Below are 72,089 nucleotides of genomic sequence, written 5' to 3' on the forward strand. Positions count from 1 at the left end.
TAAAAATCAACAATTTGTCACAGTTATAGGGTCTCAATTCAATTCACAATAAATGAACAATTTCAGTACTCTCTGTTGTTTGTTAAATCAATTGGGTGCACCCTCTAGGCTATAATGATTCCTAGAATACTACACCTTCAATATCAATATCAAATACAACCCTATAAGCATTTACAAATGTTCACAATTGTAAAATTGGACAGTTCAATGGATCACATCCAAAAATAACTCATCGGGATTGAACAAAATGCGTAAACAAACAGTTCAGAAGAAAACAGTTCGATTAAATCAGTTCAAAAGACTCGTTTGAACTGTTCAGTCCAAAAGATTGAGTTCAAAAAGTTCAAGTTCAAGTTCGTTTGGAATATTTGATTCAAACGATTCGATTCAAATATTCGATTCACTGATTCAGTTAGGAGAATCCAAAGTTCCTTAGAATCGTGGAAAAATGATTCTACAGTTCTACAGAAATCGGTTTGCGCAGGAAAACAAAATACTCTGAGCAGTATTTCAAAAACAAAGCTCAGTCCCGTTTGAAAAAAAAAAAAAATAATAATAATAGGCACTCAGAACTTTCCTAGCCAAATCCACAGATGTTGGTGTGAACTCAAATCTTGCATCAATCAATGTTCATCTCGCTGGGAAGGCAGTTCCAGCGTAGGACAAAAACCTGACCTGCATGTGCAACAGGCAGCATTTAGTTCACATCACACGTTAAATTCACAGCTTTTAGTTTAACAACATTAAATTGTATCACTTGTTATCCTGTTCAGCATATAACAGCTACATTTCCATTGAAATTCGACAGCTTAGATGACATTATGCAACCTCAACAACATAAAATCACTCATTCAATATGATCAACAACAAAATATGAACAATACAAACTCATATACACATATTTTAACCATTACATCACTTTTTGCTCGTTAAACATCAGATCTTATCAGCACTTCATACTAACAAATAAATATGTTTTCACTCTCTCTCAATTTAACACATCAGTACACAATTAAACCACATTTATGAAAGTTTACACATTTCAAAATGTGTAGGGGAGAGTGGGGTGATTTGTGCCAGGGGGGAAATAGTTCCACCCCTTGTTTCTGGAAAACCATAGAAGAAATTGGTCATGTGACCACATAATTTTGAAAAGCAATCACTTTTACTCATCCTCCAAATAAGAGAGACACATGGCATGAGAGTTAAGCACATTTTAGTGCAAAAAACTGTTTTTTTTCCCTTTCAAAGTAAAATTTCTATGATTAAGGTTTTTTGATTGTAGTGTCTGAACAATTATAGACAAGTTTGAAAACATTTCACACATGTTTTAGTGCTTTAGTAGTCTACACAATGAGTCTATACAGTTAGCATGATGTTAGCTCTTAACTGCTGGATCATGCTAGTTTTTCAAACTTGTGGGTCTGGGGTGATTTGTGCCAAAGGGCCTGGGTTAAGTTGTGCCAGATCCAGACCACCTAGACCTACATACTCACAGGGGATAATCTTGAGAAGTGAGGAGATGGGCATGCCTCATCATTGTTTGACTTAGGCCTGCCTGCTATTTGTTTAATTTAGCTAACACTGATTTCAGTTTTGAGTTTGCACTATGTTATTAAAGAGAAGTTTTATTCCGTTTTTAAGTGGCCTATGTCACAATAGGATGTTTAGAAATTAGCCTAGTCACTTTATTCTTATATGTTACATAATTGACAGATGGCGCTATGTCAACAGGCATCTATTACCAAAGCCTTTTTGCATGAAATGATTCACAAATATCATATATTGTGTTGCTATGGTGCTCTAAATGGTTGCTAGGGCGTAGCTTGATAGCTTCACAATGATCCTGAGAGACTGATTGGTCGTCTGAGTAAAATGAGCCCGCCCCCTTGTCTCTATGACACTGTGATCCAGAGTTATGTTCAATACAAAATCCCTATGCAATTGACCATAGTAGGAAAAACGCATGCTATGGTATTCCAGGGTGACAATATCTAAATAAACCTTAAATGAGTAATTTTGTATTGAATTTATCTTGCTTTCATATAGCATTACGGTTCATAACATTGAAATGTTCTGTTTTACTTTAGAAATCACTGGCACAATTTACCCCATATAAATGTTTCTTTTTCAATCCTTTCTGACGATCTTAACTTTTACATAAAGTTATGCGGCTGCTCGTCTCACAGTCACGCGGAGAAAAGAAAATGGCTTCCTCCATACAGCAACTAACGTGGTGGGGCGGGACTTCGACATAAACATCACGTAATTGGACAATTAAATGTCAATCATCACACTGACATGCATTTCTTTTTGGTTTTATAATTTTTCTTACACTCTTTACTAATTTCTGGTTATTTTATTATTTTAACAACTCTTTAATTAATTCCTTTTTGTAATTAATTTTTATTTTAACAACTCTTTAATTCCTTTTTGTAATTAATTGTTATTTTACAGGGTTACAATAGCTGCCGATATACATTTTAAATCCCTTTTCCCGCTTGCTGTTGGGAGCGGCACATTATGTTGTTACGAGTCGGTCTAGGTCATTTATCGTGAGACGAGGTAAATCCTGAAGACAGCGACTATAGAGCTGGTAAGTCCCGCCCCTTCCGCTAACCCCACTGGACCTCTAGGTTGAAAAATCGTCAATGCAAGTGAATGGGAGAAAATAATAATTTTCTGGTCCCGTTTGAATTGTGCCATGAATGTGAACATATGTTGTCTGTGAATTTTTTCTATAATTTTTCGTGTAAAGAATGCTACAATTTAGCGGGAGGAAGTTTGATATGGTTAGACTTTGTGTGAGAGCACTTTGTGGACTACAACTCTTCGCTGCTTTCGACACGTTTGAAAAGTCACCACCACTCACACACAGACACTAGCTCACGGATCCCGCTAAACATGGCTGTGTCCTTCTTTCAGGGAGAGGACAAAATCGTTGAGGTTGGCGAAAACCACGGCTAAGTAAACTTTATGGGGTGACGTCACATAGGCGACATGTAGTCTTTCTCGTTATGTCTTGTCCACAACTGCTAGCCGAAGAATCATACCATATACTGTAAAACTCGTAACATGAAAAATTATATAAAAAATTCACAGACAACATATGTTCACATTCATGGCACAATTCAAACAGGACCAGAAAATAATTATTTTCTCCCATACACTTGCATTGACGATTTTTCAACCTAGAGGTCCACTTGGGGTTTTACGGATGGGCGGGACTTACCAGCTCTATAAAAGAGAGCCATATCTGTCCGTGTATAAACAGGAAGTTGAACAGGAAGTTGATAGCCTAGTACACTCGAACCCGGAACTGTGACGTGCATAGAGCGTATGATGGCACTGCATGACGGCAGACAACATTTGGGCCGATTGTGCATGGGAGGTGTGTGGCCCAGATCAGTGTAGCGATTAGGGTGAATTCAGGTAGAGTGGGACATCAGGTTGAGTGGGACACTTAAGCTTTTGGGTACTGTACTGGGTTAATTTTGTAAGCCAATCACAACAATTGTTACTGTGTTGTAGCTGAATGTCTATTGGATATGAAATAAAGGTTGTGATTGGTGTGACATCACAGATGTGGTCCAGTTGTTATTTTTCAAATTGCTTGACTCCTGGGACCTCATGGTAAGCCACCCGGCAAGTGTAAATCTATTTAGAATAATAAGGTTGATAATTCTGTCACTTATTATGTAACAATAAAACTTTTGCTTTTACATACATTTACACTGTCTGTGTATTAGAGATTAATAACTCATTGTTATTAATCTCTAATACACAGACAGTATAAATGTATGTAAAAGCAAAAGTTTTATTGTTACATCATAAGTGACAGAATTATCAACCTTATTATCCTGAATTCAGCCCCCCATGCATCCACACTCACAACTGCGCCACCCTCACCTCCAGATGACTTCATCTTTCTCGGATGTGTTCACTGAAGTTGTTAAAAGGTGGTAAAAAGATGTAGGCTTAATGACAGTTCCATTCATTGAATGTAGAGTGAAGTTTACAATGTTAAAATTATTGCATTAGTTCCACAAATGCATTTTTAAAAAATCCTTCCAAGTATTAATTCATTTGAAGGTCTCCGTTGTTGTATTTTGCGCTTCATAATACACCACACATTTATGTATTCTGGTTTTATTTACGTTTTACACAACGTCCCAACTTTATTGGAATTGGGGTTGTATTTCTCATGTTCATTTTAACCATAAAATAGTGTCCCACTTTCCCTAACAAAGTGTCCCACTCAACCTGATTGCTTCCAGTTTGCTGAAGAGGGTGTCAGATGGTGTTTAAAGATGAACAGTTTGTTAATAAATACATAAATTGGAAAAATTTCACCATAGTGGCCTTCATTACAATCTATTTAAACAAAACACATACCATTTTAATACATTCTAACTGATTTAGGTTGTTTAAAATGCAATTTACCAAAAAGTGTCCCACTTTACCTGACTTCACCCTATGGGCCATACTTTGTACTGGACAATTAGTATTTAGGCCGCTACTATATATTCAAGGATTGTCCCCCCCACCACAATTTTTCATGGGAGAAATAAATCAGTTTAAAGTGTTGTCCATGGATGGTGGAGTTATCAAAACTATGAAAGAGATGTAATGATTTTAATAATTAATAACAATAATAACATGAATTGACTTATGAGTCAGTGAAAAAAGCTATGTCCAGAAAAAAATGATAAATAATTAATAAATATAGCATTTAGTTTTCAGCAGTGTTCACAAAATTCAATAATCATTTAAAAATTCCAAAATCCATTTGACCTGAACAAAATATACATTTTCCTACCATGACAATTGAGTTACATTTTTTTAATTATTTATTTTCATTTGTTTTTATGAATTTCTAATAAAAAAAACTTAATTCACATACAAAAAAGTCTAAGTTTTCCATACTCTTTAGTTTAAGCACCACAAAATCATGTTAAAACTTACTCTAAATAACAGTTTATTTAAAAATATGTACAGTTAACTGTGCAGTGAACTATTGTTTATTTTGGTGCGATCTCCACGGTAACAGCAGCTTTCTGGTTGGTGGATGAGGTTCACGTGATGCGTCTTTGAAATTTCTCCCGCTGAAGGGTGAAGACATCTGTCAGACAACCGAACCGCTGTTCAGGTAAGTGAAGCTATTTTCTGCACGACCCTATTTTTTTTACAGTCTATATTGTGTACGACCTAACATTAGATGTAATACATAAAGCAGATATGCAACCACATGGGTTCTCTTTTGCACTCATGCCGAAACAGATCAAGCCTGCGATGTGTTTACAGCTCTCTTATTTTTTTAGTATTTTTATTTAACCTTAACCTCGATTAAAAATCGACCGTGGCGGGTACGAAGGTTATTTTGGCAGGTTATGTAATGGCAATCTTTAAAAAATAGAAGAATCTCTTTTTTGGAGCTTTTTTAAATACCTGAATTCAAACTTGGATGTCACCTTGTTCTTTATTGAAAATAACTTTTGCCTATTCACCTTATTCCGCCCCGCCCACTGTTAATACTTTGCGCTTCCACATTTTGTCATCCGACTTCCGCTAAACTGACACGGCACATCCGGTAGCTAGTTGAGTAGTTAGAAGATTGTTTATAGTTAGCCAAAACTTTAGCAAAATGACAAATAACGTTAATACCGTAATTTTTTCAAATTGGGAGCACGGAGAAAACTTCGTACGACGATCAGTTGGTCTCACATTGTCTCATTCATCGTCATTGTTAACGTGGCCAGAGGTAACCTATGGGGAGGGATATTTAACTACTTCGTCCTGCCAGAAGGAGTTGATGGAGCAGCGATGAAAAATTATTTGTAAATAAGAAGGAATGAGAATATTTAAGCTTAAGGATAGGAGATTAGGTAATTGGTTAAATATGAATGATTAAATAAGTTGTATAAAATCAGTTGTAAGAAGTGTTTGATGTTTTCAGGAAGCTAGATACACCTTCTACTGACCTTCGTGTAGATACATTTCACCATTTAAATTTCATAAGTAATAAACCAATATGGTATTCATTTGCAAACTTGACCGTGACGTATTCTTTCTAACTAGAAGACTTAAATCCTTAGTTTTAAGGGGAATCTACAGAGCTCACATTATATGGTTTAATAATAAATGACTGACAGGTAACATCTGCTCACACTGTAAAGGTTTATAAAAATAACTTCATAACAGGTAACATCTGGTCACATTGTAAAGGTTTATAAAAATAACTATTCATAACAGGTAACATCTGCTCACACTGTAAAGGTTTATAAAAATAACTTCATAACAGGTAACATCTGGTCACATTGTAAAGGTTTATAAAAATAACTATTCATAACAGGTAACATCTGGTCACATTGTAAAGGTTTATACAAATAACTATTCATAACATGTAAAATCTGGGCACATTGTAAAGGTTTATAAAAATAACTATTCATAACAGGTAACATCTGGTCACATTGTAAAGGTTTATAAAAATATCTTCACAACAGGTAACATCTGGGCACATTGTAAATGTTTATACAAATAACTATTAACAACAGGTAAAATCTGTTCTACAAGATTCACAAGAAGGACAAGTTTCACCTTCCTTTCATAGAGGAGATCGGTAATGGTGAAGCCTCTGTCTGCCATTACTTCATCGCCTGGACGAAGTTATTAAGAGCACGATATTGAAGAAAAATGCGATATGCGATAACTCATTAAACAATGCGATATTCGATATGCGATACAATAATGCTTAAAGTATATAAAATTAACTTAAATTAAGAAAACATCCCTTCAACTTGTGAAAGTGAACAACAGTGTTTTACTGTAGCATAAGAAGTGTTATTTTAACATCAGTGTAAACCACGGGGTTCATGTTATCCTACATTAGGTCTATTGAACAGCATAAACTGAATAATCAAATATAAAAGTAAAACACTGCTTAGTTTTTACTGTATAAATTAAATATATATACTGATTCTTATTAAAGATAAAAAAAAGTTATGCATATTTCGATATACACATTTGCGATATTTTGATATATTGTGCAGCCCTACATGTTGTTTGGAAATTGCTCTCTGAAACACTTCTCCTCCATGATGTCAAGCCAACGCGAAATCACCTTGCTTACAATGGACTTAGAAGCACCAAACCTTTCAGCAAGATCACCCTGCAATAAATTAAGACGCAGCTTCATCAGAGTCATCAGGAGCTGATCCCAAGTGTGTAGCTGAAAGCTGTTGGTGTATGAACTGGTAATTTGCTCGGCAACTGAATGGAATGCATCCAATGTTGACCCTGTGTAGAGCTGACAAAGGTGGTCGTTTCTCAGCAGAGTTATGTACTATGGCACTGGCTCAACGCATTGTGTTCCCATTTCAGATGTTGGAGGCTTCAGGTTGAGTTGAGATTTTGAAGCATAGTTGTGGTAAGAGACAGATGGATCCTCCCATTGTGTTTCTGCATCACAGGTCTGGGGCATGTGGTTGTGATCATCCTTCACAGTTGTCCACTGCAACACTGACGCTCATCGATGCATCTATGGAAATAATATAACCATAAACATTCATACATTAGTACTTCAAATAGATCAAGAGAATTAATTTATGATGCACTTATACTTAGAACAGTGTGAAAAAGAGAGATGCATTAAAAACGAGACAGTATACACACAATCTCCTAGGTCAATATCAATATCTGAATGAGAGATGTAGCTGGCTGGCCTCCTTACAGGAATAATGTGAGCTAATGTAAGACTACGGGTAATGTCCCATAATATATTGTACTATCGTGAATATTTATTCATTCATTCTTTATTTCAGACCCAGTTAGGTCCATATCACAAAGTAAACGAAATATAAGAAATATGACATATAGGTGGCCAATGGTAATCATGCAAGATTCGTTGTATTTTGTTTACAGCTCGTTACTAATCTTAAATGTATTCATAGAACGGACTTCACAAATCCAACGTTAGGCTAACAAGCATATAGATAGGAGAGTTAGGTAACAACAGTTAGGTAACGTTAAGTTAGCTTACCTGAATCTGACAACCTGTTCAGCACCCAGCGGGACTTCTTTACCAGAACATCGTAGCCGAGCCTTTACTCTGGGTAAGGGTGTTCGTTCATCAGTCTGCTCTCCGTCCATAAAATGGTACGAACACACATAAGATCGCTTGGGTCAGTGATGCGCGGGTTGATCCGAAATGAGCGGGTGCCTGCGGTCACCCGCGGTCACCCGCGGTTACGAGTCATCCAAAAATATTTTTAATGATATTAGGGTCGCGGTCGGTCGGGTCGTTTGAAATAAAGATGCCAATTAAACCTTTGTAATTGATATAGTTCTAGACACAATTTTCTATGAATACGTTTTAAATTTAATTTACACTTTATTGGCTGAATAACTGGCGCGAAGATGACGCACGAGCTCAGTCTGCAAGTAGAGATGGAGGCGGCAAGAGAAAAGGTGAAGACTTGGGAGTGGAAGCTCCGCAAATACACAAATAGAAAGAGCAAAGTGTGGGAGACATTTGCCGAAATAATGAAAGATGATGACCAAAGTGCTGGTTTTGTCATGTGTACTTCTTGCGATGCTATTTACACATTTGATAACCACAAAACTGGCACGACCAACCAGGCACGGATAAAATTATCCAGTTTTGGATAAGCCAGACCAATTGTGGGTGGGCCTTAAATTAAAAACGTTAAATAAAAATAAAATAAAAAAACGTTATCCAATCACTGCTTAACCTAATAAAAAAATATTGACTAATATAGCCTACTGTTATATTATCTGTGCGTATACATAATATAGATTTTAATAGCTTGATGCTCTTTAAATATTGTGTTGCATTGTAAAAGTAAATCTGCGATCGCTCTCCATGGTTCTGACCAAAGAAGAGAGCTTTGGAATCTCCACTATGAATATACCTGGGCTGCATTTTCCGATAACATTGTCTCTTAGCGTGCTGCGATAACTTAACTAAAGGTATAACACTGTACCACTAAAGGTATATCATTGCTAGGTGTCTTCAGGGCTATCATCCACTCGCGAGGCAGAGGCGCTGGCGCCCTCAACGGCGCTGTTTTTGGTAAAACATGATTTTGACGACTTCATTAAGTTTTGTTTTATAGAAAACTCTTTTTAAAAGATTTTCGTTTTGTATAAATTGTATCTTAATTTTGATCAATGTTTTATCAATCAATTGCCCGTATTTATTAAATAAGAAGCAAATATATAGCAGGCAAAATAAGGCGCCGGTACGCGATCACCGCATGTGAACTGGAGGGTGCCGAAACTCAACTTGTGCCTCACAGATTTGATAAATATAGGCTATATATTACAGAAAGCTTGAAATGTCTACTTTTAAACGAAAATATTCAAACCAAAATAAATAGGCTATACTCTCTGATTATGTAGGTTAATCCATATGAAATGTGCATTTCTGCAATCCGCAATCTCCGCATTGCAACTTCATCTTTGCAGCGACACAGAAAACACCAGTTTATTACTAAACAATTAAATGTCTCCTTGCTAATTTAGACACATTCATAATCATTACTTTAACCGGTTCTTTGTGGCAAGCTATAAGCGTGTGGTCATTACGCTTATTCCTGTAGGCTAACCTATTTAAGTAATTAAGGGGCGATTTGTCCACGAATGGCTTAAATGAACAACTAGTCGACAAGAAAAAAAATTAGTCGGAGGTAGCCCTTATTCCACATATTTTCGAACCAGCAGCTAGGCCAGGGACGTGGGAACTATATTGTGAGGGGGGGGGGGGGGGGTGCTTGGGGTTCAAGGCGACCGTTATTTAGAATGTCACTTTATGGTTTCCATGGTGACGCGTCATTGCTTGTCACGTGACACACCGCAGCAGCAACAGAGCTGAATGAATGATCATCTGCTTTTATGCCATTTTTTCCCTTTTTTATTCAGAATATTCACAAATGTGTTAGCTATGGCATGAAATATTTGATATTCCGATTGTCAAATACATGCAAGTGGAATGTTTTGTATTGTTTTTAAACACCTTTATAACGATCGCATCGCGTTAGTTGAGCTGTATGCGCGATGGCCGGCGCCATGTTAATTTGTGCCGCAGACGCAGCTCAGAGAATCGGATCTGTTGGATTTACAACACGTAAATTCATCCACTTCTCCCGAAATACTTAAAAGTAAGTGGCTGGTGAACTGGGAATAGAATAGAGTAAACATTGAAGTTACTTACACAATGTGTATCTGATATGAATAAAACGTGTCAAATTATAATGGAAAGGATTATAATTACCTCTTCCATAGACATCAGTGTGTATTTGACAAACTCTAAATGTATTGTTTTTTTAGTACTTATGTGAATTTATATGTCTGAAACCTAAAATAAACAGTATGTGGTTGAAAACACTGAAAAGTTGTGATATGACAGCTCTGAGCGCGCCTGTCTCTGGCTAAATTCAACATTTGAATTTAGCAGTTGATCATGTGATGCACTGACCGTTCTAATCACACTGGTGTGAATGTACGTGCGAAAGGCTTAAAAACAAGAAATTTTATGACACAAAATTTTGAAATAGGCTTAAAGGTCCCGTTGCATGCGATTCCATGTTTCAAACTTTAGTTAGTGTGTAATGTTGCTGTTAGAGCATAAATAATATCTGTAAAATTATAAACTCAAAGTTCAATGCCAAGCGAGATATTTTATTTAACAGAAGTTGACTACAAAAAACGGCTCGATTGGACTACACCCCTCTACATCCTGCATTAGTGACATCACCAGAACCATTTCTTGACTAACCTCCGCCCACAGGAATGCTCCCTCAACTCTACTGGCTACTTGCGCACTTCTTATAACTTAGCCTACTGTGTTTACTCAGCTCTTACGGTGATTTTCTGAAGTAAAACTGACGCTTCATCTTTTGTGTGATGTACAATAAACTTTATTAAACTCATCAGTACATGTTTGATCATCATTCAGACAGCAGACTTGTAGGCTATTAATAAATAATGGATACATAGCCTACAAGCAGATGACAAATACGTTATAATAACCGTAATTAAACTACTAAACCATACCTGTTTCATCTCTATACAGCAATCTGACTCTGTAGGCATTATTGTCTCGAAATGAACGCCGTTACTGAGAGTTTCTGATATTATCATCATTCCGTGAGATGAATTTTTCCTGACAGACTGAGCACGAGCTCATGAAGCTCCGCCCCCTGTGTCGTCCAGCAGCACCTCATTTGCATTTAAAGGGGACACACTGAAACGGCTCGTTTTTCTGAGCCCCAAAAAAGTCAATTTAAACATGCTGTAAAAAATGATCTGTTGGGTATTTTGAGCTCAAACTTCACATACACACTCTGGGGACATCAGAGACTTATTTTACATCTTGTGAAAAGGGGCATAGAACGGGACCTTTAAATCAAACACATTTTAATTAAGATTCTGCATTTATATATATATATATATAATATATATATATAAAAACAACGGAAAACAAAAACAACGAAACAAACAGCTAGCTGACCCCTAGAGGGGTGGGGAAATGGGGGGGGGGGGCGGCCGCCCCCCCGCCCCCCCTGTTCCAACGTCTATGCAGCAGGCCATCTGGGTTGGGCGAGCGACCATGAGCGGAGCGGAATATTCAGAATGCGCTCTCCGCTCACGAGCTCTGATCGGAACAAACCCGAACCTCACTGTCTGCTGAACTTGCGCAGAAACATCAAAATAGACATAGCCAGCTTTTTAAATTTGTTTTTAAAACTAAACATTTAGACTATTTTAGTACAAATTATGAGCTTATATTGACGATTTTTTATAATTCTTGACAAAATTAGAATATTAAGTTATATTAAGACGCTACGATGAGCATTATAGCTACTTTAAAAAAAATGCGGGTCAGGAAGCGGGTCGGGTACAATATTTTCTTTTTGGTTTTTTTGCAGTCCGAGTTGCGGGCGGGTTAGTTGAAAACGTCGGTCGGGTGCGGTTTGTTTATACATTGACCCGCGCATCACTGGCTTGGGTGGGCACTTCAAGTTTAGCGCCTTGCGCCAGTGCCTCAGGTGCTCCTCCTCATCGTCTTTAGGTGGTGGTGGGTGTAATTCGTAAAGTACACCACAACACTCCGATCGCTTTAGCCTAACTAACATTGTGTTCGTAACACCGTTGGTTAAATTGTTCTATCCTCTTAATCCAATTGTTATGGCAGCCCCGTTCTGAGCATATAATACTTTACATATTGTAGCGACAATGCCTGACATGTGGTCACATGCTGTTCCAATAAGTAATTCCTTGTTTCCAAACACATCCTTCGTTGTCTTTTTAGACAATGGGTCTGTCCACGGCGTCGCCAAGTCTACTTGGACATGTCAAAATTGCAATCTGGTTAATAATTTCCCCCGAGGGACATTTGAGCCATAAAGAGGACCCTGTTTTTAAGAACCCCTTTGTAAAACCCCCCTAGTTCAGCATGGACTTCCTGTGATTTTACAGCCTCGTGACATTCCACACACACACACACACACACACAGATTCGTGGACTTTCAACCAGAAACCCACCACGAGATGCAACTGAAGCACATTTCCATATATGGACTTCCACATAGTAAAATTTAATTTTACCATTCATTACAAATTTATAATAGAGGTGTGACTTGCTAGAGTAAAATCTTTAATTCTGAAGGTTCATGAAAGGAATTCCTCAGTCGTGTCCTGTTGTAATCCTCCCTCAGACCATAAAACTTTATGACCTCAAGACGGCATCTCATCCAGTTCCTCTTGTAAAGCCAACATTCCAACACCTTAACATACATGAAACTCTTCAGAGAAAACTCCCTAAGATGTTTGATATGTATTCCTATGTTTCTCAAAGTGTCGTCGTTTGCCATAACGGAAACACTGACAATTTTATTGTGTGTTTAATCAAGCTTTATTTGTGTGTAATGAGGCATATGAACGTAATGTTATGTGTGTCCAATATCTACCTGTAATTCTTGGTATCTGTCTGACCGTCCTGTTTTAATTCAACCAGTCCCGCACATAGTATTATCGTAAGATGTATTATTCTGTATGTATAATCTTAAGAGGAAATATTAATTATTTCGCTCAGAAGACATATGACACAAGGGGGCGTGTTGCTCTTTACACAAAGAAGACGTCTTCCCGCTACAGATCAGAAGTTTTGATTCGCTATGTCACAAAACAAGGCGTAAACAGATTGTCTGTTAAAAGGAAGAGACCCCCACTTCTCTCGCTCTCTTCTTTCTTCGACCCCGCTGATTCCACTTCCTCTCTTCTCCGGTCGCTCTCATCCCGGACCTCATCCACGTGTAGCGCAGCTCCATGGCAACCAGCTGAACAGGCCTCGCCGTGGCCTCTGGGACACAAACCCCCGCGCCATGTAAAAGCCTGCTGCCTTAGAAACCAAGATTTCTGGCCTCTTCCGCACGGAAGACGAACTTTCTCGGTAATGTTACATGCAGTGAGCCTTTAAACTTCGCGGCACCTGAAGACACAGCAGAAACAGGATCGACATCGTCACGCTGCCCTGCCTCAGCCTCACGCCGAACAGAGAACAAACGTGCAAGTAAAACATTATTCTGATAAAACTGCTTTCCAGGTTGTCTCGTGAACTTAGGTTCTATTTGTATGTAATAATTACTAGCTTCCCCATTCTCTGCCTTTCTTTCTATCTTTCTTTCATTTCATGGTACTTCTGATCACGTATTTTTATTGTTCGGTTATCTGTTTGTTTGTTTGTTTATTGTGTGCATTTTTACGTACGTTTATGTTCGTAGATCATATAATCATAGTTTTGCATTTATTAAAATTCATAAATATTTTTCACTGCCTCTGTGTTTGAAAAATCCACCTTTTAAGTCAATGAATCTAAAAAGATCTTAAGCTACAAGCTCGATATTAGACTACATTCAGTAGTTTTAATTAATAAACTCAGAAGGGTTTGATGTCCGTGGCCAGGAGATCAAACTTTCTTGGAGTTTGTAAAGAGATAACCCTTCTTAACTGTGATAATCTCACCTTTATTCGCTGGACGAATAACGATTAGATCAGTTACAGAACCAGATAATCTCTATAATTGATAAAATAAATGTACATGCGACTTATGAATTATGACCATGAGTCATAATTATTAATATTTCCAAAATTCCCTATATTCTTGAGCTAATTCAAATTTACCCCGAGTCGCAAACGCTACAATATTTTACCGTCACAACTATAGAATTACGTCTAGAAACTAGCATAGGTCCTTTTAGCCGGAAGTTGAAGTCCCTTTCAGCCGGAAGTAAGATGACAAAATGAGCGTAATGGCGTCGCCCTTGTTGCCGTGGAAAATAAGGTGAATATGGTAGCTGATTCACTGCCCTGAACTTGAGAACGCGAGTACAGACGGACGCGACCGGGGTGCGATAGACCGGCCTGCGGGTCATTCAATAGTGCCACATTATAAGCAATCATTTCCTGTATAAAATTTAACCGAAGCAACCTTATTTTCATTTGTTACCTAATTTTTTTTACAGTAGGTGGATGAATATTTAGGGCCCAAGCCCTGAAAGGGTGCAGAGCCCTATTGTTTTCGTAAGGATTATTATTATTATTATTAGGGCCCAAGCCCTGAAAGGGCGAAGGCCCTATTGTTTTCGGTAGGATTATTATTAGGGCCCAAGCCCTGAAAGGGCGAAGGCCCTATTGTTTCCGGTAGGATTATTAGGGCCCAAGCCCTGAAAGGGCGAAGGCCCTATTGTTTCCGGTAGGATTATTAGGGCCCAAGCCCTGAAAGGGCGAAGGCCCTATTGTTTTCGTAAGGATTCTTTTTTTTTTTTTTTTCTTCATTATTTTTTTTTTTGCCTTTTTGTCACTTTTGGGGCCCTTAACATGCTCAAAAACTCTTGAAATTTTGCACACACGTCAGAACCTGCGGCCATCAGGGCCGGGCTGAAGCTGGTACCGGGGCGTGGCAGGGGGGCTCGACAGCGCCCCCTGGAATGGGGTCCGAAAACTTGGTCCATAAATCAAACACGCTTGCATGTAATAATATGAAACTCAGTACACATATAGATTTCATCGGGCCGAACAACTTTCGTGCTCTAAGTTTTACGCCAGCCCAACAGGAAGTCGGTTATTATACGTTGTTTGGAAAACGCATACAATGGAATGTGAAATACTCCTCCTAGGGATTTCATCCGATCGCCACCAAACTCGGTGAGAATAAAGTCAAGACATTGACAATCAATTCTTGCGAACAGATTTTTGATATCTCGAACGGTTTGGCCGTGGCGAGGAAACGAATTTATGGCGAATAATGGGACACAGGAAGTGTGTTATAACTTCTGCATACATTGACTGATCTTGATGAAACTTCAGCAGTGTATTCGTTGTAAGAGTCCGATCACATGGATGTGACTATTGTGAGTCAAAGTTATAGCGCCACCAACTGGCAGCAGGAAGTTTGTCACTTTCAAAATGCTTTGAAGTCACCCTCTTACTTTTACCCGATTTGCTTCAAACTTTATGTGTATAATGTAAACACACGGCAGATGTAGACCTGTGAAAAGATTATTGATATCTTAGATACTGTTGCCATGGCAACGCATCAAATTTTAATATTCTTTTCGGATGCGTTTGAGACTCTTAGCATTAGTGATCGACCGATATATCGGTCGGCCGATAAATCGGGCCGATATTTGCGGGTTTGACGTGTATCGGCATCGGCCGATACGCGGCTGCTGCGTTCGCCGATAGTTTTTTCCCCGGCATTATTTACAGACAGGCGTCCGCAGGCAGCTCTGTGTTGCTGGAGACACTGCAGTTCACGTGCAGCCCATGCACTGCCCCTCCCACACAGAGTGCTGGAAGCCTCTTCAAGACAACGGCAAGTTTTAAACTTTCAAAGCATCTTTTAACTGTTTGACTTAGCTGAAATATTGCCATACACTTTAAAATTGGAAACACGTTGCTCTATATGTGTGTGCAACTAAGCAAGTTTGTGGGTCCAAATGGAAAACGCGAATGCCTCATCTATAAAACTGCTTGTCATTGTATTTGGGGAGCTGCAAATAGCTAAGTTTGAGGCCATCCATATGTATACGGCAGCTGTTACGAACACTGGTCATAGGATTTAATAATGCTGACGTTGTTTCGTGATATTTGTGGGAGTTTTATTCAGCGACCACCTGGCTGAGGTTTGGACGTGTGCTCATAAAAGAAGCGACGCGGTTGCGACACGCTTGTGCAGCGCGCTCGTTTGTGCAGGCGCTCCTATGCCGTGTTGAGATGAAAAATAATTTTTTTAGGGCCTGTTCACATATCGCGTCTTTTGCGCGCTCAAGTTCGTCATTTCAAATGTAGGCGCGCGGTATGCGCGGTCATAATGGAAGCGACGCGCTCGTTTTTTCCAAGCGCGTCCGCGCCGCATCGAGATAAAAACATCTATACTTTTCAGAATGCCGCAAGCGTTGTGGAATAATACGACAGCATCGAAAGCTCGGCCGAACATGTGATCACAGCTGGACAGGGTGGGTTTTTATTTCTCATCTCCATAAATATATTCGTAAAGGGCAGGAAATAAATTAGTCCTTCTTCCTCCATGTCAACATGGAGAGCGCAGTTCATGTCTGCATAGCAACGACAGACGTTTATTATGCTGCTTGCTTGTTGCTACTGTGTGCAATAGTGTAATTATTTTATTCATGCTTAAATATTTATTTTTAGAATTTACTTAAAGAATTTGAATTATGCTTATTATTTATTTTCAATAATTTTAGTACTGAACTTTTTTTAACTTCTTCTACCTCACATGTTTTTAATATTTGTCAAATACTGTTTTTTTTTAAGTTCAATAAATGTTCCTTTTTTAAATTGAGACTTGTAACATTTGTTATCATCATTGTGTCATTTTTATGATTTAAATTGTGTGAGCAAAAGCAGTATCGGCTCCAAATATCGGCCCAAGAAAATCGGCAGCCCGTATCGGTCATCGGCTAAGGCTGATGAAAAAAAATCGGTATCGGCATCGGCACTAAAAAATCCATATCGGTCGATCCCTACTTAGCATGCTTGAAATTGGATGAAACTCGACAGACACATAACACTTATTAGCCAGTAGACATGTGAAAAGTTTCAGAAATGGGCGTGGCAGGGGGGCTCAACAGCGCCCCCTTGAACTGGGTCTGAAAACTTGGTCCATAGATCAAACACGCTTGCATGAATTAATATGAAACTCGGTACACATATAGATCTCATCGGGCCAAACAACTTTTCCCCGGTCAAGTTTTACGCCAGCCCAACAGGAAGTCGGCTATTATGGGTTGTTTGGAAAACGCTTGCTGTGGAATGCGAAGTACTCCTCCTAGAGAATTCATCCAATCCCCACCAAACTCGGTGTGCATGAAGTCAAGTCATTGAGGATACTAAATTGCGGACGGATTTTTGATATCTCGAACGGTATGGCCGTGGCGAGGAAACAAATTTATGGCGAGAAAAGAGAAACACGAAGTGGTATAACTTCTGCATACATTAACTGATCTTGATGAAACTTCACCAGTGTGTTCGTGGTAAGAGGCCGATCAGATGGATGTAACTATTGTGAGTCAAAGTTATAGCGCCACCAACTGGCAGCAGGAAGCGTGTCACTTTCAAAATGCTTTTGACAAAAGTGGGGGGGTTAGTTTAACCCACAGTTACAAAAATCAGTACGTACATTGGTCTCATCGAGCCGGACAACTTTCTAATATACAGTTATTAGCTTCGACCAATAGGAAGTCAGATATTTTGGTTTGAATGTGGATTTATTTGCAAATTCAGCCTCTGCTTTTTACCCACTCCTGCTAAGTGTTTTTTTTTTTTATTCACACCAAACTTTTTTAACACGATGAAAATACATTAAAGATGCTAAATTGTGAACGGATATTAAATATTTCAAACGGTTTTGACATGGCGAGGGATTAAAATAATGTCAAAAAAGGAATCAGAAAACATCTCATATCTTCTTAAAATTTAATTATACACCATTTATTTTTATATAAAATTATACAAATATCAGAACTAAACCGAAACAGAACTAGTTTTGGGTTTATTCAGTTTTTTTCAATTCAAGAATTATGTACAAGTTTAAAATCAGCCAGAATGCGCTATTTAGTAAAAAAAAAAGTCATACATAGGGCTATACTGCCCTCTTGTGTTCAAAATCAGGTAGGCCCATTGTATATTGTATTTATATATAAATATAATAGCGATATGACTGAGAATTTTTTCCCACTGGTTAATTGATGTGTGACACCGCGACGGGGGCTTTTAAATCGCTAACTTAAAGGGATACTCCACTTTAAATTGAAAATTCTGTCATCATATACTCACCCTCATGTTGTTTCAATCCTTTATTAATTTCTTTCTTCTGCTGAACAGAAAGGAAGATATTTAGAAGAATGTCAGTAACCAGACAGTTTCTGGTCTCATTGACTTCCATAGTATAAATTTTTTTCCTACTATGGAAGTCAATGGGATCAGAAACTGTGAAAGCGAAAAGCGAAAGTGAAATACGGTCGTCCAGTAGGAATGAACTAAAAAACATTCACTCTGTTCTGCTCGTTCCTCGCTGTAGACGCGTTATTGCCCATGCAGCCGTGAGCATTTTAGTTTCATTAAAAAAATAGCGCCATTTCGGGGTGGGATTGCTTGAATGTTTTTTTACAAAAGCACAATGTTGTGTTTTATTGCGAGTGTACATAAATATAAGTAAACACAGTGCAGTTTAAATGATGTCCTGTATGAACAAACCGACGGAGTAGCCTATGTTTTTATGTTTCCACTGTTCGATCGTGCCCACGCCTCACACACACACACACACACACACACACACACACACACACACACACACACACACACACACACACACACACACACACACACACACACACACACACACAGTGCATTCCAGCATTGCAATCTTGACATCGCAGCCAGTTCATTACAGCCGTAATAAAATATAATAATAAATATAAGTCAACCTATTTGCAGCAAATGATAGTAGATTTTAGATCAATATATTTGTTTTCCTTACAATTTTAATTAACACTAACTTTATTCTAATCTGAATTATTAATAATTAAATTAAATTAATAATTTATTTCTGTATAAAAAAATACTACCATTAAAAAATACATTTGATTGTCTTTTTTAATCAATGGAGAATGTGTGACTTAAAAATAAACAGATTAGTGCTCGGTTTGAGGACAAGAAATGAAAACCAATGCAATATGATGAATGTCCAAAACGTACGCTCTTCTCTGCCCGTTCCTCGCCTCGCCATATATATATATATATTTTTATTTTTTTTACATATATATATGATGTGTATATATATATATATTTATTTTTTTTGTTACATTTTTATATATATCTATATATATCTATATATATATATATATATATATAGATATATATAGATATATATATAAATATAGCTGCGAGCAGCGATGGAGGGCCCAAGCCGGTGACACCGCCACCCCGGTGGCTTTAGTGTAACTAAAGGCACCAGGGTGGCGGTGCCACCGGCTTGGGCCCGCAATCGCTGCTCGCAGCTATATTTTATTATTATTATTATTATTATTATTATTATTATTTTGTCAACCTTTCGGGCACTTTTGGGGCTCTTAACATGCTTGAAAACTCTTGAAATTTTGCACACACGTCAGAACCCGCGGCCATCAGGGCCGGACTGAAGCTGGTACCCGGGCGTGGCAGGGGGGCTCGACAGCGCCCCCTGGAACGGGATCCAAACACGTGTCCATAAATCAAACACGCTTGCATGTAATAATATGAAACTCGGTACACATATAGATCTCATCGGGCCGAACAACTTTCGTGCTCTAAGTTTTACGCCAGCCAAACAGGAAGTTGGCTATTTAGCGTTGTTTGGAAACGCATGCTGTGGAATTTAATGTACTCCTCCTAGGGAATTCATCGATTCGCCTCCAAACTCGGTGTGCATGAAGTCAAGACATTGAGGATGCTAAATTGCGGACGGATTTTTGATATCTCGAACGGTTTGGCCGTGGCGAGGAAACAAATTTATGGCGAAAAAATGAAACAGGAAGTGTGTTATAACTTCTGCATACATTAACTGATCTTGATGAAACTTCAGCAGTGTGTTCGTTGTAAGAGGCCGATCACATGGATGTGACTATTGTGAGTCAAAGTTATAGCGCCACCAACAGGCAGCAGGAAGTACTTTCAAAATGCTTTGAAATCAGTGTCTTATTTTTACCCGATTTGCTTCAAACTTTATGTGTACAATGTAGACACACGGCAGATGTAAACCTGTGAAAGGATTATTGATATCTTAGATACTGTTGCCGTGGCAACGCATCAAACTTTAATATTATTTTTTTATGCTTTTGAGACTCTTAACATACTTGAAATTGCATGAAACTCAACAGACACATCACATTTATTAGCCAGTAGACATGTGCAAAGTTTCAGAAACGGGCGTGGTGGAATGGCTCAGTAGCACCACCTTTAGTCAAAAATGGGGGCTTAGTTTTTCCTAGAATCACAAAACTTGTTATGTGTATTGTTCTCATCAAGACTGACAACTTTCTAATTTACATGATCGATCTCCGACCAACAGGAAGAGAGATATTTTGGTGAATGTGGATTTTCTGAAGAATTTTCTCTCCCTCTCTCTGTGTCTCTGTGTGTGTGGGGGGAGGGGGGATTTGACTATTGCTTTTATATTGTTAATCAAGGTTTCAGGGGATTTTGGGGTCCTTAACATGCTCAAAAACTCTTGAAACTTTGCACACAAGTCAGAACCCCCTGCCATCAGAGACGGGCTGAAGCTGGTACCCGGGCGTGGCAGGGGGGCTCAACAGCGCCCCCTTGAAAGGGGTCCCAAAACTTGGTCCATAGATCAAACACGCTTGCATGAATTAATATGAAACTCGGTACACATATAGATCTCATCGGGCCGAACAACTTTCCCTCTGTCAAGTTTTTACGCCAGCCCAACAGGAAGTTGGCTATTATGGGTTGTTTGGAAAACGCTTGCTGTGGAATGCGAAGTACTCCTCCTAGAGAATTCATCCAATCCCCACCAAACTCGGTTTGCATGAAGTCAAGACATTGAGGATTCTAAATTGCGGACGGATTTTTTATATCTCGAACGGTTTGGCCGTGGCGAGGAAACGAAATTATGGCGAGAAAAGAGAAACACGAAGTGGTATAACTTCTGCATACATTAACTGATCTTCATAAAACTTCACCAGTGTGTTCGTGGTAAGAGGCCGATCAGATGGATGTAACTATTGTGAGCCAAAGTTATAGCGCCACCAACTGGCAGCAGGAAGTGTGTCACTTTCAACATGCTTTTGACAAAAGTGGGGGGGTTAGTTTTACCAACAGTTCCAAAAATCAGTATATATATTGGGCTCATCGAGTCAGACAACTTTCTAATTTACAGTTATTAGCTCAGAGCAAAAGGAAGTCAGATATTTTGGTTTGAATGTGGATTTTTTGGATATTTCAGACATTGAGTTTTTAGCTACTCTTCCTAACTGGTTTATTTTATTCACACCAAACTTTTTCAAAATGATAAAGATACATTAAAGATGCTAAATTGTGAACGGATATTAAACATCTCAAACAGTTTTGCTATAGTGAGGGACTAAAGTAAAGTAACCCTTAAAGCCTCATCTTCTAAAAATGTAATTAAACACCATTTATTTCTATATAAAAGTATAAAAATATCACAACTAAACCCATTTTATTCTTTTTTTTTTTTTCAAGTTTAAAAATAGTAATTGTACTATTTAGTCCCATAAAAGTCAAGTCATACATAGGGCTATACTGCCCTCTTGTATTCAAAATCAGGTAGGCCTATTGTATCTACATAAAAATATACTAGGTATGTGACGGTGAGAATATTTTACCACCGGTTAATCGACGTGTGACACCACTGGGGGCTTTTGAATCGCCAACTTAAAAGCGAAAGTAAAATATGTTCGTCCGCACTGACATTGATAGTGGTTGAGCGAGCGTTTCAAATGAATTCCTATGGAAGTAGGAATTAACTGAAAAACGTTCACTCTGTTCTGCTCGTTCCTCGCCGTGGATGCGCACTGTTATGAATGCCCGTGCAGCCATGAGCATTTTAGTTTCATTTTAAAATTAGCGCCTTTCGGGGGGTGGATTGCTTGAAATTATTTTACAAAAGCAGAATGTTGTGTTTTATTGCGACTGTACACAAATACAAGTTAACACTTTGCAGTTTGAATGTCGTCCTGTATAATGACGGAGTATGTTTTTATGTGTCCACTGTTCCATCGCGCCAACGCCACACACACACACCCACCCACACACACACGGTTTACTATCTTTGTGGGGACTCTCCATAGATTTAATGATTTTTATACTGTACAAACTGTATATTTTATCTCCTTACACTAACCCTACCTCTAAACCTACCCATCACAGAAAACTTTCTGCATTTATACATTTCCAAAAAAACTCATTCTGTATGAAGCTTGTTTACCCATGGGGACCTCTATTTAGGTCCCCACTGTGACACGAGTCCCCATGAGTCTGTGTGCATTCAGGTTAAAGTCCCCACCGGGACAGAAAAAACATGAACACACACACACACACACACACACACACACACACACACTCCAGCATTACAATCTTGACATCGCAGCCTGTTCATTATAGACTTAATAAAATATAATAATAAAATGGTCAACCTAACATATAAAGATTACACTGCTCTAAATAGTCAGTAGTACAATTTGTACATTCACCGTAAGCACCGCTCCACTGTGAATTTTCCAAGCACATTTTTGTGCATGTGAAGAGGATGATTTTTTCCGTCGATATTGGAACACGAGTGAAGAACAAAGCCTATAATAAAGAATAGTTTAGCATCCAAATACATGGCAAATGTTGAAACATTTTGATTCTAATGAGAGGGTTACGTGAGCCCAACACTGCTTTCTTTCATTTTTATTTTTACATTAAATTTAAAGGATTTGTTGTGGAATATTTTGAGTGTATCATAAAATCAGAATAAGGTAAGTCAAGCAATATGTTTGGTCTTTTATATATATATATATATATATAGCTGCGAGCAGCGATGAAGGGCCATAGCCGGCGGTACTGCCACCCCGGTGCCTTTAGGTAACTAAAGGCACCGGGGTTGCGGTGCCACCGGCTTGGGCCCGTAATCGCTGCTCGCAGCTATATTTAGGGCCCAAGCCCTGAAAGGGCGAAGGCCCTATTGTTTTCGGTAGGACTATTAGGGCCCAAGCCCTGAAAGGGCGAAGGCCCTATTGTTTCCGGTAGGATTATTTATTATTATTATTATTATTATTATTTTGTCAACCTTTCGGGCACTTTTGGGGCCCTTAACATGCTCAAAAACTCTTGAAATTTTGCACACACGTCAGAACCTGCGGCCATCAGGGCCGGACTGAAGCTGGTACCCGGGCGTGGCAGGGGGGCTCGACAGCGCCCCCTGGAATGGTGTCTGAAAACTTGGTCCATAAATCAAACACGCTTGCATGTAATAATATGAAACTCAGTACACATATAGATCTCATCGGGCCGAACAACTTTCGTGCTCTAAGTTTTACACCAGCCCAACAGGAAGTCGGTTATTATACGTTGTTTGGAAAACGCATACAATGGAATGTGAAATACTCCTCCTAGGGAATTCATCCGATCGCCACCAAACTCAGTCAAGACATTGAGGATGCTAAATTGCGAACGGATTTTTTATATCTCGAACGGTTTGGCCGTGGCGAGGAAACGAATTTATGGCGAATAATGGGACACAGGAAGTGTGTTATAACTTCTGCATACATTAACTGATCTTGATGAAACTTCAGCAATGTGTTCGTGGTAAAAGGCCGATCAGATGGATGTAATTATTGTGAGTCAAAGTTATAGCGCCACCAACTGGCAGCAGGAAGTTTGTTACTTTCAAAATGCTTTGAAATCACCCTCTTAGTTTTACCCGATTTGCTTCAAACTTTATGTGTATAATGTAGATACACGGCAGATGTAGACCTGTGAAAGGATTATTAATATCTTAGATACTGTTGCCGTGGCAACGCATCAAACTTTAATGTTCTTTTCGGATGCGTTTGAGACTCTTAGTATGCTTGAAATTGGATGAAACTCGACAGACACATAACACTTATTAGCCAGTAGACATGTGAAAAGTTTCAGAAACGGGCGTGGCAGGGGGGCTCAACAGCGCCCCCTTGAACGGGGTCTGAAAACTTGGTCCATATATCAAACACGCTTGCATGAATTAATATGAAACTCGGTACACATATAGATGTCATCGGGCCGAACAACTTTCCCTCTGTCAAGTTTCACGCCAGCTCAACAGGAAGTCGGCTATTATGGGTTGTTTGGAAAACGCTTGCTGTGGAATGTGATGTACTCCTCCTAGAGAATTCATTCAATCACCTCCAAACTCAGTCAGCATGTAGTCAAGACTTTGAGGATGCTAAATTGCGGACGAATTTTTGATATCTCGAACGGTTGGGCCGTGGCGAGGAATCGAATTTATGGTGAGAAAAGAGAAACACGAAGTGGAATAACTTCTGCATACATTAACTGATCTTGATGAAACTTCAGCAGTGTGTTCGTGGTAAGAGGCCGATCAGATGGATGTAGCTATTGTGAGTCAAAGTTATAGCGCCACCAACTGGCAGCAGGAAGTGTGTCACTTTCAACATGCTTTTGACAAAAGTGGGGGGGTTAGTTTTAACTACAGTAAAAAAAAAAATGTTTGTATATTGTTCTCATCAAGCCGGACAACTTTCTAATTTACATTCATTAGCTCCAGCCATCAGGAAGTCAGATATTTTGGTCTGAATGTGGATTTTATTTGCTAAATCAGCCTCTGAATTTTTAGCCACTCCTCTTAAACTATTTATTTTATTCCCACCAAACTTTTTCAACATGATGAAAATACATTAAATATGCTAAATTGTGAATGGATAATAAATATCTTAAACGGTTTTGCTATAGCGAGGGATTAAAGTAATGTCCAAAAAGGAAACACTAAAAATCTTCTAAAAATGTAATTACATACCATTTATTTCTATATAAAAGTATACAAATATCACAACTAAACCCATTTTATTCTGTTTTTGCAATTCAAGAAGAATGAAAAAGTTAAAAACAGGCTATTTAGTGCTATTTGGTTAAACAAAAAAGCAAACATAGGGCTATACTGCCGTGCAAAGGCAAAAGACCGTAACTTCGTTTTTGGTCGAAAATGAGTTATTTATATTTTTGGCACATTCAAGATCTTCTTTATCATGTGGATAAGTATCTTGAATAAATTCCGTTTATTTTTCGAGAAAATAATGATTTGTCTTAACAGTAACTTCCAAAAGCCCACGAGAAACCAAGGCAGAACACCGTAACATCAGTTACCGCTCTTTGGCTTTGTTTTGGAACGCTCAAATTACGAGTTACGGTGTTCTGCCTTTGTTTAGCCCCGCGTCAATATGAAGTTACGGTGCCGGTGATTAATCAAATAATGCTACCTACCAGATTGTAAGGTTATCTGCCTTTGTTTTAATGTCCATTAAAATTAAAATTACGGTGTATCCTGTGTACTTTGTACAGCTGCCATCAGTCGCTCTAACTTCTGATGTCCTCAGAGCGGTCAGAACATTTAGTATCTGCTCCATCGACAAACGTGCGATTACGATCGCGAAGGATTATGCAGAGTTGACAGAAAAACGTTACACATTGCCGTATCAGATGAATACAACCATGAATTAAAGCTCGCAAACTAGCTGGCAGAGTGCCAAAACTTCGCCTTCAGCCCCGCCCTAAACGCGATCGAGTCAACGCTGGACTAATAGGAGGTATTTTGTCATGTCAAATGTATTAAAAATGCCATCAGAATGCAACCAAAGCACAGGATAGCAATAAGTAGATGGCTATAAATAATTGTAAATCATACAAAATAAATGCCATGATCACTAGATTTTATACAGGTGTGTACTATAATGATTTTGTTAATGGTGATCAGCAACTAAATATTGATAATGTGGAAGTTACGGCCTTTTGCCTTGGTATGACCTCTCACTTTTTGCTGACAATACAAAGGCAGAGTACAGTAACTTTAAAATAGTGGTCAAAAGTCAAGTTTGAGCTCAAGATTTTTTTATGTATATAATTTCCATTACTAAAACATCTATTTGCCAAATTTCCAGTGTCCTACCTATAATTAATTAAGCGGGACAACTAAAAATCTTTAAAGTCATTTTTCTCAGTTCCACACTCTAGCGACTTAAGGTCTTTTGCCTTTGTAGGGCAGTATACTGCCCTCTTGTGTCCAAAAGGACATCAAAATAGTATATAAAACTTTTTACCAGGTAGGCCAATATTGTATTTAAATATACATTTATTAGGTATGTGTCTGAGGATATTTTCCCACCGGTTAATCGACGTGTGACACCGCTGGGGGCTTTTGAATCGCCAACTTAAAAACGAAAGTAAAATATGTTCGTCCGCACTGACATTGATAGTGGTTGAGCGAGCGTTTCAAATGAATTCCTATGGAAGTAGGAATTAACTGAAAAACGTTCACTCTGTTCTGCTCGTTCCTCGCCGTGGATGCGCACCGTTATGAATGCCCGTGCAGCCATGAGCATTTTAGTTTCATTTTAAAATTAGCGCCTTTCGGGGGGTGGATTGCTTGAAATTATTTTACAAAAGCACAATGTTGTGTTTTATTGCGACTGTACACAAATATAAGTTAACACTTTGCATTTTGAATGTCGTCCTGTATAATGACGGAGTATGTTTTTATGTGTCCACTGTTCAATCGCGCCCACGCCACACACACACACACACACACACACACACACACGGTTTACTATCTTTGTGGGGACTCTCCATAGACTTAATGGTTTTTATACTGTAAAACTGTATATTCTATCTCCTCACACTAACCCTACCCCTAAACCTACCTATCCCAGAAAACGTTCTGCATTATTACATTTCCAAAAAAACTCATTCTGTATGATTTATAAGCTTGTTTACCCATGGGGACCTCTATTTAGGTCCCCACTGTGACACGAGTCCCCATGAGTCTGTGTGCGTTCAGGTTGAAGTCCCCACTGGGATAGAAAAACATGAACACACACACACACACACACACACACACACACACACACACACACACACACACACACACATACACACACACACACACATTCCAGCATTACAATCTTGACATCGCAGCCTGTTCATTATAGCCTTAATAAAATATAATAATAAAATAGTCAACCTAACATATAAAAATTACACTGCTCTAAATAGTCAGTAGTACAATTTGTACCATTCACGGTAAGTACCGCTCCACTGTGATGTTTCAAGCACATTTTTGCGCTTGTGAAGAGGATGATTTTTTCCGTTGATATTGGAACACGAGTGAAGAACAAAGCCTATAATAAAGAATAGTTTAGCATCCAAATACATCGTAAATGTTGAAACATTTTGATTCTAATGAGAGGGTTACGTGAGCCCAACACTGCTTACTTTCATTTTTATTTTTACATTAATTTTAAAGCATTTGTTGTGGAATATTTTGAGTGTATCATAAAATCAGAATAAGGTAAGTCAAGGAATATTTTCTGTCTTTTATATATTTATATATATATATATATATATATATATATATATATATATATATATATATATATATATATATATATATAAATATAGCTGCGAGCAGCGATGAAGGGCCAAAGCTGGCGGTACCGCCACCCCGGTGCCTTTAGGTAACTAAAGGCACCGGGGTTGCGGTGCCACCGGCTTGGGCCCGTAATCGCTGCTCGCAGCTATATTTTATTATTATTATTATTAGGGCCCAAGCCCTGAAAGGGCGAAGGCCCTATTGTTTCCGTAAGGATTATTTTTTTTTTTTTTCTTCATTATTTTTTTTTTTGCCTTTTTGCCACTTTTGGGGCCCTTAACATGCTCAAAAACTCTTGAAATTTTGCACACACGTCAGAACCTGCGGCCATCAGGGCCGGGCTGAAGCTGGTACTGGGGCGTGGCAGGGGGGCTCGACAGCGCCCCCTGGAATGGGGTCCGAAAACTTGGTCCATAAATCAAACACGCTTGCATGTAATAATATGAAACTCAGTACACATATAGATCTCATCGGGCCGAACAACTTTCGTGCTCTAAGTTTTACAAAAGCCCAACAGGAAGTCGGTTATTATACGTTGTTTGGAAAACGCATACAATGGAATGTGAAATACTCCTCCTAGGGATTTCATCCGATCGCCACCAAACTCGGTGAGAATAAAGTCAAGACATTGAGGATGAATTCTTGCGAACGGATTTTTGATATCTCGAACGGTTTGGCCGTGGCGAGGAAACAAATTTATGGCGAATAATGGGACACAGGAAGTGTGTTATAACTTCTGCATACATTAACTGATCTTGATGAAACTTCAGCAGTGTGTTCGTTGTAAGAGGCCGATCACATGGATGTGACTATTGTGAGTCAAAGTTATAGCGCCACCAACTGGCAGCAGGAAGTTTGTCACTTTCAAAATGCTTTGAAGTCACCCTCTTAATTTTACCCGATTTGCTTCAAACTTTATGTGTATAATGTAAACACAGGGCAGATGTAGACCTGTGAAAGGATTATTGATATCTTAGATACTGTTGCCGTGGCAACGCATCAAGTTTTAATATTCTTTTCGGATGCGTTTGAGACTCTTAACATGCTTGAAATTGGATGAAACTCGACAGACACATAACACTTATTAGCCAGTAGACATGTGAAAAGTTTCAGAAACGGGCGTGGCAGGGGGGCTCAACAGCGCCCTCTTGAACAGGGTCTGAAAACTTGGTCCATATATCAAACACGCTTGCATGAATTAATATGAAACTCGGTACACATATAGATCTCGTCGGGCCGAACAACTTTCCCTTTGTCAAGTTTCACGCCAGCCCAACAGGAAGTCAGCTATTATGGGTTGTTTGGAAAACGCTTGCTGTGGAATGTGATGTACTCCTCCTAGAGAATTCATTCAATCACCTCCAAACTCAGTCAGCATGAAGTAAAGACATTGAGGATGCTAAATTGCGGACGGATTTTTGATATCTTGAACGGTTTGGCCGTGGTGAGGAAACGAATTTATGGCGAGAAAAGAGAGACACGAAGTGTTATAACTTCTGCATACATCAACTGATCTTGATGAAACTTCAGCAGTGTGTTCGTGGTAAGAGGCCGATCAGATGGATGTGACTATTGTGAGTCAAAGTTATAGCGCCACCAACTGGCAGCAGGAAGTGTGTCATTTTCAACATGCTTTTGACAAAAGTGGGGGGGTTAGTTTTAAATACAGTAAAAAAAAAATGTTTTTATATTGTTCTCATCAAGCCGGACAACTTTCTAATTTACATTCATTAGCTCAGAGCAAAAGGAAGTCAGATATTTTGGTCTGAATGTGGATTTTTTTGCAAAATCAGCCTATGAATTTTTAGCCACTCCTCTTAAACTATTTATTTTATTCCCAACAAACTTTTTCAACATGATGAAAATACATTAAATCTCAAACGGTTTTGCTATGGCGAGGGATTAAATTAATGTCCAAAAAGGAAAAACTAAAAGCCTCAAATTTTCTAAAAATGTAATTATATACCATTTATTTCTATATAAAAGTATACAAACATCACAACTAAACATTTTATTCTTTTTTTTTCAATTTAAGAATGAATTTTAAGTTTAAAAACTGCCAGAATGGTTGTTTAGTCTAAACAATACATAAATAAGGTCAAACATAGTGCTATACTGCCCTCTTGTGTTCAAAATCAGGTAGGCCTATTATATCTATATAAAAATATACTAGGTATGTGACGGTGAGAATATTTTACCACCGGTTAACTGACGTGTGACACCGCTGGGGGCTTTTTAATCGCTAACTTAAAAACGAAAGTAAAATATGTTCGTCCGCACTGACATTTATATTTGTTGAGCGAGCGTTTCAAATGAATTCCCATGGAAGTAGGAATTAACTGAAAAACGTTCACTCTGTTCTGCTCGTTCCTCGCCGTGGACGCGCACCGTTATGAATGCCGTGCAGCCATGAGCATTTTAGTTTCATTTTAAAATTAGCGCCTTTCGGGGGGTGGATTGCTTGAAATTATTTTACAAAAGCACAATTTTGTGTTTTATTGCAACTGTACACAAATATAAGTTAACACTTTGCAGTTTGAATGTCGTCCTGTATAATGACGGAGTATGTTTTTATGTGTCTACTGTTCAATCGCGCCCACGCCACACACACACACACACACACACACACACACACACACACGGTTTACTATCTTTGTGGGTACTCTCCATGGACTTAATGGTTTTTATACTGTACAAACTGTATATTCTATCTCCTCACACTAACCCTACCCCTAAACCTACCTATCCCATAAAACTTTCTGCATTTTTTACATTTCCAAAAAAACTCATTCTGTATGATTTATAATCTTGTTTACCCATGGGGACCTCTATTTAGGTCCCCACTGTGACACGAGTCCCCATGAGTCTGTGTGCATTCAGGTTAAAGTCCCCACCGGGATAGAAAAACATGAACACACACACACACACACACACACACACACACACACACACACACACACACACACACACACACACACACACACACACACACACTCCAGCATTACAATCTTGACATCGCAGCCTGTTCATTATAGCCTTAATAAAATATAATAATAAAATAGTCAACCTAACATATAAAAATTACACTGCTCTAAATAGTCAGTAGTACAATTCGTACATTCACAGTAAGCACCGCTCGCTCCACTGTGATGTTTCCAAGCAAATTTTTGCGCATGTGAAGAGGATGATTTTTTCCATCAATATTGGAACACGAGTGAAGAACAAAGCCTATAATAAAGAATAGTTTAGCATCCAAATACATCGCAAATGTTGAAACATTTTGATTCTGATGAGAGGGTTACGTGAGCCCAACACTGCTTACTTTCATTTTTACTTTTACATTAAATTTAAAGGATTTGTTGTGGAATATTTTGAGTGTATCATAAAATCTGAATAAAAAATAAATAAATAAATAAATAAATAATAATAAAAAAAAAATGAATGAATGAATGAATAAATAAATAAATATATATATGTATGTATATATATATATATATATATATATATATATATATATATATATATATATATAGCTGCGAGCAGCGATGAAGGGCCAAAGCCGGCGGCACCGCCACCCTAAAGGCACCGGGGTTGCGGTGCCACCGGCTTGGGCCCGTAATCGCTGCTCGCAGCTATATTTATTATTATTATTATTATTTTGTCAACCTTTCGGGCACTTTTGGGGCCCTTAACATGCTCAAAAACTCTTGAAATTTTGCACACACGTCAGAACCTGCGGCCATCAGGGCCGGTGTGAAGCTGGTACCCGGGCGTGGCACGGGGGCTCGACAGCGCCCCCTGGAATGGTGTCTGAAAACTTGGTCCATAAATCAAACACGCTTGCATGTAATAATATGAAACTCAGTACACATATAGATCTCATCGGGCCGAACAACTTTCGTGCTTTAAGTTTTACACCAGCCCAACAGGAAGTCGGTTATTATACGTTGTTTGGAAAACACATACAATGGAATGTGAAATACTCCTCCTAGGGAATTCATCCGACTGCCACCAAACTCGGTGTGAATGAAGTCAAGACATTGAGGATGCTAAATTGCGAACGGATTTTTTATATCTCGAACGGTTTGGCCGTGGCGAGGAAACGAATTTATGGCGAATAATGGGACACAGGAAGTGTGTTATAACTTCTGCATACATTAACTGATCTTGATGAAACTTCAGCAATGTGTTCGTGGTAAAAGGCCGATCAGATGGATGTAATTATTGTGAGTCAAAGTTATAGCGCCACCAACTGGCAGCAGGAAGTTTGTCACTTTCAAAATGCTTTGAAATCACCCTCTTAGTTTTACCCGATTTGCTTCAAACTTTATGTGTATAATGTAGATACACGGCAGATGTAGACCTGTGAAAGGATTATTGATATCTTAGATACTGTTGCCGTGGCAACGCATCAAACTTTAATGTTCTTTTCGGATGTGTTTGAGACTCTTAGTATGCTTGAAATTGGATGAAACTCGACAGACACATAACACTTATTAGCCAGTAGACATGTGAAAAGTTTCAGAAACGGGCGTGGCAGGGGGGCTCAACAGCGCCCCCTTGAACGGGGTCTGAAAACTTGGTCCATATATCAAACACGCTTGCATGAATTAATATGAAACTCGGTACACATATAGATGTCATCGGGCCGAACAACTTTCCCTCTGTCAAGTTTCACGCCAGCCCAACAGGAAGTCGGCTATTATGGGTTGTTTGGAAAACGCTTGCTGTGGAATGTGATGTACTCCTCCTAGAGAATTCATTCAATCACCTCCAAACTCAGTCAGCATGTAGTCAAGACTTTGAGGATGCTAAATTGCGGACGAATTTTTGATATCTCGAACGGTTTGGCCGTGGCGAGGAATCGAATTTATGGCGTGAAAAGAGAAACACGAAGTGGAATAACTTCTGCATACATTAACTGATCTTGATGAAACTTCAGCAGTGTGTTCGTGGTAAGAGGCCGATCAGATGGATGTAGCTATTGTGAGTCAAAGTTATAGCGCCACCAACTGGCAGCAGGAAGTGTGTCACTTTCAACATGCTTTTGACAAAAGTGGGGGGGTTAGTTTTAACTACAGTAAAAAAAAAATAGTTTGTATATTGTTCTCATCAAGCCGGACAACTTTCTAATTTACATTCATTAGCTCCAGCCATCAGGAAGTCAGATATTTTGGTCTGAATGTGGATTTTTTTTGCTAAATCAGCCTCTGAATTTTTAGCCACTCCTCTTAAACTATTTATTTTATTCCCACCAAACTTTTTCAACATGATGAAAATACATTAAATATGCTAAATTGTGAATGGATAATAAATATCTTAAACGGTTTTGCTATAGCGAGGGATTAAAGTAATGTCCAAAAAGGAAACACTAAAAATCTTCTAAAAATGTAATTACATACCATTTATTTCTATATAAAAGTATACAAATATCACAACTAAACCCATTTTATTCTGTTTTTGCAATTCAAGAAGAATGAAAAAGTTAAAAACAGGCTATTTAGTGCTATTTGGTTAAACAAAAAAGCAAACATAGGGCTATACTGCCCTCTTGTGTCCAAAAGGACATCAAAATAGTATATAAAACTTTTTACCAGGTAGGCCAATATTGTATTTAAATATACATTTATTAGGTATGTGTCTGAGGATATTTTCCCACCGGTTAATCGACGTGTGACACCACTGGGGGCTTTTGAATCGCCAACTTAAAAACGAAAGTAAAATATGTTCGTCCGCACTGACATTGATAGTGGTTGAGCGAGCGTTTCAAATGAATTCCTATGGAAGTAGGAATTAACTGAAAAACGTTCACTCTGTTCTGCTCGTTCCTCGCCGTGGATGCGCACCGTTATGAATGCCCGTGCAGCCATGAGCATTTTAGTTTCATTTTAAAATTAGCGCCTTTCGGGGGGTGGATTGCTTGAAATTATTTTACAAAAGCACAATGTTGTGTTTTATTGCGACTGTACACAAATATAAGTTAACACTTTGCATTTTGAATGTCGTCCTGTATAATGACGAAGATGTTTTTATGTGTCCACTGTTCAATCGCGCCCACGCCACACACACACACACACACACACACACACGGTCTACTATCTTTGTGGGGACTCTCCATAGACTTAATGGTTTTTATACTGTACAAACTGTATATTCTATCTCCTCACACTAACCCTACCCCTAAACCTACCTATCCCAGAAAACGTTCTGCATTTTTACATTTCCAAAAAAACTCATTCTGTATGATTTATAAGCTTGTTTACCCATGGGGACCTCTATTTAGGTCCCCACTGTGACACGAGTCCCCATGAGTCTGTGTGCGTTCAGGTTGAAGTCCCCACTGGGATAGAAAAACATGAACACACACACACATACACACACACACACACACACACACACACACACACACACACACACACACACACATACACACACACACACACACACACATTCCAGCATTACAATCTTGACATCGCAGCCTGTTCATTATAGCCTTAATAAAATATAATAATAAAATAGTCAATCTAACATATAAAAATTACACTGCTCTAAATAGTCAGTAGTACAATTTGTACCATTCACGGTAAGCACCGCTCCACTGTGATGTTTCAAGCACATTTTTGCGCTTGTGAAGAGGATGATTTTTTCCGTTGATATTGGAACACGAGTGAAGAACAAAGCCTATAATAAAGAATAGTTTAGCATCCAAATACATCGTAAATGTTGAAACATTTTGATTCTAATGAGAGGGTTACGTGAGCCCAACACTGCTTACTTTCATTTTTATTTTTACATTAATTTTAAAGCATTTGTTGTGGAATATTTTGAGTGTATCATAAAATCAGAATAAGGTAAGTCAAGGAATATTTTCTGTCTTTTATATATTTATATATATATATATATATATATATATATATATATATATATATATAGCTGCGAGCAGCGATGAAGGGCCAAAGCTGGCGGTACCGCCACCCCGGTGCCTTTAGGTAACTAAAGGCACGGGGGTTGCGGTGCCACCGGCTTGGGCCCGTAATCGCTGCTCGCAGCTATATTTTATTATTATTATTCTTATTTTTCTGTCAACCTTTCGGGCACTTTTGGGGCCCTTAACGTGCTCGAAAACTCTTGAAAATTTGCACACACGTCAGAACCTGCGGCCATCAGGGCCGGGCTGAAGCTGGTACCCGGGCGTGGCAGGGGGGCTCAACAGCGCCCCCTTGAATAGGGTCCGAAAACTTGGTCCATAAATCAAACACACTTGCATGTAATAATATGAAACTCGGTACACATATAGAGCTCATCGGGCCGAATAACTTTCGTGCTCTAAGTTTTACGCCAGCCCAACAGGAAGTCGGTTATTATACGTTGTTTGGAAAACGCATACAATGGAATGTGAAATACTCCTCCAAGGGAATTCATCCGATCGCCACCAAACTCGGTGTGAATGAAGTCAAGACATTGAGGATGCTAAATTGCGGACGGATTTTTGATATCTCGAACGGTTTGGCCGTGGCGAGGAAACTAATTTATGGCGAATAATGGGACACAGGAAGTGTGTTATAACTTCTGCATACATTGACTGATCTTGATGAAACTTCAGCAGTGTGTTCGTTGTAAGAGGCCGATCACATGGATGTGACCTTTGTGAGTCAAAGTTATAGCGCCACCAACTGGCAGCAGGAAGTGTCTCACTTTCAAAATGCTTTGAAATCACCCTCTTCTTTTTACCTGATTTGCTTCAAACTTTATGTGTATAATGTAGACACACTGCAGATATAGACCTGTGAAAGGATGATTGATATCTTAGATACTGTTGCCGTGGCAACGCTTCAAACTTTAATATTCTTTTTTGATGCTTTTGAGACTCTTAGCATGCTTGAAATTGGATGAAACTCGACAGACACATAACACTTATTAGCCAGTAGACATGTTAAAAGTTTCAGAAAGGGGCGTGGTGAAATGGCTCAGTAGCGCCACCTTTAGTCAAAAATGGGGGCTTAGTTTTTCCTAGAATCACAAAACTTGGTAGGTGTATTGTTCTCATCAAGCCGGACAACTTTCTAATTGACAGTTATTTGCTATGACCAACAGGGTGTCAGATATTTTGGTCTGAATATGGATTTTTTGCTAAATCAGCCTCTGAGTTTTTAGTTACTCCTCCAAAAAGGTTTATTTTATTCCCACCAAACTTTTTCAACATGATTAAAATATATTAATGATGCTAAATTGTAAACGGATATTGAATATCTCAAACGGTTTTGCTATGGCGAGGGATTAAATTAATGTCAAAAAGGAAGCAGGAAACATCTCAACATAACTTCTAAAAATGTAATTATACACCATTTATTTTTATGTAAAATGATACAAATATTAGAACTAAACCCATTTTATTCTGTTTTTGCAATTCAAGAAGTATGAAAAAGTTAAAAACAGGCTATTTAGTGCTATTTGGTTCAACAAAAAATCAAACATAGGGCTTATACTGCCCTCTTGTGTCCAAAAGGATATTAAAATAGTATATAAAACGTTTTACTAGGTAGGCCTATTGTATTTAAATATAAATTTATTGGTATATGACTGTGTGTGTATATTTTCCCATCGGTTAATCGACGTGTGACACGAGCGGGTGCTTTTAAATCGCTAATATAAAAGTGAAAGTAAAAAACGGAGGTCCGCACGGACATTGATAATGGTGCACGTTGGAAAAAATGATACTTTTAAACATAACACTAAACCACCATCAGGTGTCGCCAGGCGACCATCTTAATGAGCGAGTCATTGATTCATTCGTTCAAACGATTCGTTCGAATGACTGAGTCATTCATGATTGAGACAGATGTTTATGGATTGACCATTGAATCTTTGAGTCAACCGATTCGTTTCAAAATGCTGAATAATAAAGTAATGAGAAAACAAGTTGCTGTGAGATGCGCGATGGTTCTGCTGATCTTTGTTTAACTATTTTTGCTGCTGAAACAGAACAAAAACAGTCAATATTGCATCTAAAATGTAAGTGACTTAATTGTAACTGTTTATTAACCTGTTGTATGAAATCAGTGTCACAGTTTCAATTGTGATTGTATTCAGGAAATAGTTGCCTACTCGTCAAATGAGGTTGCTTAACTCTATCATATGTTAGAAAATATATAAAAACTTTTTATAGTCAGTATGTTGTTAACTGCGTTGCGTTTTTGTTTGCTGCGCTCATTTGTTTACAATTCTCCTGGAGAAGCAGCATGAGCCTCAGCAGGGCAACATTGTTACCATTGATCAGTAATACATTTATTATTAACTGCTGATTGCAACTTAAAATGGATGTAATGAAATTAGAATAATCTCTCGTTTTAGTGATTCCCAAGTTATTTTTTTGTTATTGACGTTCTAATCAGGCTATACTCTGGTCTGGCAAGTAAAATTCTCTTTCAGGTAGGCCTATTGTATTTATATATAAATATATTAGGGATGTGACTGTGATAAAATTATCCCACCAGTTAATCGATGTGTGACACCGCTGAGGGCTTTTAAATCCCTAACTTAAAAGCTAAAGTAAAATACAGACGTCCGCACAGACATTGAGTAGAGCGAGCATTTTCAATGTATGCCTATGGAAGTAGGAATGAACTTAAACATTTTATTTGTTTTTATGTGTCCACTGTTCAACCGCAACCGCGTCACACACACACACACACACACATTCCAGAATTGCAAGCCTATTCATTATAGCCCTAATACAATATAATAATAAATATAGTCAACCTAACATATACGAATTACACTGCTCTGTTTAAATAGTCAGTAGTACATATTGTACCATTCACAGTAAGCAGAGCTCCACTGTGATGTTTCCAAGCACATTTTTGAGCGTGTGAAGAGGATGATTTTTTCTATCGATATTGGAACACGAGTGAAGTACAAAGCCTATAATAAAGAACAGTTTAACCTCCAAATACATCGCAAATATTGAAATTTTTTATTCTAATGAAAGGGTTACGTGAGACCAACACTGCTTACTTTCATTTTTATTTTTACATTAAATTTAAATGATTTGTTGTGGAATATTTTGAGTGTATCATAAAATCAGAATAAGGTAAGACAAGTAATATTTTCTGTCTTATATATATATGTGTGTGTGTGTAAATATATATATATATATATATATATATATATATATATATATATAAATATAAATATATATATATATATATACATATATAGACATAGATAGATAGAAAGATATATATATATATATATATATATATATATATATATATATATATATATATATATAAATATAGCTGCGAGCAGCGATGCCTTTAGGTTACTAAAGGCACTGGGGTTGCGGTGCCACCGGCTTGGGCCCGTAATCGCTGCTCGCAGCTATATTTTGTTATTATTAGGGCCCAAGCCCTGAAAGGGCGAAGGCCCTATTGTTTCCGGTAGGATTATTTATTATTAGGGCCCAAGCCCTGAAAGGGCGAAGGCCCTATTGTTTTCGGTAGGATTATTTATTATTATTATTATTATTATTATTATTATTATTATTATTTTTCTGTCAACCTTTTGGGCACTTTTGAGACCCTTAACGTGCTCGAAAACTCTTGAAACTTTGCACACGGGTCAGAACCCGCGGCCATCAGGGCCGGGCTGAAGCTGGTACCCGGGCGTGGCAGGGGGGCTCGACAGCGCCCCCTTGAACGTGGTCCGAAAACTTGGTCCATAAATCAGACACGCTTGCATGTAATAATATGAAACTCGGTACACATATAGATCTCATCGGGCCGAACAACTTTCGTACTTTTACTTTTTAAGCCAGCCCAACAGGAAGTCGGCTATTATGGGTTGTTTTGAAACGCATGCTGTGGAATTTAATGTACTCCTCCTAGAGAATTCATCCAATCGCCTCCAAACTCGGTCAGCATGAAGTCAAGACATTGAGGATGCTAAATTGCGGACAGATTTTTGATATCTCGAACGGTTTGGCCGTGGCAAGGAAACGAATTTATGGCGAATAAGGGACACAGGAAGTGTGTTATAACTTCAGCATACATTATCTGATCTTGATGAAACTTCAGCAGTGTGTTCGTTGTAAGAGGCCGAACACAAGGATGTGACTATTGTGAGTCAAAGTTATAGCGCCACCAACTGGCAGCAGGAAGTGTGTCACTTTCAAAATGCTTTGAAATCACTCTCTTATTTTTACCCAATTTGCTTCAAACTTTATGTGTATAATGTAGACACACGGCAGATATAGACCTGTGAAAGGATTATTGATATCTTAGATACTGTTGCCATGGCAATGCATCAAACTTTAATATTCTTTTTTGATGCTTTTGAGACTCTTAACATACTTGAAATTGCATGAAACTCGACAGACACATCACACTTATTATCCAGTAGACATGGGCAAAGTTTCAGAAACGGGCGTGGTGAGGGGCTCAGTAGCGCCACCTTTAGTCAAAAATGGGGGCTTAGTTTTACCTAGAATCACAAAACTTGGTATGTATATTGTTCTTATCGAGCCGGACAACTTTCTAATTTACACTTATTAGCTCAAAGCAACAGAAAGTCAGATATTTTGGTTTGAATGTGATTTTTTGGAGAATTTTCTCTCTCTCTCTGTCTCTGAGTGTGTGAGGGGTGGGGGTGATTTGTCAGTTGAGTGAGATTTACTTTTTCATTTGTTTTTCAAGGTTTCTGGGGCTTTTGGGTCCCTAAACGTGCTCGAAAACTCTTGAAACTTTGCACACAGGTCAGAACCCGCGGCCATCAGGGCGGGGCTGAATCTGGTAGCTGGGCGTGGCAGGGGGGCTCAACAGCGCCCCCTTGAACAGGGTTCTAAAAGTTGGTCCATATATCAAACACGCTTGCATGAATTAATTTGAAACTCGGTACACATATAGATCTCATCGGGCCGAACAACTTTCGTGCTCTAAGTTTTACGCCAGCCCAACAGGAAGTCGGCTATTTAGGGTTGTTTGGAAACGCTTGCTGTGGAATTTAATGTACTCCTCCTAGGAAATACATCGATTCGCCTCCAAACTCGGTCAGCGTGAAGTCAAGACATTGATGATGCTAAATTGCGGACGGATGTTTGATATCTCGAACGGTTTGGCTGTGGCGAGGAAACGAATTAATGGCGAGAAAAGAGAAAAACGAAGTGTTATAACTAATGCATACATTAACTGATCTTGATGAAACTTCAGCAGTTTGTTCATGGTAAGAGGCCGATCAGATGGATGTAACTATTGTGTGTCAAAGTTATAGCGCCACCAACTGGCAGCAGGAAATGTGTCACTTTCAAAATGCTTTTGACAAAAGTTGGGGGGGTTGTTTTACCTACAGTAGCACAACTCAGTACGTATGTTGATCTCATCGACCCGGACAACTTTCTAATTTAAAGTCATTAGCTCCGACCATCAGGAAGTCAGACATTTTGGTTTGAATGTGGATTTTTTGCAAAATCAGCCTCCAAAAGGCACTAAAAGCCTCAAATCTTCTAAAAATGTAATTTTATACCATTTATTTCTATATAAAAGTATACAAATATCACAACTAAACCCATTTTATTCTGTTTTTAAAAAGAATTTTATTCTAATTTTATTCTAAATTTTAAAACAGTAAAGTAAAAAAAAAATTCAAGTCATACATAGGGCTATACTGCCCTCTTGTGTCCAAAAGGACATCAAAATAATATATAAAACTTTTTACCAGCTAGGCCAATAATGTATTTAAATATACATTTATTAGGTATGTGTCTGAGGATATTTTCCCACCGGTTAATCGACGTGTGTGACACGAGCGGGTGCTTTTGTATCGCTAATATAAAAGTGAAAGAAAAATACGGACGTCCGCACGGACATTTATAATGGTGCACACACAAATCACACACACGTTGGAAAGAATTATGCTTTTAAACAACACTAAACCGCCATTAGATGTCGCCAAGTGACCGTCTTAATGAGCGAGTCATTGATTAATTCGTTCAAACGATTCGAAATCCATAAACATATACAGATCCATAAACATGGATCCATAAACATCCAATCCATAAACATAAACAGATGTTTATGGATTGATCATTCAATCTTTGAGTCAACCAATTCGTTCAAAATGCTGAATCATTCAGTTATGAGAAAACACGTTCCTGTGAGATGCGTTCTTCTGTGATCTTTGTTTAACTATTTCCGCTGCTGAAACAGAACAAAAACAGTCAATATTGCATCTAAAATGTAAATTACTTCATTTTAACTGTTAATAACCTGTTGTATGAAATCAATGTCACAGTTTCAATAGTGATTGTATTCAGGAAAAGTTAGGTACGGAGAGCGAGCGATTTCAACGAAATCAGAACTAAACCCATTTTATTCTTTTATTATTATTATTATTCAATTTAAGAATTATGTTTGAGTTTAAAAAAAAGCCAGAATGTTTTAGTCCAAAAAATAAATAAATCATGCCATGGATTGCTTGAAATTAAATTTTTTTATTATATTTATTTTTTCGTTTTGGCTTTGTTTATAGTTTATTTTTTATTTTTTATTCTTGTTCCGTTCTAAATATCATTACATTTAAAGGATTTGTTGTGGAATATTTTGAGTGTATCATAAAATCAGAATAATTCTCTCGATGTAGTGATCCCTTACTTATTATTTTATTTTATTTTTTTCTTTGTTCTAATTAGGTCAGGCAAGTAAAATTATCTGTGTCTTGTCCCTTAAATTTATTTATATATATATATATATATATATATATATATATATATATATGTATGTATGTGTGTGTGTGTATATATATATATATATATATATATATATATGTATGTGTGTGTGTGTGTGTATATATATATATATATATATATATATATATATATATATATATATATATATATATATATATATATATATATATATATATATAAATATAAATATAGCTGCGAGCAGCGATGGAGGGCCAAAGCCGCCGGCACCGCCACCCTGGCACCAGGATTGCGGTGCCACCGGCTTGGGCCCGTAATCGCTGCTCGCAGCTATATTTATTATTATTATTCTTATTTTTCTGTCAACCTTTCGGGCACTTTTGGGGCCTTTAACATGCTCAAAAACTCTTGAAATTTTGCACACAGGTCAGAACCTGCGGCCATTAGGGCCGGGCTGAAGCTGGTACCCGGGCGTGGCAGGGGGGCTCAACAGCGCCCCCTTGAACGGGGTCCGAAAACTTGGTCCATAAATCAGACACGCTTGCATGCAATAATATGAAACTCAGTACACATATAGATCTCATAGGGCCGAACAACTTTCGTGCTCTAAGTTTTACACCAGCCCAACAGGAAGTCGGTTATTATACGTTGTTTGGAAAACGCATACAATGGAATGTGAAATACTCCTCCTAGGGAATTCATCCGATCGCCACCAAACTAGGTGTGAATGAAGTCAAGACATTGAGGATGCTAAATTGCGAACGGATTTTTGATATCTCGAACGGTTTGGCCGTGGCGAGGAAACAAATTTATGGCGAATAATGGGACACAGGAAGTGTGTTATAACTTCTGCATACATTAACTGATCTTGATGAAACTTCAGCAGTGTGTTCGTTGTAAGAGGCCGATCACATGGATGTGACTATTGTGAGTCAAAGTTATAGCGCCACCAACAGGCAGCAGGAAGTGTGTCACTTTCAAAATGCTTTGAAATCAGTGTCTTAGTTTTACCCGATTTGCTTCAAACTTTATGTGTACAATATAGACACACGGCAGATGTAAACCTGTGAAAGGATTATTGATATCTTAGATACTGTTGCCGTGGCAACGCATAAAACTTTAATATTATTTTTTGATGCTTTTGAGACTCTTAACATACTTGAAATTGCATGAAACTCAACAGACACATCACATTTATTAGCCCGTAGACATGTGCAAAGTTTCAGAAACGGGCGTGGTGGAATGGCTCAGTAGCGCCACCTTTAGTCAAAAATGGGGGCTTAGTTTTTCCTAGAATCACAAAACTTGGTATGTGTATTGTTCTCATCAAGACGGACAACTTTCTAATTTACATGAACCATCTCCGACCAACAGGAAGAGAGATATTTTGGTTTGAATGTGGATTTTCTGAAGAATTTTCTCTCCCTCTCTCTGTGTCTGTGTGTGTGTGAGGGGAGGGGGGGATTTGACTATTGCTTTTATATTGTTAATCAAGGTTTCAGGGGCTTTTGGGGTCCTTAACGTGCTCAAAAACTCTTGAAACTTTGCACACAGGTCAGAACCCCCTGCCATCAGGGCCGGGCTGAAGCTGGTACCCGGGCGTGGCAGGGGGGCTCAACAGCGCCCCCTTGAACGGGGTTCTAAAACTTGATCCATATATCAAACACGCTCGCATGAATTAATATGAAACTCGGTACACATATAGATCTCATCGGGCCGAACAACTTTACCCCGGTCAAGTTTTACGCCAGCCCAACAGGAAGTCGGCTATTATGGGTTGTTTGGAAAACGCTTGCTGTGGAATGTGAAATACTCCTCCTAGAAAATTCACCGTGTCCCCTTCAAACTCGGTGTGCATGTAGTCAAGACTTTGAGGATGCTAAATTGCGGATGGATTTTTGATATCTCGAACGGTTTGGCTGTGGCGAGGAATCGAATTTATGGCGAGAAAAGAGAAACACAGAAGTGGAATAACTTCTGCATACATTAACTGATCTTGATGAAACTTCAGCAGTGTGTTCGTGGTAAGAGGCCGATCAGATGGATGTAGCTATTGTGAGTCAAAGTTATAGCTCCACCAACTGGCAGCAGGAAGTGTGTCACTTTCAACATGCTTTTGAAAAAAGTGGGGGGGTTAGTTTTAACTACAGTAAAGAAAAAATAGTTTGTATATTGTTCTCATCAAGCCGGACAACTTTCTAATTTACATTCAATAGCTCTGGCCATCAGGAAGTCAGATATTTTGGTCTGAATGTGAATTTTTTTGCAAAATCAGCCTCTGAATTTTTAGCCACTCCTCTTAAACTATTTATTTTATTCGTACCAAACTTTTTCAACATGATGAAACTACATTAAATATGCTAAATTGTGAATGGATAATAAATATCTCAAACGGTTTTGCTATGGCGAGGGATTAAAGTAATGTCCAAAAAGGAAACACTAAAAATCTTCTAAAAATGTAATTATATACCATTTATTTCTATATAAAAGAATACAAATATCACAACTAAACCCATTTTATTCTGTTTTTGCAATTCAAGAAGAATGAAAAAGTTAAAACAGGCTATTTAGTGCTATTTGGTTCAACAAAAAAGCAAACATAGGGCTATACTGCCCTCTTATGTCCAAAAGGACATCAAAATAGTATATAAAACTTTTTACCAGGTAGGCCAATATTGTATTTAAATATACATTTATTAGGTATGTGTCTGAGGATATTTTCCCACCGGTTAATCGACGTGTGACACGAGTGGGTGCTTTTAAATCGCTAATATAATAGTGAAAGAAAAATAATGATAATGTTGCACACACAAATCCCACACATGTGGGAAAGAATGATGCTTTTAAACAACACTAAACCGCCATTAGGTGTCGCCAGGCATCCATCTTAATAAGCGAGTCATTGATTCATTCGTTCAAACGATTCGTTCGAATGAGTCGATCATGATTAAGACAGATGTTTATGGATTGATCATTCAATCTTTGAGTCAACCGATTCGTTAAAAATGCTGAATCGTTCAGTTATGAGAAAACACGTGATGGTTCTGCCGTGATCTTTGTTTAACTATTTTCGCTGCTGAAACAGAACAAAAACAGTCAACATTGAATCTAAAATGTAAGTGACTTAATTGTAACTGTTTATTAACCTGTTGTATGAAATCTAGGGGTGGGAGAAAAAAATTATTCTTAGATGCATCGCGATGCGGACGTGGACGATTCTGAATCGATTCACAAATGTCAAAAAATCGATTCTCTAAAAAAATATTTTTCTAATAACGTAATATTGACAGAAGGCAAAAGGCGGAACTCTAAGCGGACGTGCGTGCAGTCTGTGGCGCGCACATAACAGAGAAGTTTCTTCTGCTCACCAAGGCTGCATTTATTTGATTAAAAATACAAACAAAAACAGTAATATTGTAAAATATTATTCCAATTTAAAACAGCTGCTTTCTATTTTAATATATTTTAAACTGTTATTTATTCCTGTGATCAAAGCTGAGTTTTCAGCATCATTACTCCAGTCGTCACTGTCACATGATCCTTCAGAAATTATTCTAATATGATGATTAAAACTCAAGAAACATTCATTATTATTTTAAATGTCGAAAACAGTTGTGTACAGTCTTTGATGAATAGAAAGTTCAAAAGAACAGCATTTATCTGAAATCTAAAGCTTTTGTAACGTTAAACACTACCGCTCAAAAGTTTTGGGTTAGTAGGCTAATAATTAAAATTTTATTTTTGGGGGAAATAAATAAAATAAATCAGTACTTTTATTTATGAAGGATGAGTTAAACTGATCAACAGTTACAGTAAAGACATTTATAATGTTAAAAATATATATATTTGAAATATATGCTGTTCTTTTGAACTTTACATTCATCAAAGCATTTTGAAAAAAAAAATCTGTACACAACTGTTTTCAACATTGAAAATAATAATGAATATTTATTGAGCATCAATCATCATATTAATATGATTTCTGAAGGATCATGTGACACTGAAGACTGGAGTAATGATGCTGAAAACTCAACTTTGATCACAGAAATGAATTACTATGTAAAATATTTAAAAATTGAAAACAGCTGTTTTAAATTGGAATAATATTTCACAATATTACTGTTTTTGTTTGTATTTTTAATCAATAAATGCAGCCTTGGTGAAAAGAAGAGACTTCTCCTAAAAACATTAAAAATCTTACTGACCCCAAACTTTTAAACAATATATATATATATATATATATATATATATATATATATATATATATATATATATATATATACACATATATATGTATGTGTGTGTATGTATGTATATACATACACACACATAGAAATATATGCGATGGAGGGCCCATACAGCACATACAGCGATGGAGGGCCCAAGCCGGCGGTACCGCCACCCCGGTGCCTTTAGGTAACTAAAGGCACCGGGGTTGCGGTGCCACCGGCTTGGGCCCGTAATCGCTGCTCGCAGCTATATTTATTATTATTATTATTTTGTCAACCTTTCGGGCACTTTTGGGGTCCTTAACATGTTCGAAAACTCTTGAAATTTTGCACACACATCAGAACCCGCGGCCATCAGGGCCGGACTGAAGCTGGTACCCGGGCGTGGCAGGGGGGCTCGACAGCGCCCCTGGAATGGTGTCCGAAAACTTGGTCCATAAATCAAACACACTTGCATATAATAATATGAAACTCAGTACACATATAGATCTCATCGGGCCGAACAACTTTCATGCTCTAAGTTTTACACCAGCCCAACAGGAAGTCGGTTATTATACGTTATTTGGAAAACGCATACAATGGAATTTGAAATACTCCTCCTAGGGAATTCATCCGATCGCCACCAAACTCGGTGTGAATGAAGTCAAGACATTGAGGATGCTAAATTGCGAACGGATTTTTGATATCTCGAACGGTTTGGCCGTGGCGAGGAAACAAATTTATAGCGAATAATGGGACACAGGAAGTGTGTTATAACTTCTGCATACATTAACTGATCTTGATTAAACTTCAGAAGTGTGTTCGTTGTAAGAGGCCGATCACATTGATGTGACTATTGTGAGTCAAAGTTATAGCGCCACCAACTGGCAGCAGGTAGTTTGTCATTTTCAAAATGCTTTGAAATCACCCTCTTATTTTTACACGATTTGCTTCAAACTTTGTGTGTATAATGTAAATACATGGCAGATGTAGACCTGTGAAAGGATTATTGATATCTTAGATACTGTTGCCGCGGCAACGCATCAAACTATAATATTATTTTCGGATGCTTTTGAGACTCTTTGCATGCTTGAAATTGGATGAAACTCGACAGACACATAACACTTATTAGCCAATAGACATGTGAAAAGTTTCAGAAACGGGCGTGGCAGGGGGGCTCAACAGCGCCCCCTTGAATGGGGTCTGAAAACTTGGTCCATATATCAAACACGCTTGCATGAATTAATATGAAACTCGGTACACATATAGATCTCATCGGGCCGAACAACTTTCCCTCTGTCAAGTTTCACGCCAGCCCAACAGGAAGTCAGCTATTATGGGTTGTTTGGAGAACGCTTGCTGTGGAATTTGAAACACTCCTCCTAGAAAATTAATTAAATTGTCACCAAACTCGGTGTGCATGAAGTCAAGACATTGAGGATTCTAAATTGCGGACGGATTTTTGATATCTCGAACGGTTTGGTCGTGGTGAGGAAACGCATTTATGGCGAGAAAAGAGAAACACGAAGTGGTATAACTTCAGCATACATTAACTGATCTTGATGAAACTTCAGCAGTGTGTTCGTGGTAAGAGGCCGATCAGATGGATGTGACTATTGTGAGTCAAAGTTATAGCGCCACCAGCTGGCAGCAGGAAGTGTGTCACTTTCAAAATGTTTTTGACAAAAGTGGGGGGGTTAGTTTTACCCACAATTACAAAAATCAGTACGTATATTGCTCATCGAGCTGGACAACTTTCTAATTTACAGGCATTAGCTGCAACCAACAGGAAGTCAGATATTTTGGTCTGAATATGGATTTTTTGTTAAATCAGCCTCTGAGTTTTTAGTTACTCCTCCTAAAAGGTTTATTTTATTACCACCAAACTTTTTCAACATGATAAAAATATATTAATGATGCTAAATTGTAAACGGATATTGAATATCTCAAACGGTTTTGCTATGGCGAGGGATTAAATTAATGTCAAAAAGGAAGCAGGAAACATCTCATAACTTCTAAAAATGTAATTATACACTAGGGCTGTAGTCAAGACCACCTTTGTCGAGTCCAAGACAAGTCCAAGACCAGGACTAGTCGAGTCCAAGTCAAGACCGAGTCCAAAGAGGTTCGAGTCCGAGTCAAGACCGAGTCCAAAAAGGTTCGAGTCCGAGTCAAGACCGAGTCCAGGACAGGAAAAAAAAAGTCTGCTAAAAAATATAGGCTAGCCTATAGAAATTAAATCATTATGTAATAATGAAATAATGAATAATTTTAATTTTATTTAAAATAATTGACTAATTCAAAGAACAACAAAAAAATAATAATTATATAGCCTAGGCCTAACACATTCGTTTCGACTGTCTGATCAGCCTTACATTCTGTTCCTGTCAATCATACACACGATGTCAACCAATTAAACTGCATGAGGGAAGACCGAGACAACTCACAGACACACACACACACACACACACACACACACACACACACACAAGAGATGCGGATAAACCGCGGATCGGGCGGATGACGTGACGAAAAATAATATTTTAATTAATTTCGGGCGGGTGGCGGCTGAAGCAATCAAATGAAAAAAGTTTGCCACTAAGCAAACCTGCAAGTTATGAGCTGGGTTATTTTGTTTCGATATTAGCTATATTTTAAAACAGCCAGTCATTGCGCCTACCACTCATGGAATAGGCAAAGAAAGAAAGGTAAGAAAAAAAGTCGGAAAACTTTGCCCATTAATTAGATGTGCAAGGCAAGCAGGCTAGTTTTCGGGGTGTTATGGACAATTAAAAATGTGAATATTCACGTTGCACTAGCGGTGGACTTTCAGCGAGTTTATTTAAACATTTATTTTTTAAAGAGCCGTTTGTGAGTCAAAAGAGCCGGCTCTTTCAGTGAGCTGAGTGAAACGAGCCGGCTCACGAAAAAGAGCCGAAATACTTATTAGGTGGCCAGTGTTTCACTTTCCCTCCAATAATATATTGTTTTAATATCGCGGCGACGTATGTGTGATTACTGGGAACATAATAAAGAAACCTGGACTCGGTCGAGACCAAAAGCCATATTTGGCAAGACCAGTGGCCGAGACCGAGACAAGTCCGAGTCCGAATACCAGCGAGTCCGAGACAAGTCCGAGACCATAGAAAAGCGGTCTCGAGTCCGGACTCGAGTCCAAGACCGGACTCGAGTACTACAGCCCTATTATACACCATTTATTTTTATATAAAATTATACAAATATTAGAACTAAACTTATTTTATTCTGTTTTTGCAATTCAAGAAGTATGAAAAAGTTAAAAACAGGCTATTTAGTGCTATTTGGTTCAACAAAAAAGCAAACATAGGGCTATACTACCCTTTTGTGTCCAAAAGGATATCAAAATAGTATATAAAACGTTTTACTAGGTAGGCCTATTGTATTTAAATATAAATTTATTAGGTATATGACTGTGAGGATATTTTCTCATCGGTTAATCGACGTGTGACACGAGCGGGTGCTTTTAAATCGCTAACTATAGTATACTATATACTAGTAAAATACAGACGTCCGCACAGACATTGATAATGGTACGGAGTAGAGCGAGCATTTTCAATGTATTCCTATGGATGTAGGAATTAACTAAAACATTTTATTTATGTTTTTGTGTCCACTGTTCAACCGCAACCGCGTCACACACACACACACACATTCCAGAATTGCAATCTTGATATCGCAGCCTGTTCATTATAGCCCTAATACAATATAATAATAAAAATAGTCAACCTAACATAAACGAATTACACTGCTCTGTTTAAATAGTCAGTAGTATAATTTGTACCATTCACAGAAAGCAGAGCTCCACTGTGATGTTTCCAAGCACATTTTTGCGCTTGTGAAGAGGATGATTTTTTCCATCGATATTGGAACACGAGTGAAGTACAAAGCCTATAATAAAGAATAGTTTAGCATCCAAATACATCGCAAATATTGAAACATTTTGATTCTAATGAGAGGGTTACGTGAGACCAACACTGCTTACTTTCGTTTTTATTTTTACATTAAATTTAAAGGATTTGTTGTGGAATATTTTGAGTGTATCATAAAATCAGAATAAGGTAAGACAAGTAATATTTTCTGTCTTATATATATATATACGTGTGTGTATATATATATATATATGTATATGTATGTGTGTGTGTGTATATATATATATATATATATATATATATATATATAGATATATATATATATATAGATAGATACATATATATCTATATATATATATATATATATATATATATATATAAATATAGCTGCGAGCAGCGATGGAGGGCCAAAGCCGGCGGCACCGCCATCCCCGGTGCCTTTAGGTAACTAAAGGCTCCGGGGTTGCTGTGCCAACGGCTTGGGCCCGTAAACGCTGCTCGCAGCTATATTTATTATTATTATTATAAATTTGTCAACCTTTCGGGCACTTTTGGGGCCCTTAACATGCTCAAAAACTCTTGAAATTTTGCACACACGTCAGAAGCCGCGGCCATCAGGGCCGGACTGAAACTGGTACCCGGGCGTGGCACGGGGGCTCGACAGCGCCCCCTGGAACGGTGTCCGAAAACTTGGTCCATAAATCAAACACGCTTGCATATAATAATATGAAACTCGGTACACATATATATCTCATCGGGCCGAACAACTTTCGTGCTGTAAGTTTTACGCCAGCGAAACAGGAAGTCGGCTATTTAGGGTTGTTTGGAAACGCATGCTGTGGAATTTAATGTACTCCTCCTAGAGAATTCATCCATTCGCCTCCAAACTCGGTCAGCGTGAAGTCAAGGCATTGAGGATGCTAAATTGCGGACGGATTTTTAATATCTCGAACGGTTTGGCCGTGGCGAGGAAACAAATTTATGGCGAATAATGGAAACAGGAAGTGTGTTATAACTTCTGCATACATTAACTGATCTTGATTCAACTTCAGCAGTGTGTTCGTTGTAAGAGGCCGATCACATGAATGTGACTATTGTGAGTCAAAGTTATAGCGCCATCAACTGGCAGCAGGAAGTGTGTCCCTTTCAAAATGCTTTAAAATCACCCTCTTATTTTTACCCAATTTGCTTCAAACTTTTTGTGTTTAATGTAAACACACGGCAGATGTAGACCTGTGAAAGGATTTTTGATATCTTTAATAATGTTGCCATGGCAACTCTTCAAACTTTAATATTTTTTTTATGCTTTTGAGACTCATAACATACTTGAAATTGCATGAAACTCAACAGACACATCACATTTATAAGCCCGTAGACGTGCAAAGTTTCAGAAACGGGCGTGGTGAGGGGCTCAGTAGCGCCACCTTTAGTCATAAGTGGGGGGGTTAGTTTTATCAACAGCAACAAAACTTGGTATGTGTATTGTTCTCATCAAGACGGACAACTTTCTAATTTACATTAACCATCTCCGACCAACAGGAAGAGAGATATTTTGGTTTGAATGTGGATTTTCTGAAGAATTTTCTCTCCCTCTCTCTGTGTCTATGTGTGTGTGAGGGGGGGGGGGGGGGGATTTGACTATTGCTTTTATATTGTTAATCAAGGTTTCAGGGGCTTTTGGGGTCCTTAACGTGCTCAAAAACTCTTGAAACTTTACACACGTCAGAATCCACGGCCATCAGGGCCGGGCTGAAGCTGGTACCCGGGCGTGGCAGGGGGGCTCAACAGCACCCCCTTGAACGGGGTTCTAAAACTTGGTCCATATATCAAACACGCTTGCATGAATTAATATGAAACTCGGTACACATATAGATCTCATCGTGCCGAACAACTTTCCCCTGGTCAAGTTTTACGCCAGCCAAACAGGAAGTCGGCTATTATGGGTTGTTTGGAAAACACTTGCTGTGGAATGTGAAATACTCCTCCTAGAAAATTCACCGTGTCCCCTCCAAACTCGGTGTGCATGAAGTCAAGACACTGAGGATGCTAAATTGCGAACGTATTTTTGATATCTCGAACGGTTTGGCCGTGGTGAGGAAACTAATTTATGGCGAGAAAAGAGAGACACAAAGTGTTATAACTTCTGCATACATTAACTGATCTTGATGAAACTTCAGCAGTGTGTTCGTGGTAAGAGGCCGATCAGATGGATGTAACTATTGTGAGTCAAAGTTTTTGCGCCACCAACTGGCAGCAGGAAGTGTGTCACTTTCAACATGCTTTTGACAAAAGTGGGGGGGTTAGTTTTACCAACAGTTACAAAAATCAGTATATATATTGGTCTCACCGAGCCAGACAACTTTCTAATTTAAAGTCATTAGCTCCGAGCAAAAGGAAGTCAGATATTTTGGTTTGAATGTGGATTTTTTGGATATTTCAGACTCTGAGTTTTTAGCTACTCTTCCTAACTGGTTTATTTTATTCACACCAAACTTTTTCAAAATGATGAAAATACATTAAAGATGCTAATTTGTGAACGGAAATTAAACATCTCAAACAGTTTTGCTATAGTGAGTGACTAAAGTAATGTACAAAAATGAAACACTAAAAGTCTCATCTTCTAAAAATGTAATTAAACACTATTTATTTCTATATAAAAGTATACAAATATCACAACTAAACCCATTTTTTTTTTTTTTCCAATTTAATAATTATTTATAAGTTTAAAAATAGTAATTGTACTATTTAGTCCCATAAAAGTCAAGTCATACATAGGGCTATACTGCCCTCTTGTGTTCAAAATCAGGTAGGCCTATTGTATCTACATAAAAATATACTAAGTATGTGACGGTGAGAATATTTTACCACCGGTTAATCGACCTGTGACACCGCTGTGGGCTTTTGAATCGCCAACTTAAAAACGAAAGTAAAATATGTTCGTCCGCACTGACATTGATAGTGGTTGAGCGGGCGTTTCAAATGAATTCCTATTGAAGTAGGAATTAACTGAAAAACGTTCACTCTGTTCTGCTTGTTCCTCGTCATGGATGCGCACCATTATGAATGCCTGTGCAGCCATGAGCATTTTAGTTTAATTTTAAAATTAGCGCCTTTCGGGGGGTGGATTGCTTGAAATTATTTTACGAAAGCACAATGTTGTGTTTTATTGCGACTGTACAAAAATATAAGTTAACACTTTGCAGTTTGAATGTCGTCCTGTATAATGACGGAGTATGTTTTTATGTGTCCACTGTTCCATCGCGCCCACGCCACACACACACACGCACGCACGCACACACACACACGGTTTACTATCTTTGTGGGGACTCTCCATAGACTTAATGGTTTTTATACTTTACAAACTGTATATTCTATCTCCTCACACTAACCCTACCCCTAAACCTACCCATCACAGAAAACTTTCTGCATTTTTACATTTCCAAAAAAACTAATTCTGTGTATGATTTATAAGCTTGTTTACCCATGGGGACCTCTATTTAGGTCCCCACTGTGACACGAGTCCCCATGAGTCTGTGTGCATTCAGGTTGAAGTCCCCACCGGAATAGAAAAACATGAACACACACACACACACACACACACACACACACATTCCAGTAATGCAATCTTGACATCGCAGCCTGTTCATTATAGCCTTCATAAAATATAATAATAAAATAGTCAACCTAACATATAAAAATTACACTGCTCTAAATAGTCAGTAGTACAATTCATACATTCACAGTAAGCACCGCTCCACTGTGATGTTTCCAAGCACATTTTTGCGCTTGTGAAGAGGATGATTTTTTCCATCAATATTGGAACACGAGTGAAGAACAAAGCCTATAATAAAGAATAGTTTAGCATCCAAATACATCGCAAATGTTGAAACATTTTGATTCGAATGAGAGGGTTACGTGAGCCCAACACTGCTTTCTTTCATTTTTATTTTTACATTAAATTTAAAGGATTTGTTGTGGAATACTTTGAGTGTATCATAAAATCAGAATGTAGAAGGTCAGAAGGTAAGTCAAGTAATATTTTTGGTCTTTTATATACATACATATATATATATATATATATATATATATATATATATATATATATATATATATATATAGCTGCGAGCAGCGATGAAGGGCCAAAGCCGGCGGTACCGCCACCCCGGTGCCTTTAGGTAACTAAAGGCACCGGGGTTGCGGTGCCACCGGCTTGGGCCCGTAATCGTATATATATATATATTTGTATATGTATTAATTAATTTAGGATTTCGTCTTTTAGCTATTGTGAGGAAAAAAATCGTCTGACACATGCCACTGATCAGGAGATAGAAGCAACAATACAAAGATGGCTTCAGCTTGCTCCTGATAGAGATGGAGGAAGGAGCGCTTGAGGAGAAAAGAGGGGCTGCAGAGCTGTACTTCACTTCCTGAGGACAGTCCTAAATAGCATCACTTTCTCCCTCACACATATAAACATTCTTGTGTGCAAATTTGTTTTAAGTAATTTTTTTAATTTGCTCTATGTTTGTTGAGAGTAAAATTACATTATAATATGTTTAAATTTCAGTGCTAGATTCATTGATAGATTCATTTAGTTAGAATTGAAAAATGTTGTACATAGTTGGCTGTTCAGGCAACTAAAATAGTGTTCACAAATTCTAGCTGTATTATTTTTTTTTTGGCTTGTGCATTACTACCATTACTACAATAAGTAAACTACTGTTTAAGACAGACCAGAACATTTTGAAATTAAATGCACTTTGAGGTGGTAATAAGATGTTAAGCTTTGAATGTACTAACAAAAATAGAAAATAATAATCCATCCATCCATCCATCCATCTTCTACCGCTTATCCGGGGCCGGGTCGCGGGGGCAGCAGTCTAAGCAGGGATGCCCAGACTTCCCTCTCCCCAGACACTTCCTCCAGCTCTTCCGGGGGGACACCGAGGCGTTCCCAGGCCAGCCTGGAGACATAGTCTCTCCAGCGTGTCCTAGGTCTTCCCCGGTGTCTCCTCCCGGTGGGACATGCCCGGAACACCTTCCCGGGAAGGCGTCCAGGAGGCATCCGGAAAAGATGCCCGAGCCACCTCAACTGACCCCTCTCGATGTGGAGGAGCAGCGGCTCTACTCTGAGCTCCTCCAGAGTGACCGAGCTTCTCACCCTATCTCTAAGGGATCGCCCAGCCACCCTGCGGAGAAAGCTCATTTCGGCCGCTTGTATCCGGGATCTTGTCCTTTCGGTCATGACCCACAGCTCATGACCATAGGTGAGAGTAGGAACGTAGATTGACTGGTAAATCGAGAGCTTCGCCTTGCGGCTCAGCTCCTTCTTCACCACGACAGACCGGTACAGGGACCGCATTACTGCAGAAGCTGCACCGATCCGCCTGTCAATCTCCCGTTCCATCCTTCCCTCACTCGTGAACAAGACCCCAAGATACTTGAACTCCTCCACTTGAGGCAGGAACTCTCCACCAACCTGAAGCGGGCAAACCACCCTTTTCCGACTGAGAACCATGGCCTCGGATTTGGAGGTGCTGATTTTCATCTCAGCCGCTTCACACTCGGCTGCAAACCATCCCAGTGCATGCTGGAGGTCCTGGTTTGATGAGGCCAACACGACAACATCATCCGCAAAGAGCAGAGATGAAATCGTGTGGTCCCCAAACCTGACCCCCTCCGGCCCCTGGCTGCGCCTAGAAATTCTGTCCATAAAAATTATGAACAGAACCGGCGACAAAGGGCAGCCCTGCCGGAGTCCAACACGCACCGGGAACAAGTCTGACTTACTGCTGGCAATACGAACCAAGCTCCTGCTCTGGTCGTACAGGGACCGGATAGCCCTTAGCAAAGGGCCCCGGACCCCATACTCCCGGAGCACCCTCCACAGGCCGCCGCGAGGGACACAGTCGAATGCCTTCTCCAAATCCACAAAGCACATGTGGATTGGTTGGGCAAACTCCCATGAGCCCTCCAGCACCCTGTAGAGGGTATAGAGCTGGTCCAGTGTTCCACGACCGGGACGAAAACCACACTGTTCCTCCTGTATCCGAGGTTCTACTATCGGCCGGATTCTCCTCTCCAGTACCCTGGCATAGACTTTCCCAGGGAGGCTGAGAAGTGTGATCCCCCTATAGTTGGAGCACACCCTCCGATCCCCCTTCTTGAAAAGAGGGACGACCACCCCGGTCTGCCAGTCCAAAGGTACTGTCCCCGACCGCCACGCGATGTTGCAGAGGCGTGTCAGCCAAGACAGCCCTTCAACATCCAGAGACTTGAGGTACTCAGGGCGGATCTCATCCACCCCCGGTGCCTTGCCACCGAGGAGTTTCTTGACTACCTCTGTGACTTCAGCTTGGGTGACGGACGAGTCCGCCTACGAGCCCTCAGCCTCTGCTTCCTCAATGGAAGACGTGACGGCGGGATTGAGGAGATCCTCAAAGTATTCCTTCCACCGTCCGGTGATATCCCCAGTCGAGGTCAACAGCTGCCCACCTCCACTGTAAACAGCGTTGGTAGGGCACTGCTTCCCCCTCCTGAGGCGCCGGACGGTTTGCCAGAATCTCTTCGAGGCCGACCGATAGTCCTTCTCCATGGCCTCACCGAACTCCTCCCAGGCCCGAGCTTTTGCCTCCACAACCACCCGGGCTGCAGTCCGCTTGGCCCGTCGGTACCCATCAGCTGCCTCAGGAGTCCCACAAGCCAGCCAGGCCCGATAGGACTCCTTCTTCAGCTTGACGGCATCCCTTACTTCCGGTGTCCACCACCGGGTTCGGGGATTGCCGCCTCGACAGGCACCGGAGACCTTACGGCCACAGCTCCAAGTGGCTGCGTTGACAATGGAGGTGGAGAACATGGTCCACTCGGACTCAATATCTCCAGACTCCCTCGGGATCTGGTCGAAGCTCTGCCGGAGGTGGAAGTTGAAGATCTCTCTGACAGGAGATTCGGCCAAACGTTCCCAACAGACCCTCACAGTACGTTTGGGTCTGCCGAGTCTGTCCAGCTTCCTCCCCCGCCATCGGATCCAACTCACCACCAGGTGGTGATCAGTTGACAGCTCCGCCCCTCTCTTCACCCGAGTGTCCAAGACATACGGCCGGAGGTCGGATGAAACGACCACAAAGTCGATCATCGACCTCCGGCCTAGGGTGTCCTGGTGCCATGTGCACTGATGGACACCCTTATGCTTGAACATGGTGTTCGTTATGGACAAGCTGTAACTAGCACAGAAGTCCAATAACAGAACACCACTCGGGTTCAGATCAGGGGGGCCGTTTCTCCCAATCACGCCCCTCCAGGTGTCACTGTCGCTGCCCACGTGGGCGTTGAAGTCCCCCAGTAGAACGACGGAGTCCCCAGTCGGAGCACTTTCCAGCACCCCTCCCAGAGACTCCAAGAAGGCCGGGTACTCTACACTGCCGTTCGGCCCGTAAGCACAAACGACAGTGAGAGACCTATCCCCGACCCGAAGGCGTAGGGAAGCGACCCTCTCGTTCACCGGGGTGAACTCCAACACATGGCGGCTGAGCTGGGGGGCTATAAGCAAACCCACACCAGCCTGCCGCCTCTCACCATGGGCAACTCCAGAGTGGTGAAGAGTCCATCCTCTCTCGAGGAGTGTGGTTCCAGAGCCCAAGCCGTGCGTAGAGGTGATCCCAACTATCTCTAGTCGGAATCTCTGAACCTCACGCACAACCTCAGGCTCCTTCCCTGCCAGAGAGGTGACATTCCATGTCCCTAGAGCTAGATTCCGCGTCCAGGGATCGGGTTGTCTAGGCCCCCGCCTTCGACTGCCGCCCGATCCACTTAGCACCGGCCCCTTACGGTCCCTCCTGCAGGTGGTGGGTCCACGGGAGGGTGTCCCCATGTCGCTCCTTCGGGCTGAGCCCGGCCGGACCCCATGGGGGGAGGCCCGACCACCAGGCGCTCGCATACGAGCCCCAACCCTGGGCCTGGCTCCAGGGTGGGGCCCCGGCTGCGCCATACCGGGCGACGTCACGGTCCTCGTTTTTTTTGGCATCATAAGGGTTTTTGAACCGCTCTTAGTCTGACCCGTTGCCTAGGACCTGTTTGCCTTGGGAGACCCTACCAGGGGCATATAGCCCCAGACAACATAGCTCCTAGGTTCATTCGGGTACTCAAACCCCTCCACCATGGTAAGGTGGCAGTTAAAGGGGTGGGAAAATGAAAATAATAATCATTTATTATTATTGGCTTGTGCCTATTGTTAAATAAAACCTCATTTTGAGAATTGAATTTTCTTGTGCCTTATTTGTTCACATGGTTTGGGTAAGATTAGGCTGGGTTATGGCTCAGTTTTGGGGTTTCTGGTTAAAGGGTGGTGTCGATATGGTTAACTTATGGCTGAGAATTGGTACCAATAATAAAACCTGTTTTGAACCAGTTCAGGGCCAGTTAAGGGTGACTAACTGGCTGAGATTCGGGCCAGTTATGGCTCATGTGTGACCCTTGTCTTTAATCCAGTTCTGGGCCACTTCAGGGCCGTCATTCTTTGCGGTACTTGGGCCGAGGGAAAAGTGATTGTGTGGCCCGGAGCTGGGCCAGAAAAAAATTTGCTTTGTGGGCGGTAGTTTTCCACAAACGCGACCTCGCTAGTCTCTCACGTGTGATTAACGCTGTTTCTTGAGAATCGTGCGCTACTCAGTCATTCGATTATCAAAGGGGAAATTGCTATCCCCCACATTCAAACAACATCATACCAACTTTAAATCAGCTCTCTTATAGACAACCGTCATAGGATGGTATTTTTATACCTAAGCTAGCCTCAGACACGATCTATCTTCCAGCCATCACCTCTTCTTTCCGGATATTATACCTCCCGCCCCCTCAGCGTTCAACCAATCCCATCTCTTAACAACGGCAAGTACTTTTAACTCAAACCATAATCATAAATTTTTCTTCATTTTCAATCAAAATAAATGTATACATATAATAAGGGGAAAACAATACACATACAACATATAAAATATTTGAAAATAATATTAAGGAAATATTACCAAACTAAATGAATAAACTTCAACCGGGCTTCATGTCTACTGTATGGCAGTCAAGATGCGTTAAAAACAGACGCACGTGTGGTGAAGAGCAGTAGGCTTGATAACAGAGAAAGGACTTGGAAAAGACAGAGAGACAAAGCAAGAAGAACGAAAGAGAAAGAGAAAGACAGAGCAAAGGAGGAAGAGAGTCTGGTCACTAAGCCAGGGAAGTATCCTAATGAGGACACACAGGTTCGATTTTTCCCTTACACAGAGACTCTGAGACGTGGATATGACAAAGTACAAAAATATTCTTTATTGGACAAAGATAAAATGCTGGATTGCAAGGCAATTAGGCTCAATCATAACAACTACACAATAACAATAAAGGACTACCAGGACTCGTGATTAACAGAAGCAGGATGAGCTAGTGCCAAACTTCGCCAACGTCAGCGATGGTCAAGGAGCACCCACACGTGCACTACACTGCACACTGCACACTCACATCAACCAAGATCAATCACTATGGGTTGTAGACCACACACTGTGCATCATCAGGACCCACCACCAAATAGAGCAACTAGCCCTCCTGCTCCGGACTCACAGTGCCTGAAACACAAGAAATGCAAATTACAAAAAGACAATAATTGTTCTTACATATGGGTACCCAATTTACAAGACACAATATACAAAACAAACAAAAAACAATATAACACGAAAAAGACGATCCACTCAAACCTGCACTCAACGGTTTCAGTAATTGTGAATAGACCACTGTCACCAACCTGTCCAAGCTTCACAGGCCGGTTACCACTCACAACCCCTCTTTCCTTTGACAGGCCGAGTATCACTCACAGTAACAATTAATAAAAAGAAAATATTATTCACAACACAACAACAACAAAAAAATACTAGGACAGCACTCGAAAAAATAAGAAAACAAAAGCAAGCAAAATACAGGAAAATAATAAATTAAATAATCACACAATAATAAAGCAAAATAACTCAAATAAGCAAGCAAAAACAAACATCAACAATGCTGAAGCGTGCTCACATGTGAGCAACCGCACGCAAGCATGTTAATGAAACAAAACAATAGAAACAAAAGGTTAGAATAGTAGGAACAAAACAGCAGCGATGAAAGTCCTAATCCGAGCAGCAGTCTTCAAGTGCCCTTATACAGGCAGATTAATTCACCTGCAAAAGCACGAATATAAGCTAAAAAATGCATAGTATTAACTCATCATTGTTATACAATGATCACACATACCAAACATGCGGAGATCTATACATCACTATACATCACTTAAAATAAATACGGCTACAAAAGCCAGAAAGAGACCTACCAGGAAGCAGCAATACACCAGCGACGCTTAGTGCAATATACATAACATGCATTGGTATCTGGCAAACGGCGCGTATTGCCAATGGCTGCAAACACTCAGCACAACGTGTGCTTATCCGCAAACAGCCCAGCACCTGACAAGAGTAACAGTGTTAACCATTTAAAGTCCGGTAGGTTCGAGCAACAATCACAAACGGCTGTCACACTCACCTCCAGCCAGAACACCAGACCGACAGCAGAATAATGACGCGCTAGAGAGGCGGTCGCACATTGACGCCATGTCCGGTGGCAAAACAGCCACCTTAATATACCCGTAGGAATGAGACGCTAGCTGTGTCCCAATGTGAAGGCTGCATCCTCCGAAGGCCGTATTTGAAGGCCGATTGGCCGCATTTGAAGGCTGATTGCGTCACAGCGGCGCGACGAAGGACGTCCCAATTCAAAGGCTGCATCCTTGGAAGGTTGCATTTGAAGGCCGATTGCGTCACCGCGGCGCGATGAAGGCTGTCCCAATTCAGTTCTGCATCCTCCGAAGGCCGTACGCATTTCTCAATGTCAAGGAAGGATCCACGGAAGCCAGAATTTCGAGGACTGAGTCCTTCGTTCGAAAAATATCCCATATACAGGAAAGGATGCATATGTGTAGCCTTCGCGCTCTTTGCGCTCTCAAATCACCCACAATCCTATGCGCACAGCTTTGCTATATTGTTCAAAAAATTCTAAATGGTGGACGTTAACGGAGTCGGAGCGTTAACGGGTCAATATGCTTTCAAATGTAAATATATTTACGTTAACAAACATTTGTTTTAAAAAATAATTACATCCATTATGTTATGGGTCAAATTGACCCGCACTGTTTAAACACACTTGACAGTCAAATAATCAATATGATTAAAAAGGAGTTTATTGATTTAAAAACGATTATATTGCCTGAGTGAACAGAACTGCGTCCATAGCAACGCTCTGTTTTTCATTTTCACTGACGTAATGACGCACTGACGTGCACTTGCTAGCCTGTTCCATTTACGTGTTCTCCGAATGCTAAAGAGGAGCCTCGTCTAGCCTCTGAAGGAAGTGACTTGGAAGGACCAGTCCTGCCAAGGAAGTATCCTTGACATTGAGAAACACCTCGTATTCGAAGGCCGGTTGCGTCATCGCGACGCGACGAAGGCTACCCTGATTCAAAAGCAACGCCAAATGCGCCCTTCGTTTCCCCGTGAAAGGAAGGATACATAAATGGACACTTAGCGGCCTATCCTACCCCATAAGTCATTGCGCGCCGTTGACGACAGCATTTATTTATTTATTTATTTTTAAAGCCGGCTGAGACTAGAGATCAGTGGTGGACAGCAAATTCACATTTAAATGTAAGTATTATGTTTTCATTTACTCAAATAGCTAGCAAAACCAGAGTTAAAGTTTATTATAAACTTCATCTTAACTCTTTCGTCACCATTGCATGGCTTCATTTGTCAGGTAGTTTGAGGCAAAACTTGTGCTAATATTAGTTTAACGACCTATTTGTAATATTTGTACTAGTCTATCTCACTTGTGTATTATAAGAAATATCACTCACCCTATAAAGCCCACAACAATAAGAAAAGCAGTTGATAAGGGAATGGGGTTTCACTTTTATGTGTTTTTGTAGTGCTGTCACGAAAGCTATGTGGTTTTAACCAAATTTGAGTATATAGAAATATGATTTCTTAAGTATTTTGTATGCATGCATATCTTGATGTGTCATATTTTGCAGTGTTAACAATGCATTTAAGATTGCACCCATGTGTTAAGCTTTTTTAGAGCAATTCAGGAGAAAAAAAAAATACAAAGTAAGAAAGTTAATACACACGTATTTGCTGAAATGTATTGTGATGTTGTTGTTAACAAGCCATGGTTCATTTGCCCTGCCCTTAGGATTGCAAGTGTCCTGGGACAGGAGAGGGTGTGAGTGGGAAACCCACTGCTGAAACTTGGCCATGGTTTGTCCTCATGGATGAGGTGTTGGGACAGAGGCATTGCACCAACCCCCCCATCCTCATTGCCTCAATCCCTGAGGACACACCAGGGCCGAGTTCAGCAGTGGGTGCCCACGGTGAGGAGGAGCCAGCACCAGCACGAAGGCAGAGGCAAGGAGAGCACAGGAGGAGAGTAGGGAGAGGATGGACAGGCTGTTTTCTCTTCTTGAGAGAATGATTGAAAAATATATATAATTTCTACATATTATTGTTTAACTCTTTTCACTTCTATTTTTTAAAAGGAAAGAAAAAATCTGTACACTATTTTTATGCAACTTTAAATGTGTAAATAAAAGAGAAAGAATTGTTCTGGACATTGTTTATTTTTTTGACAGTCATAAATGATGTTTTATTAACAAAGTTCGGGAGGAGCAGGTTCAGATAATTAACCAAATTATGCACAGCTGGAGATTAATCAGTAATCAACTCAATGACAGAGTATAAATTCACAGCAGACCTATCTCTGTTCATTGAAAGTTTGTCAGCATCCCTCCTCCACCTCATCTCCTCACTTCCAGTTCCAACTACACTTACCAACTGGGGGGAGTACTCTGGGTTCGGGCCTAACTCCGAGCTCGGAGCCCTCCCCCCGGACAGCACGCCAAATACGCATAAACTTATTGTACTAATTATATGTAGATGTGAACTCGTGAATTTCTACTTGAAACAAACTCTTGCATACCTTTTTTTTTTTCAAATAAAATTGGTAAATGAAAATAATTTGTTCCACAGGCTACATTAAAGTACTTTTTCCAACTATTAACAACATACGTTAAACATATCAAAATCAACAAACATTCACAGTACGTAAATATGAAAAAAATGATGTAGACTTTTATTGAGCTGAGCAGGGAGACCCTGGAGCTGCTGGACCGGGATGGGCTGCCCCTGGTAAGGCCTCTCTGCTGGTGGGACATCATCTGGGATGGTCTCCAGAGTGTTTGAGTGCATATTTCCACTATCCACTAAGTTGTCTACCAACAGGTTTGCAGGGCTGACTCAATCGACGGCTGCCATGTCACTTTTGAGTTTTTTTTTTTTGTTTTTTTGTTTTTTCAAAAAGAGTAATTTCTGAAAAAAGTACTTTTAATAACAAGTTTTTAGTATCAAGAGTAAAACTAGAGGTATGTATTCTGCAGGGGAAAAACTTGTCAGGGTTTTTATTATAGTTTTGTATTTATATTATGCTACTACTGCATTTTACTACTGCATTTTACTTCTGAATATTTTCAAGGTTGTTACATTATATACTTTTGTGTAGTTTAACCCTCTGGGGTCTGGGCTGTTTTTGGGGCCCTTGAGATGTTCTGACATGCCCTGACATTTGTGCTTTTTTCAGTTGCTTATAAACATATTAATGGCAAAGGTGTAAATTCACTCTATATTGCACAAACAGGGCTACAATAATATGTGAGCCACGTGTATGTACATGTTTTCATTTTTGAGAGAATAATGTTTCTGCATGGTTATTGAAAAAACTAAAAACTAAAATTTCTGAAATAAGGCCACAAAACACATAGTAAATATGTGTCAATAAGACTTTTGACTAATGGATGTCCTCGCCTAGAGTTTTTTCTTCAAAATTATGTGAAAATAGTCTTGCTTTATCGTTCACATAAAACCATACATTGATATAAATTGATGTAAAACAGGTTTTGCTTGGAAAGCCAATATGCGAGGGGGCGTGAACGAGGAGTGGTTTACACCTTAGAATACAATGTCCCACCCACTCTGCATAATGACTCTGCATAATTAGCCATTCATTCAGGTGTGACACTGACTGAGCCACAATGCAAGGACAAAAGATATATTTAGAAGAAGACTTATATTGACCATTTAAGATTTTGCTTACATCTATCTTGTAAATATGTTTTGCTATTTTATTAAAAACTTAGATTAGATTAAAAGCTTAGATTAAAAACTAGAAATTGCTAAACAAAAGCTTATTTGACGTGGCAGTATTCTACAGTAAAAACTGTACCCAAATCTAGTCAACAAGATGTTGTCTTTCATATTTCGCCAGACTGTAACGTTGTTTTCATGAAATATTAGGGCATATTGTTAATTTGCAGTTTAATACGTTGCTTATACAAATAGCCTTCATTTTATTTCAACATATTTCAGTCGATTTTTACTCATCTCAGTATAGCAATACAGTTTGCTAAAACATCATCATTCATTCACACACGCGATTTAAATCTTTGCCAGCTGTGGTAAACAGCGCGCATCTCTGCCGTTCATTCATTCATAAACAGAAACCCACGTGAAGAAAAAAAACTTACTAGTATTCCTCAGCTCGCTCCTCGATATACCCGCACTTCTGAGGGACATTTTCCATTATTATTATTATTCCTCACAGCGCTGCAAGACGGTGTAAACAAGTAATGATCTGAATAAACTTGTGTGTTTTCTCGAGCTGATATGAGGGCGTTCACAGGATTGCGCGGATTGCCTCAGCCATTTGCGTTTGAATAGCGCACGCTCTCCGTGGGCGGAGTCACATTACATCTGAATCAGCTGTAATTAGGTCGACTGGAATCGCTCTCTTTTAATACAGATTTCACAAGATGAGAATATTTGTTTTTTATATAAATTACTTCATTTAAAAGGAGAGAATTCAAGCTTCATGCCTGTGTGTCTGTATGTCTGTTTGACTGAGTATTCGCTGAGCTACAGTTCATTTTCGGACGCGTTTCAGAATGGACTTTACTGGCAGAGAGAAGGCAGAACTCGCTTCGTGTTTATTTTTCTTTATTTGTCAAAAAGCACAACACTTTGTTTTTATTGTGAGTATACACAAAAATAATACACATTTAACAGAATCGATTGATGTATGAAACTCCTATGGAAAATCAAAGTCAACAGAGTATTTATGAGTTTCTTTTACACTGATAAAAAAAAAGCGAGCTGGTATCGCCGGCGATACCGTCGACCTCAGGGGGTTAATGTAAAATCATATGTGAGGGGAAAAAAGTACTTCAGTAGGTTATTTCACATTTGTACGTGAATACTTAACGAAATATGCAGTTCCGAAAATTAAAGTAACAAAATGTAGGTCTATTGTCACAATATTAACAAATTGTTGCTAACTACAGCTCCGTCCCATATCAAAGGGCGCATCTGAAGCGCTCGGACCGGTCTAGCCTACGGAGGACTGTTCTTGTCGCCTGGCAACAATGACAGCTGCCGATGACGAGTGCGAAAAATACTGGACTTTTTTATATTCAATTGGGTTTTATATTCAAACCGGGCTAAACCGAAAATACATGATCCGGCAGCGCCGGGGCTGAAACATCCTCAACATGTCCTCCAGTAAAATATAAAACATAAAAATGACAATAGCCAATTCTGGTTCCATAGCTGTTTACTCAATTAGGCTATATCAAATGAATGATCAGGATGGCAGCTGTCCTCTCGCACCGTTGAGGAGCGGTGATCAGAAACACCTGGTTGCACAATTAGGAAATCCTATGAAGGCTACATCATGCATCCTTTGAAGGACGCATAGGCTGCATCCTTGAAGTCTTCAGTCCTTCGAAGGATGCAGCCTTCACATTGGGACACAGCTGCTGATTACCTGTGGGCCTCTAGGGCAGAGTCAACACACGCAGAGAGGACTCCACCCAACAGCGGCACTTCACTACACATGCAAGAAAACTTTTCCAGAGTTTTACATCATCAATCAATGACACGTTCGGTGAGAGTGAGCTGCATTACACGCATGATTGAAATGGTGGCTACAAAGACATTTCTAACATTAATTTTGGTCATGGCTTGTCTTGAAAAACGAAGACAATTTGACGGTCCTCGAAGAAGAAGTCACACTGCAGACTGTGAGTCAAATCTTCTGACACTGGCAGAATTTCGTCAGAGGTAAAATTTTATCACAACAGTCATTAATTGGCTGTCGGTGAACACCTTATGTGGCATTATTGCAAATTTATGTTGCATTATTGCAAAAACAGGACACCTCATCAAAAGACCTCAAACACACAAATACTAAACTTTGACAAAAATACTGATTTAATGTATTTTATGCTGTTTAAATATATTTATTCACAAAATATACATTTCAAAAGCTGTTAGCCACATCCATAAAAATAAATGGATCTCTGCTGGATGTGTATGGTTATTACACTTTTTTCATTTTCTAAAGATGTTTCTTTGACCAGCAGATGTCAGAATTCTGCTCCTAACACCTAGATCATATCCACAAACTAAGTTTTTTTTTTTTTTTTTTTTTATAAATATTTTATATTTCTTATGCATGTTAATGGTGTAGTTGATGATTTTTGCGGTAAATAGATAAAAAAATAAAAAATAAAATAAAAATCCCCTTGATCCCCTGCTGATTTTGTAAGTTCGCCCACTTTCAAAGAAATAAGGGGTCTATAATTTTTATGGTAGGTTTATTAGAGATAGAGACAGAATATCAACCAAAAAATCCAGAAAAAAACACACTATATAAAGGTTATAAATTGATTTGCATTTCAGTGAGTGAAATAAGTATTTGATCCCCAAGCAAAACATGCATTAGTATTGTGGAGAAACCTTTGTTGGCGAGCACAGAGGTAATACTGTACGTTTTTTGTAATTGGTCACCAGGTTTGCACACATCTCAGGAGGGATTTTGAGGAGTCCTCTTTACAGATACTCTCTAAATCCTAAAGGTTTCTTGGCTATTGCTTGGCTAAGTTTCGGCTCCCTCCACAGATTTTCAGTAGGATTAAGGTCTGGAGACTGGCTAGGCCACTCCATTACCTTAATGTGCTTCTTATTGAGCCACTCCTTTGTTGCCTTAGAGGTATGTTTTGGGTCATTGTCATGCTGGAAGACCCATCCACGACACATCTTCAGTGTTTTGACTGTGGTCCCAACTGCCTTGAGATCATTAACAAGCTCCTCCTGTGTAGTTCTGGGCTGACTCAAGGGCGATTGATTTTTCATTTTGTATTTCTTCCATTTCCGAATAATCACACAACAAGTCGCCTTCTCTCCAAGCTTCTTGCTTGTAGGCTATCTTTTTTCAATCTTGTAGCCTATTCCAGCCTTGTGCAGGTCTACAATCTGGTCCCTGACGTTTGACAGCTCTTTGGTCTTGCCCATGGTGGTGGAGAGGTTGGAATGGAAGATACAGATTCTGTGGACAGGTGTCCACTGACATTAGGACATTAGGAGTACTTTCTTGTGACAGGACTAATCTGTGTTCCACATGGGCACATAACCAATCTGTGGGAGGCAAAATTCTTGCTGGTTGGTTGGGGATCAAATACTCATTTCACTCAATCAAATACAAACTAATTTACAACCGTTATGTATTTAACCATTATATATTTGGTTAATATTCTGTCTCTATCCGTTAAAATAAACCTACCATAAAAATGATCAGCCCGTTCTCATCCTAGGGCGTCATATATTGACGCTCTTGACATTTCGTCTACATCGAACGCACATGGCACCCTTTAGCGTCAATATGAGACGCAGATAGAAATGGGCCAGAAGGCGCCTCCTAGCGGTCTAACCGTAACCCTACACTAGACCTAAACCTACCCATAACCGAACAAAGCTCTGTGCGTCTCATATTGACGCTAAAGGGTGCCATGTGCGTTCGATGTAGACGAAATGTCAAAAGCGTCAGTATTATGACGCCCAAGGATGAGAATGCGTTGAAATGATAGACCCTTCATTTCTTTGTAAGTGGGCGAACTTACAAAATCAGCAGGGGATCAAATAATTATTTCCCCCACTGTATCCCCCAAAACACAGCATACACGTAGAGGTGAGAAGTAAACGATATAAATTATATATAATTTATATTATTTTTTTTTTAATTTTTTTTATACAATCACTCTATAAATGTTTGGGGTCACACTGGTGGTCTCTGATTGGTTGAATCTCCTGGCACACAGCTGGACCCACTGTTTGTACAAATATGCGTTCGCCCCAGTGTGTCTGATTGCACAGATACTGTGCAAGGATAGGGAGGACAGAGAACAAGTCTTGCTGGTTGCATTCTTACTGTCCCACCTGGACTTGGTTCGGCAGAGCTCACGCTTCTTGCAACAGTCCCTCCCTGGCGAATTCCTCTGAAGAAGGACCTTCTTTCTCAGAGACAGGGAATGATTTGGTACCCGCACACAGACCTCTAGAACCTCCACATCTGGCTGCTGGAGAGGATGCAGAAGAAGTGAGTGGATTATCACCAGGAATCTCTACAAGGAAGCTGTATGATCCGGCAGCGCCGGGGCTGAAACATCCTCAACATGTCCTCCAGTAAAATATAAAACATAAAAATGACAATAGCCAATTCTGGTTCCATAGCTGTTTACTCAATTAGGCTATATCAAATGAATGATCAGGATGGCAGCTGTCCTCTCGCACCGTTGAGGAGCGGTGATCAGAAACACCTGGTTGCGCAATTAGGAAATCCTATGAAGGCTACATCATGCATCCTTTGAAGGACGCATAGGCTGCATCCTTGAAGTCTTCAGTCCTTCGAAGGATGCAGCCTTCACATTGGGACACAGCTGCTGATTACCTGTGGGCCTCTAGGGCAGAGTCAACACACGCAGAGAGGACTCCACCCAACAGCGGCACTTCACTACACATGCAAGAAAACTTTTCCAGAGTTTTACATCATCAATCAATGACACGTTCGGTGAGAGTGAGCTGCATTACACGCATGATTGAAATGGTGGCTACAAAGACATTTCTAACATTAATTTTGGTCATGGCTTGTCTTGAAAAACGAAGACAATTTGACGGTCCTCGAAGAAGAAGTCACACTGCAGACTGTGAGTCAAATCTTCTGACACTGGCAGAATTTCGTCAGAGGTAAAATTTTATCACAACAGTCATTAATTGGCTGTCGGTGAACACCTTATGTGGCATTATTGCAAATTTATGTTGCATTATTGCAAAAACAGGACACCTCATCAAAAGACCTCAAACAACAATCACAAATACTAAACTTTGACAAAAATACTGATTTAATGTATTTTATGCTGTTTAAATATATTTATTCACAAAATATACATTTCAAAAGCTGTTAGCCACATCCATAAAAATAAATGGATCTCTGCTGGATGTGTATGGTTATTACACTTTTTTCATTTTCTAAAGATGTTTCTTTGACCAGCAGATGTCAGAATTCTGCTCCTAACACCTAGATCATATCCACAAACTAAGTTTTTTTTTTTTTTTTTTTCATAAATATTTTATATTTCTTATGCATGTTAATGGTGTAGTTGATGATTTTTGCGGTAAATAGATAAAAAAAATAAAAAATAAAATAAAAATCCCCTTGATCCCCTGCTGATTTTGTAAGTTCGCCCACTTTCAAAGAAATAAGGGGTCTATAATTTTTATGGTAGGTTTATTAGAGATAGAGACAGAATATCAACCAAAAAATCCAGAAAAAAACACACTATATAAAGGTTATAAATTGATTTGCATTTCAGTGAGTGAAATAAGTATTTGATCCCCAAGCAAAACATGCATTAGTATTGTGGAGAAACCTTTGTTGGCGAGCACAGAGGTAATACTGTACGTTTTTTGTAATTGGTCACCAGGTTTGCACACATCTCAGGAGGGATTTTGAGGAGTCCTCTTTACAGATACTCTCTAAATCCTAAAGGTTTCTTGGCTATTGCTTGGCTAAGTTTCGGCTCCCTCCACAGATTTTCAGTAGGATTAAGGTCTGGAGACTGGCTAGGCCACTCCATTACCTTAATGTGCTTCTTATTGAGCCACTCCTTTGTTGCCTTAGAGGTATGTTTTGGGTCATTGTCATGCTGGAAGACCCATCCACGACACATCTTCAGTGTTTTGACTGTGGTCCCAACTGCCTTGAGATCATTAACAAGCTCCTCCTGTGTAGTTCTGGGCTGACTCAAGGGCGATTGATTTTTCATTTTGTATTTCTTCCATTTCCGAATAATCACACAACAAGTCGCCTTCTCTCCAAGCTTCTTGCTTGTAGGCTATCTTTTTTCAATCTTGTAGCCTATTCCAGCCTTGTGCAGGTCTACAATCTGGTCCCTGACGTTTGACAGCTCTTTGGTCTTGCCCATGGTGGTGGAGAGGTTGGAATGGAAGATACAGATTCTGTGGACAGGTGTCCACTGACATTAGGACATTAGGAGTACTTTCTTGTGACAGGACTAATCTGTGTTCCACATGGGCACATAACCAATCTGTGGGAGGCAAAATTCTTGCTGGTTGGTTGGGGATCAAATACTCATTTCACTCAATCAAATACAAACTAATTTACAACCGTTATGTATTTAACCATTATATATTTGGTTAATATTCTGTCTCTATCCGTTAAAATAAACCTACCATAAAAATGATCAGCCCGTTCTCATCCTAGGGCGTCATATATTGACGCTCTTGACATTTCGTCTACATCGAACGCACATGGCACCCTTTAGCGTCAATATGAGACGCAGATAGAAATGGGCCAGAAGGCGCCTCCTAGCGGTCTAACCGTAACCCTACACTAGACCTAAACCTACCCATAACCGAACAAAGCTCTGTGCGTCTCATATTGACGCTAAAGGGTGCCATGTGCGTTCGATGTAGACGAAATGTCAAAAGCGTCAGTATTATGACGCCCAAGGATGAGAATGCGTTGAAATGATAGACCCTTCATTTCTTTGTAAGTGGGCGAACTTACAAAATCAGCAGGGGATCAAATAATTATTTCCCCCACTGTATCCCCCAAAACACAGCATACACGTAGAGGTGAGAAGTAAACGATATAAATTATATATAATTTATATTATTATTTTTTTTTTTTTTTTTATACAATCACTCTATAAATGTTTGGGGTCACACTGGTGGTCTCTGATTGGTTGAATCTCCTGGCACACAGCTGGACCCACTGTTTGTACAAATATGCGTTCGCCCCAGTGTGTCTGATTGCACAGATACTGTGCAAGGATAGGGAGGACAGAGAACAAGTCTTGCTGGTTGCATTCTTACTGTCCCACCTGGACTTGGTTCGGCAGAGCTCACGCTTCTTGCAACAGTCCCTCCCTGGCGAATTCCTCTGAAGAAGGACCTTCTTTCTCAGAGACAGGGAATGATTTGGTACCCGCACACAGACCTCTAGAACCTCCACATCTGGCTGCTGGAGAGGATGCAGAAGAAGTGAGTGGATTATCACCAGGAATCTCTACAAGGAAGCTGTATGCTTTGAAGTGGCATCTTTTCACTAGTTGGTTCTCTTCCCGAGGCGAAGACCCTCAGAGAAATGCTATTGGGTCAATACTTTCCTTCTTACTGGAAAGGCTGGAGAGGTGGTTTTCCCCCTCCACTCTGAAGGTGTACATGGCTGATATTGCAGTATATCACGACACAGTGGACGTTAATTCTCCCTTCTCAGTTAGAACACTACACAGAGACTTCTTTCCATATGTGGCACTATCTGGTTGGTAAGTTCATGTGATGTATTCTCCACATGTTTATCTCCCTGTAGACAGGATGTGGTCACTGTAGTGTCATTTTTTCTGCATAGGAAATAGAACACTTCCCCATTGCAAACTCCTGGTCTGCACATCTGTAAGTTTATTTATCCTTTAAAAAAAAAAAAAAACAGAAAAGGTCAAGAAAACCGCTGAAACAACCTATTTCCATCGTGGTACCGGGGCACTATGGCAACTTACTTAGGCGTTGAGAAGGTTACGAGTTGGCCTGAGTGCACCTGCTATTAGGCACGCAGTAACCTGCTGCAGCAGCACCGCCGAACCTCGAAACACAGTTTAGATGATTGTGCCATTTTGTATAGGGGACCCTAGTGTCACTACATCGACATAACACCGAAGTGAGTGACAGATAGGGAACATCTTGTTAACTATTGTAACCTCAGTTCCCTGATGGAGGGAATAAGACGTTGTTTCCCCCCTGCCACAACACTGAACTACTCGCTGAAATGACCAGGACACTGTTTTGGCTCCTCTGCATAAACCTGAATGAGTGGAGCAAGCCATCCCCTTTCATACCTGTATGTCTGGGGCAGTGGCATGCAAATTCCACAAACCAATTCTCATTGGTTTTTCTTAAGCATCAGAGGTGTTTGGGGCTCCCAAGTGCAACCCCTAGTGTCACTAAATCAGCATTCCCTCCATCAGGGAATGGAGGTTGCAATAGCAAATGCAACCCCTA

The sequence above is a fragment of the Scardinius erythrophthalmus genome (assembly GCF_964197995.2).
Source record: "Scardinius erythrophthalmus genome assembly, chromosome: 8".
Classification (NCBI taxonomy): Eukaryota; Metazoa; Chordata; class Actinopteri; order Cypriniformes; family Leuciscidae; genus Scardinius; species Scardinius erythrophthalmus.